The sequence below is a fragment of the Strix aluco genome, chromosome 20, assembly GCF_031877795.1.
Source record: "Strix aluco isolate bStrAlu1 chromosome 20, bStrAlu1.hap1, whole genome shotgun sequence".
Classification (NCBI taxonomy): domain Eukaryota; kingdom Metazoa; phylum Chordata; class Aves; order Strigiformes; family Strigidae; genus Strix; species Strix aluco.
This window is the reverse complement of record NC_133950.1, coordinates 6549093-6619510: the sequence shown is the minus strand read 5'-3', so window position 1 is coordinate 6619510 and position 70418 is coordinate 6549093. Positions and strand designations below refer to the sequence as shown.

Sequence of the window (70418 nt, the reverse complement as noted above, 5' to 3'; positions counted from 1 at the left end):
GCAGCAGCGTTGGCAGGACATGCACTGAGGGGTTCAGGTCCCTTTCAACAATTTCAAGGGGATGCTTTGTCCCCCTTCTTCTGAATTTCAGTTAACTTTGATCTGAACCTCGCGAGTCATTATTCAGCCATGTTTACATAGTTCTCTCTGAGATGTCAACATCATCTCTGATATTTCCACTGTTATTAGCCCTTTGAAGCCTTGACTTCTCCCAACATTTAGCCACAAATGTCTGCAGAGTTTCAAGGAAATTGAAGAATGTTAAGCCATGACTGCTGGAAAAAATATTCCCCGCTTAGCTGAACTCAATTGCAACATCTCCTTGGAGATCAGAACAAACCAAAGAAAAGTAGCATGTAACATTTTCTGCTTTTCTAGTGCTGAAGACGAAGAGAGGGTTCCCACTGCAAGAGCTAAAGAAAAGCCCTGGCATTTTAAGGCCAAGACTCTGACATGCTGCGTGTGACTAAATAATGAAAAAAATGGTGTTTTCAGAATAACATTTTTAAAGTGCTTAGGGAACCTGGATGCTTAACTTTCCTTTCTGTCTCCCTTGAAAATTCCAAGCACAGTTTCCAACTTAACCTTTGCTGCACCATCCTGCTCTCAATAAATAGACCGCCAGCTCGCAGCACCAGGATGACTCCTGGGGAATAAGCTGTCCTCCCAAGCAGGTCCATGCTCCGTGCACAGCTGACCTGGTGATTTTACAGACTGCCAAGGCATAAGTCACATATTCACACCATGTTACTCTTGTGGTAACAGCAAGAACATCGCACGAGGAGTGGTTGGTACCTGGTGGCTGGAAGGAAACACCAGGCAGGGTGTTGGGAACTGAGCTGTACACCTGGGATGGCAGTCTGGGGTAGCATGGCAAGTATTAGTACCTGTTATCACAAAGGTATGACATGGCTTATAGAGTCCCAGGTACAGCTTCCTGTGTCTTCAGCTCTGGAATAATTATAGGAGAAAGACTGGAGTTTGGTTAACTGACGCTGGGATTCAGAGCAGGCAGGGTAGAACTTGCTCAAAGCTCCTGTTCCCTGACACCAAAAATCCAGCAGCTGCTGGAGCTTCAAGATTTCATTTTGGTTTTGATAAATGTTTGTATCAAAATGAAGATGGAAATGGAGGACACCTTTTAGCAATACCTACAACTTCGTGTAACTGAAGAGAGTGGTCCCTTGTACAGAGACATTTCCTGACCTCAGAGCCAGGAATGATTTGTGAACAAGAGCTATATTATGCATAAAGGCTTACAGACAAGGATGGGTGCCAACCACGCTTGTGGCCAGTGCTCTCACAGCAGCTGTACCTTGTCCCAGTCTGCAGGAAGGAAAGACGAGAAGTAACTGCAACAGCTGTAAGGAGCCAGAATTGCAAAACCTCTGAAGCAGAACTGCTCACTTCCCGAATGAATCTGCCAGGCGTTCAGCACGGAAAGGGGAACCTGGATGCAGAGCAGAGACCTGGCAAACTCAGAAATGCTGCCAAGAGGGGGAAGAGGTGAAGCTGAACCACAGCCATCCTTACTGTAATTGTCTCTGCATGCTACTAGGGGCTTAGATGAGGAAGAACAACATAGCCTGAAAGACAGTCAAGGAGTGAGGTAGCCTGGCCAGGATTCATCTGAGTTTTGCTGGACTGGTCCAACATGTGATTGAAATGTGGGAAACGCGGTGCCCTCACAGCTACCCATGGCAAAGGGACAGGAGTTGTTATAGAGGAAGAGGTACATCCACCATCTCTAGGGCTAAGAGATGGAGCCGGGTGCTCTGCAGACTAAGGAAAATTAAATTAAGTCATTTTGTTACACATGAAATGACTTCCTCAGCCCTGCAGGACAGGCTGGATGTCAAAGCAGCTTTGGTTTGAACCAAGAGGAGTTCCTAGCAAGAGGAAACTGTTAGGAAAAGGCTGAGTAAAACCATCCCCACAGCTAAACCACAGGTCAAGCAGGCATTTTAAGGCAGTGGCTTTCCAGCTGAGCTATGAAATGTTTGAAATGTTAATGGTGAGGGTGTTGCTCAACACTCTCTCTATTTGTCATACCTAGTCAGAGCCACTTGCCTGCAGGCAGGTGACGGAGCACAGAGACCCTCTTCCTGAGGGCACATCCCAGGGGGCGAGCAGACCATCCTCAGACACTGTGTCAAAGAAGCCCCCTCTGCTTAGGTGAAAATAAAATAGAAAAGCAAACTTTGTAGTAACTAGCAATGTAAATCCTATCGGTTTTCCACAGTGACCTGATAATATCCAGGCAGAACACTATGCATGGGGATAAAGTTACAAACATCCTGGTTTTCACTCATGTGTGGGTCCCTCTAGACAAACAGGTGCCTTCTGTGGGAAGGAAAGGAGCAAAAAGTGAATGCTGTGGTTGCTTCTTGGGGGTTGAATTATGCTGTATTGATTGAGTCACTTTTATCTGAAATCACATTACAGCCTTTTCCTTCAGGGCTTCTTTATGGCACAAAGGAATTGAACAGCAGCAGCTCTCCCTCCCTGACACCTCCCCCAGAACAAAGGTACACACTCAAGGGAGACCCTCACAGCTCAAAGGACTGCAAAAGGGAAGAGCAATGAGAGGCCAAGCAGAGCAGCTGAAGCAGCACTGACAGCACAGCCCTGGTAGAGAGAGGGAGTTTTAGGGGCTGAGGGAGGCTGGAAACAGTGAGACAAGAAGCTATCAATCAGCCCTTCTTTGGCTCCTCATAGGCTCATAAAATCAGACTTTGATGAACAATCACCTGTTTCTCCTTTTAGAAGGGGGCAGAGGAGGACATACATCACCCTACCTGCCACAGCTGTACCCACTGCTGCTGCGATCACCTTCACCTCCCTTGGTCCAGGCACCATCTGGCTTCAGCAACCTGCCCCTAGTTTCCAGTCAAACACTACAGGGAGAACCACACTGAACTACTCTGGACCCTATAAGTCCTGGAGCCCTTTATCTATCCCTCCCTCTTCACAGTCATTTGTAATGCTCCAGTCAACCTCACAGCTCAGCACAGGGCACATCCCTCTCGGCTGGTGTAATACTTTATTTCATTCCTTCACTGATTTAACACCAGCACGTATCTTTGAAACAACACAGGTGGCCAAAGAAAAGCAGGGGGCTGCTGCAACTCTTTTTTCTGCTCCTGCTTATCTCAGCTTATAAATTGACTGCAATAATATTTTAGTTATAAAAAATGAAATTATAGCTTTGCCATTTATCTCAGTACTATTTTGCTGAGCAACAAACCTACTGCCTGACACTGAGCAAAAAAGGAAAAAGCAATTATAAGAGATGCCTGGATGAATCTCCTGATCTGTCAATATTTCTGATGAAGATAAATTTTGTTGGTAAAAGCAAAGTTCCAGGCCTGAGAAAAAGGACCCCAAGGCCGTTAATACCAATAGAAATATGGACTACCAAATTCATGAAGGGAAGGTGCATTCAGGAGCAGGGAAGGATGGAGGTGGAGAGGCTGGAAGAGAAGCCCCATAGGTCTGTAGAAGAAAACAAAAGAAAAGGGAAGAAGAGAAAGGGAAAGTGTGTTCAAGGAAAGCATTTACTAGAGCACTCCTCTAAGGATCAAGCACCTGAAAAGGAACTGAGTTAATAAAAAGCAGCTGTCAGAGCTTGAAAATCAGCCCCTCTTTGGGTCACTAACTGGCATGCAAAGGCTCGTTCTTTCATTGAAGGCTCTAGGGCCAGGTAACTAGCAGCAGCAGCAGTAGGATGGTACCATGCTGGAGCCCAGACTCAGAGATGTTACTACCCTTTGGGAAAGACAATAAAGCCAAGCTGTGTAATCTCAGTTCACTCCTAACTTAATGCAGCTCACAACAGTGAGCACAGGAGATGACTTCAGATCTCACTCCTCTGGCATGTCAGACCATTACTTTTATGGTGTGATTCCCCTGGTCTGGTTCCTCACTGGATATTTTTTGCTGTTGCTCTTGGGAGTTTTGCCAATTAATACCAAGCAACAACCTGCCCCATGACACATGGTCCTTGTTCATCATATCTTCTTGGGATGTGCCAGAAAGCAACAGGGTTAAACTGTAACAAAAAAGAGATATGAACTGGGAAATAGAAAATATCCTAGTTGTAAGAACAGGGACGTGCTGGTACTGATTGTTTGGGCAGGGTGGAGTCTCCTCTGGGCAGGCTTTGAGACCAGGATTTACAAGCTTCCTTCGGGAATACATTGGTTTATTGAACCTGCCTGGAGAAGGGGTAGCTGCATTTCCAGATCCATTTTGTGATCCTCTGAGGGTTGTTTCTGAGCGCCTCAGTCCAGGCAGACTGTACCTTGTCTCTTACCCTTGCTAGAGGAAGGGGTTGGGGAGAGTCCAAGTCTGCTTTCTCTTGCAGAGAAGCTCTTCCTAGGCAGACTCCAAAACCAGACTGGAGACAGCAGGTACATGATGGGGAAGTGGAAATACTTCTCATAAACACTTCATCACTGGCTCCCCCAGGAAAACCTTACCAGCAGGATCCACCTGGGGGTATCTAGAAGCTGTGCTTCTGCTTGCCAGAAGACCAGAATGGGCAAGGGCAGTGTGGTTTGATGCTCTGTGGCCCTTTGCATGGTGCATTCAAATCCTGTAACTCACTGGGAGGTGGATGGCTTCTTTCTGAAGGCCCTTGACAAATGCAGGTGAGTTCGTGAAGATGACCTACAATGGAGACAACCCTGGGTCTCTATTTCTGTCTAGTCGCTAACAAACACCTCTTTTCCAAGTTCCTCCTGGTTCTGCTGCATTAGCCTGCAGAGCTGGTTGGGTTTTCTCTGGTCTGTTGGCAGTGGAATGAGCACCATTAAGAATTTTAGACAAATTAGGTTTTGAGAATTCCAGTGCATGGTTTTTCTTACAAATATGGTGCAGATACACAGTGATTTCACAGCACAAAAGTGCAAAAATTTTGAAAAAAGTAGCAGGAGACTGTAGCAAAACTTGGGAGAGTTTTGTTTGAAGCTGGACTGAAGGTTGTGTGTACAAGCTTGTTACTGAGAAGTAACTAAGATGGTTTCTCAGATCTAATTGTACCAAGGAAAAGAGGATCCATTTGCTCTTCCCTATTTTCCTCCCTGACAAAGCTGCTTTGGTGACCTGAACACCTCTCCACTCCCTGCCTTGCAAGGTTGACACTGGATGCAGGCTTGGAGGGACACCAACGCCTCGCAGCCTCCAGCTCCAAACTGGATCCACTCCACCCCCTCCAGCAAACAGCTCTTTCCCTCCCATCCCCGATGGCAGCAGGAGCATCGGGTCACCCCTGTCCCTGCAGCAGCAGCCGGACTGCGCCTGGACAGGGTGGTTGCGCCATGCCGAGATCCCCTCCTTTCCCTGCCCTTCCATGAGCCAGCGCTGGAGGTTTAGCCAGAACTACAAGAATCCAAGAGAAATCTCTCGTTTCCCACCTGCCTGGGCTCTAATTTGCAGGTGTAGGAATCCAGTTTACATTGTGGTGCAGGCAAACAACTGCATTTGTGACTCAGTTAATTTATTTTTTCCAGGTGTTGTAAAATTAAGGTCAAACCCATTATAAACTTTTTTTCTTCCTAAACACAGAATAGAAAATTTGAGGGAGGGGCCAAATTAAATGTTATCATGGGAATTAAACTTTTTTTTTTTTTTAATCAAAAAGTATCTAAATTTAACATTGAAGCCTCATTTTGAAATGTAACATTGAAAATTTTATACTGAAAAATGCTGAAAGGTAGCACTTTGGCTTCAAAGAAAGAAAATCAATGCAGAATTTGACAGATTGTTTTGTTTGACCTAAATTTAAATTTCAACGGATAAGCTATTCATAAATAAATCTTGCACAGTTCTAATTAGCACTAAGTGTTACCATCAGTTGGGTGAAATAACTGCAGTCTTGAGCTTTGAACCAAATGCAAAAGTGAAATAACCACTAATGCAAACAACGTTAAACAATCTGACAGAAGTCTCCTTGCCAGGATGTCACAGTTTCATTAATTTTGCATCATTTTTCACATTCCCAGAGTGAAAGAGAAGGCTGCTACAACAGGCAAGGAGAACACAATTTTTTAAAAGCCCTTTCAGACCTGGTAAAGAAGCAAGAAAGGGAACAAGTCCTCAGGCTTTCCTTTGTGTTGTTTTTTTAACGTCCTTAGAAGTGCTGATAGAATTAGAGAACCACCAACGAACAATAAAAAACTTAAAGGAAAAGCCCAGCATTTTAACAAATTGCTTACATATGCACATGCAATCCTGTGTAGATCTTACAGAAGACAGTGCGAGTGGAAGTGTCACAGCTTACCTGGGTGAACTGTCCCTGCTGCAGATTCAGGCTACCTGCCTAGGCAAGGTCTCTGCACCGTGGTTCCACACACGCTGTGCCCGTCGGTGCCTGCCTGGGTACCACAAGCTGTTTCACCCAGGGAAGGATGGGAGCAGGATGCAGGCAGAAGGAAAGGCCCTGGCCACAGAGTCCCGGGGCTTGCCACGGTAGAAGGGGTTGCACTGCTCTCACTTTGAGGTTGGTTGTCAGCTGAAAAGTAGTGACAAGAGCTAGTGTGGATGCTATCTTTAATCAGACTTACACTGCTTTAGTTTAAGTAAATTTAATTAAACCTCAACTAAATTAATCAAACCCAAGCAACCATATGCCAGTTTGAAACAGGAGGGGGAACAGACTCCATTGAAGCAGCTGGAAACTTCAGATGTCTGGAAATAATCAGAGCACCTGTAAAGGTGGCTGTAGGGGCTGGTTACCAAACTCGTCTAAAGAAAATAAATGCAAGTCCAGGAGGGACACGCTGAGTGGGGCATCGTGAGAAGGCAGTACCAACTCCTGAGAGAAATCCCATGCTAGACGGGCAGGACAACCACAGGATGGTCCCGAGGGGCAAGGAGATGTTCCTCACCAAAGGGAAGCTCTCCAGTTTCCATCCTCTCTCTGAATTAATCTGGACACAAATACACTATGGTAGCTACATATTTCCCACAGTACTTAGTACTGGTGTACCTGGTGCTTGCTCCTGGCTTATGTGAGATGAAGTTATTTAGATCAGACCTGTGCCAGTCCCAAAAGTCCCTCTGTGTTTCTCCCAAGATATTGCCAAGCCCTCCTGCAGTTGCTCAAGACAAGACAGCAATAGGAGCCCTCCAACTTTTGCATCTGCTCAGCCTCCAAAGGAGAGGATGATCTTAGATCAAAGACTGATCCTTATCACCAGGACATCTGGGAACAGATAGGCAATGAACCAGTTTGGATTTCCTCCAGGGAAGGGCTGTGGGGATGGCTGGGAGTGAAAGAGGTGAATCGCATGCAGCCCTGGAAACATTTAGGTTCATTCCTCAAATGCCGGAAAATGCATGAACCCATCCCATCCACATTACAGACTGTTGAGGAGATGTGTGCAGACATGAGGAACGTGTTCAGGTGAAATATACCTGAATTTATATCAGTTTTACTCTCTGCAAACACGCCACAGGCAACTGTTTGGCCAGGCGTGTTCCGGTGCAGGGTAATGTGTTGCATGAAGGAAACCCCCAGTGCTCCTTGCCAACCATTCACAAAATACTCAGTTTGAATTTTTCAAAGTGTTTCCCTGAATGACCCTTTGGGGAACTTAGCTTTAGATTTTGTATTTATTTATAATACAAATTAAATATGTAATATAATGTCATAAAGGAGGAGAAAAACCTCAGCTAACTGCCACCTACTTGTGTGAGAGTAAATCCTTTTCCTTGATAATCATATTGTTATTAGTAATGGTATCTCTAGTCTTGACAGTCCTAGCACTAACATTAGCTTTCCAGCATGACAGCAAGGTGGGCAGACACCTCTCACAAGCTCACTTTAAAAAGTCTTTTTTTAAAAAAAAATAATCCATTATTTGCTCAGCTGTCCAATTCCCTGGTAGAAGAAAACCCTTACTGCTTCTGCTCAGACAATCAAAACAGTCTGGCTCATGGTCCTTTTGAAACAGTAGAAATGTAAAAAGAAGCCAGAATTCAGGGTGCAAACACTGAACACCTGAAGTGCTGACCTGGGAGAATCTGCTTTACACCTTGTTCTTGCTCATGTTGACAAACCCAGTCACTGAGCTTAAAAGTGAAAGAATCGGTACTCACAATAGTTTCTGAGGGTGAGAAGCGAAAAAAAACCAGTCAAACTTACCGAGCATGCAGTGACCTTAGGAGGTCGTGTTCTAGTGCCTGCTGCCGTGCAAAGAGTCTCCACGTCTGCACCCATCCTCACCATAAAGCAAGAAACAACCGTGCAAAGATCTCCTGAGCCCGACTGAGCCTCGTTGGGTTTCCTGCCATCGCTTCATTCACCGCTGAGTGAGTGAGAAGGTGGTGGGACGACTCTTTGAGAAGACAGCTCTGCTCGTTTACAAGCCTGGAGGGAGACATGGAGATAACCTCTGAAGAAACATCTTCAGAAAGGAAGGCAGGATGCTGAAGTGTTGATTACAGAAACAGATCCAGTCCTGAAGAGCTTCACTCTGTCTACACGGCACCAGGGGAAACTGTGTAAGGAGACTGTTTCTGTTCTCATTTAACTAATGGGTTTTATGGAAGCAGGGCTGGCTAAACTTTTTACTGTCAAGAGCTGAGGTTGGTTTTGCACCACTGCATACCTTTAGGAAGAAATACATCTGTGCAAAGCAAGTGTGAAACAGTACCAAATCAGAGCTTTCCACTTTCACTGGTGGGAGTTTTGCATTCACTTTCTCCCAGTGCAATTCATGGCAGATGGGCAAAGTGTTGAAGTCAGGCTTCAGTTTCACTTTGGGATCAGTAAGTCACCTCCAAATCTGTCTAGATCTCAGCTAGCCTGTTCCCAACAAAGACCTGCTATTTGTGTGGTGTGGATGGCTGTGTGAATAAGTGTTTCGGCTCCCTGAAACCATGTAAGAAAGCTACACTGAAATAGATGAGAGAATAGTTACTTGTGCTAATATTTGTAAAATGTTTCCAGTCTGCAGGAATCCATATGCCCTATCACAGGAAACTGGTGTTTTCATTTCTGACAAGGCAGGTAGAGTTTGTGCAGTGCAAGATTATTGCATGTTCTTTCTAAGCATGGAAAGGAGACTGGTGTGGGACCCAATAAATTCACTTTGTGGTATTCTGTGCAGAAAAGTGTGTTTCAAGGGAAGGCATTAGCAAACCTTCTCTCCACCCTCCTGTTCTACAGCTTGGGGTTTGCAAAGTGTGAGCCATTAGGTGTGACTTATTTGAAGGAGTTGTCTTTCCTTCAGAAGAAAATTGGAAGATATATTTCTATATGTTCTAGAGAGACAGAGCACCCAGTAAGTGGAAACAGAGTTGTCTTTCCTTGGAGATATGTAGGTATATTCCAGTAAATGGAAAGAGTAAGAATAGGGAATCTTGTGAAGGCTGGACAATGCAGCCTAGGGCTTTGCAGATTTATACTTTGCTTACACTGCAAATTGCATTTCCGGATGTCTGTTTCCACTCGATAGCTAAGATCTCCTTTGCCCATCTGAGATGCTTGGATCTATTGGGGTTTGACCTCAATGGCTTTCCATGTGCCAGCTGAAGGGTAGGATAACAAATCCTTGACATGAAACCTCACCAGAAGCATTCTGAGACAGGCAGGGAAAGCTTTGCTGGGGCACCCACACCTGCTCCTTTGAAGTTATCACCCTCTGTGTGCACGAGAACTGCCTGCCCAGAGCAGCCACACCAGCAACTTTGCTTTCCGTTCCTGGGACTGCAGAGAGGTTACCACCAACTGTACTTTGACGGTGGTTTTACAAAGAAAAGAAAAAACAAGCCAGCTTCACCAGGAACAGGCACAGTGAGATGTGACAATGTGGGATGCCAAGCCAAAGCCAGCAGAGAGGACAGCACCAGCAATGCACAGCTCTCACCAGGACAGGGCTGGTCCCACCATGGTGAGACCAAGGCTGATATCAGCAAACAACCTCAGTCTTGTCCTCCGGTCTGGGAGAGGCTCTGGCCTCAGCGCCTTCTGCCCAGGCTCTGCAGAGATCAGTTAACAGCAGGGCTTAAAGAAGATGGGGAAGCAGAAATGATTTCCCTCAGAAATGGGGAGAAAATGCAGGTAGGGCTGGTTGGCTGAAGCCAAAAACACTGGGCTTTACAGCTGAAGGGGAGGGTGAAAAGGGGAACAGTCAGAAAAAGTTTAGCCAAAGTTCAGAGTAATGAAGATGAATGTTGGGCTGGGAGCTTCATCCCAGCACAACCCCAGTTCCCTTTCAGATGGCCACCATGGAGGCAGCGCAGGAACATAACTGCTGAATTTGGAGCTGTAGAGCAAGAAAGCAGCAGGTCCACCAGCATGTGGAGGAGGGTGTCCCCAGGACAGTCTAGCACAGAGGATGGCAGAAGCTGTTACTCTTGCAGAGATATAGCTGAAGGAGCAGGTGGGGGGAAGCAAACAAGAGAACTATGGGGTTTATTCTGCTTCTGTTGGTATTGGTGTAAATCAGGTGCAGGACCATGGTGCAAGAGCAGCAGAAGACCAACAAGCTCTAAATCATGGTGGAGATCTCAAAAAAAAAAAAAAAATCAACAACTTAATAAGTTTTGAGACTTATCAGGAGGGGCTTTTTTCTTTGCATCCTGTAACATGGTACCACCTGGATCACGACAGCAAAAGAGGCAGTGGTTGACAGGGAAGGTCACTGAAGCAGCAACCCCCCAAGCTAGTCACTGCCAGATCTAGTTGCAAACCACCAAAGTCAGGAGAAGACCAAAGCAGCCTTGTTCCTGCCTACAAACAGCCTCCCAGCTGACATTTCACTGCCCGCAGCCTCTGGGCATCTCAGCTCCAAAATTAAACCTTCCCCAGTGGACGTTTGCGAAGTGGGGCACAAACACTTATGTTAAGAGAGTTCTGACTCAAGTGAATGGTGGCTACATCTTGTAATGGAAAGGATATTTCTCTAATTGAGAGAGTTTCCTGGCTCTGACGTAATTGGAAGAATTATTTCTCAATGTGTCAGCTTTACTGTCAAGCCACAGGCGCATGCTCACTGTAAAGGCTCAAACTTGTCTTGCTTACGCCATAAACATGACAGTTATTTATAGCTGGCATTTACACAGCTGCCACTCCCACAGTCCCTGAGAACTTCCCAATTTGAGGGTGTTCCTGCATCCTCCATCAGAGATGCAGCTGATAGATGGAGGGACACAAGGGCTCAGACTTGGCCGCTTACCCAGACAGTGGCAAATTATTTATCTCCATGCCAGCCACCTAAATCCCAAATGATTGCCTTACCTTTCATCTCTATTTGCTGTGGCTAAAGGTAGACAGAGGTGATGGGAAATGACGAAGACGTGCAAAGTTTGGGGTACTTTACATATTTACCTGAGCTGCAGAATCTTCTAGAGTTTGCAAAACGAGCCCAGAAATTGCTGAATTATGAAATTTCTATTGCTTTCTACTTCCAGTTATGCTAAAAATAAAACAAAATAAAGCCTTGTGCCAGGCTCACTTCTGCTGCAACCACACTCAGCAGAGTTAAATGCGGGCGAGCACGGGCCTTTACCATGTTGTTTTTCAGCAGCGCAACTTCCAGTCACAGCCAGAACAGGGAAATGGAAACCAGTAGTGAGCCAGCTGGCCCCAGCACCACTCCTCTGTGCTCCTCACTGGCAGGTCTCCGTGTCCCCAAAACTTGCCCCATCTCTTCCTGCTCAGCATCAACGCCAAGGTTGTCTGCAAGGCAGCTATTAGCAATGCGTGTTTGAAAGACCTGAGGCAAGACCCAGTTCAAATGCACACATTCATACACACAGAACCTTAGAGTTACTTCAAAACAGACCTTTGGGAGCCCTCATGCTCTTGCTGCGTGCAGCAGAAGATGCTCCCATGGAGAAGCCACTCCACTCCAGCACCATTTAACATCCACAGCACACCTCCACAGCCACCACCATGCTCACAGAAACATCTCTGAGCACTGCAACAGAGAAACCTCTACCAGCATCACATCCCTCCAGCCTTGTTTTGGCCTGTTTTGTACCCAATCCTCTCCCCACACCACCAGGTGAGAGTTGAGTTCAGCCAAGTGGAGAGGGTTTGAGTCTCCCTTTCCCAGCACGGCTCTGCCCAGGGCCCACTGATGGGGCCACTCAGGCAATTGCCTCTGGACCTCGTTGCGTTCCTGAAGGTTACGTGCTGAGCCTTTCCCGGGGCCAAGGGCAAATGTCTGATGTAACTTGGTCCAGAAGAAATCAGCTGTTCACAGTTTCTAACCCAGTGGCAACCTATTGCTGTAAACATTAAATAACTGCAACTTAAATCTTATCGGGCTTGGCGGAGGCACCTACCTTCCCTCTGCTTTTAAAATAAGGTGAAACCACCAATATTCTGGTATTGGGGCCAAGAAGTTTAATGGTTGTCTGGTCCCAAAGCCACAGTCAAGCTCAGAAATAAGAGTAGTCCCACCAGACTGAGCATACCGTAGTTTCTATTTTGGGTGTAAACTTTCTGCTCTAAGTTTAGACCAAACGAGAGATGTGTCTAAACAGGATTGGACCTCACTCTTGAACAAGCATTTTCCTGAGAGGTTATTGCTCTGCACTGCGTGACAGGAGACTGAGAACTGAGTCAATTAAGTGACAAGCAAATTCCTAACAAATAAATGGGAACAAGTCTATATGGGCTGTGTTGTCACCACACTGGAAGGAGATAAGGCTCAGCTCCCACTGCAGAGATTTCATGTGAATTGCTGATTTTAAATCCTTGCAGTGTCTAGCAGCAGTAATTATATTTCACACCTTGGATGAATAGAAAAGATTCTCCAGTATCTTACGGTGTCTCTGACAGGGTGAATATAGAGCTGTGCATTCTCCTGGGACAGGACATGCAGGTCACCAATAGAGAAAATATCAGGTAAGGTTAGAATGATGTGAAGGTGCTGAAATTTCCCCAACTTTTACTTATTTTTCTAACGTTCTGGCCTGGGGAGGGGGAAAAGAAATAAAAAAATCAATCATTTGGATCACTGGGCTGGAAAGCTTCCAAAATCAAAGTAGCTCAAGTTAGGCTTCTGCCTACTCTTTACTGAGAGTGTTCTGCTGCCGGGATGGTTTTTCAGCCCTTTGGGAAGTACCTCTGCCAGCCAGCTGGCCGCAGGGCTGGGGTCTCCATCCTTCCCCCAGCTGAAAAGGTTGCGCTGCTGTTTTCTGCGGCGATGTCGTTGCTGCTTTGAGGCTTGCTGACACCAGCAGCAGAGAGTTTGTGTCAGGCCCAGAATTTCTCACATTTGGTCTCGTACCCACTTCCCAGCTCTGTGCATATACACTGGGCAAAGCTTTCTAGGTGGCACCTGGGGTATCAGTGCAAGGACACCTGATTTATGCATCCAAAACAATAGCATCGGGACCCTGGGAGAGTCACATAATTGGATAGTTTCCGAGTCTGACGCCTCTTACTTGTTTACCGCAAATGACTTCAGCAGCCACCCATTAAATCATTTCAGAAAACGCATGGAAATATTAAGCAACAAAAAAATTCCACCCCATCTTTCTATTCAGTCAGATATACATATATAAACATATTTTTGGCTGGAAAAATGCAAACAACGAGTTTAAACGTCATTTGTACCTTTGCGGTCCCGGTAAAAGTCCCCATCCCTTCTTCAGCTCTCTCGGTTGCAAGTTCACAGAGAACAGGTAAAAGGGCCAAAGCTTAATCAGGAAATAAAAAATTAGGTAGAAGGGAAATTCAACAAACAATGCACGATTGTTGTTCTGAGGTTAGGTTCATTGCCGAGCCTTGGGACCACTTCCCAGCACATTGTGCCATTGTGACCTTCAAAATAACCACACGAGAAAGGGCTTTTCAGCACTCTGAATCCTGAAATGACTGACTCGGCTTACTCAGGCAGCATCCTCCTGGGCAAATTACTCACTTTGTCACTCATTCTGGTTTCTTTGTCTTCTCGTTCTCTCTGCAGCATGACACTGGAAGGCAACTCTGGGTCAGACCCTGCCATATCTTCATCACCATCGTGCTGCTCTCTGCTCAAAGGGCATATTAGTCACTTGGGTACAGAAAGGATTAAGCCCAAGACTCTGCAGGACAGTTTTGTGCATCCCAGTCTGTGTTTGCTCATATGGGGGATTTCTGTAAATATGCTTTATTTTCCTGGCTATCCTTAGTAACTCTTACAATATGTCCTTTCCCAGAAACCCACCTGATCAGCGAAATACTCACAGGCTTTGCAATAATTGCTAATAAATTTGTCTCTTCTAGACCTCTGTAACATGTGAATCTCTCTGTCATGGAAAAGGAAGACCAAGGTTTAGTGGCAGGGTAGTGAGGTCAAAGAGCAGAAATCTGACCCAGCCCATTGGTAGCATTGACCCAAAACCTCTTCATGGATCTCACCTGGGACCCACCAGGCCACTGTGGGGACGCTCTGATGCCTCAGCTTGAAGTGAGCTCCCAGCTGTTGGGCACATATGGATTTTGACATGGATGTTGCTCTTGTGCCACTGGGAGCCCCAGAGCTACAGGCCATGGACATCTGCTTGACAAGAACAAAGAAGCCTCCTGCCACCGAGCTCCCTCAGTGTGGGAGCCCCCAGTGCTGTCCCTTGCTCTGGTACATTCAGTGCTCCATTGGCTCATCCCTAGAGCCCTTGCGCTTCTCCTGACACCTCCCTTCCACATGGCCACCGTTCAGTCCCAGGATGCCTCCAGCAAACACCTTTGTTCCAGGAAGGTGAGAAATACTTTGCAATCAACCAACCGTGACAGCTTCATTGAGTGATTCTTATCCCTTCAAAAACGGCAGGCCTGAACCTTTTCTTTGGGTTCCTGTTTTCTCTCCTGTCGCTGCCCTGCCATGACTGAGCCTCCTGCTGGAAGGGTTTCAGAAAGGTTGAAAAGCATTTTTGGAGATGTATCCAAAAAGCTGTGTTCCTGCAGTGCCCCATGGTAACCTCTTGGCAACATTATGTACAAACTCGTAATTAATTTACGCTGCTCTTGAGCCAGCACTGCAGTGAGAGTCCTGCAGCCCTCAATTTTCCTCTCCCTCAAGTTCTAAGTTCTTAAAGGAATTGTCTGAATGCAGTGCTGAGCCCAACAGTCCTGTCTCTCAAAATAGCATCTCTGGGGGAATGCATCCCCTGAAGAGCTCTGCAGAGACCTCTCCACCAGCCCTCGCCCTCCCCTGCCTACGCAGGGCTGCCTGGAGGAGGCTCCTGCCCCATACCCAGGCTCAGACCCCCCTGGGGGGAATACCTATTTCCTAACAGGTACTTCAGCTCCAGCCCTAGTCCATGCTATCACCATCCTGGCACTAATATCACACAGAAACCCTATTGGCTCGCACCAAACAGATTAAATCTACCTTGAACCTTGACTTTCCTCAAGCGTCTCTCACAGCCAAGGCTGCAGGGAGGGACCTGCACAAAATCTGCCTGTTCAAACTCAGCAACAGTCACAGAAACCTTGTGCTTTCTTCCCTCTTTTAAAGTAATACAGATCTGCAAGTAGAAAGGGCCCATCAGGATGATCTAGTCAGTTTACCTCATGAGCCACAAGATTTTCCTAATTTTGCTGAGATTTGGAATCACCCCAAGAAAGTTGGTATACTTTTTTGTTTGGCTCTGGGTGCTGGCTCAGATTCTCTAATCAACCACCTGCTTTAACATGAGCCAGCAGTGTCTGAATGTTTGCACATGAGATACCTGACAGGTTGATACACAAACAATTACTAATCTCAACTGCAAGATATAAATCATGCCTGTGTGCTTTGTTACCTGATAGTGGCAACTCTATTCATCAACAGATCAATTATGCTAATAATGCTCATAAATAACTTTCCTGTTTATTATAATTCGGTATTGGTGTGAATGTGAGTTGTCTAACATGCTGATGTGCAAGACCATTCATCCAGTGTAAATTTGGGTAGAGTACTTAAACCTGATTTTTAACCTTTAGCTGGTATAAATCTGGGATAATTCCCTGATAATTCCACCGCTTGTTTGCTCCAGGAAACTTTCTATTTGAAAAGCACGGTTGGTCTAAAATATTATATCTCACCGATGAGCAGGACTGAACTGCTTTTATCACCGATTTCCTCCATGAACATAAACCAGTCACTCGCTCTCGGTACGTCTTGCTTTACACACAGCTGTGAGAATGAGGTGACGTGTTTTTCTGGCTTTGGTGATTCCCATGTGATGGATGCTCTTGGGGCAGTGACCTCTGCTCGCTGACAGGGCACCGTGGACTCATCCAACCCAGCCTGGGACCTGCATGCCTGCGGTGGGGATCACGGTCATCCACACTCCCTCCTGACTCACAGGGACTCTCGCCACCTCCGGCACGTGGATAGAGTTGCAGAGGACCAGACTAACCCCTCGCTGTGCCCTACACCCCAGGAGGGCTACGGTCCTGCCTTCCACTTCCCCATTAGTGCTAAAAGTTCAGGGCCACAGAAATGGGAGGGCAATCAGCCCAAAGGAAAGACCCTGTTAATAGCATAGGGTGGCTAACTGAAGTTGATTGACTTGTGAGCACTGAGGAGAAGGCAGGCTGAGTTTTAACTTGAGTCAGCATCACCAAACCAGCTCATGGGTGGGAGATAGAGTACCCGCAGTGCCCAGAACAGCAGGACCAGGACCCTGGTTGGGCGCACCAGGTACTCCCAGAAGACCTGGAGATGTGGCAGTGTCTCCAGCCAAAAAAATTTTTCTGTGCTTGGAGTACAGCCCCACAGGTGTACATAGCAAAAAGAAGAAACTGCACATCCTCCTTTTGGATTTTAAAGGTGTCAAAGGGTCTTTTTGGAATTGCTGGTCTCTCTCCTCACCTTTGCTCTCAGTCATGAAATAAATATCACCAACACCAACAGGCAGCCCTTGTGCTAAAATTTGAAGCTCTGGAATGGAGGCAAGTCTCCGCTCTTAGCTGTACCCTTGCAGATATACATCTCACCACTTTGCCAAGAGTGTTTTTCAGCAGCATTTGTAAGGTGACTTGCAAAGGTTTGATAGGATCCGCTGGAACCCCGTACTGGTGGTATACTGTGTGACACCTTTGCACAGAGCTGACACACCATTCTCCCACTGCACCAACAGCACTTTCATTTTCCTGAATCCCCCCACCTCCCACCTTTTCCTAAAGAGGCTGATTTTCTGCATACACAGCTCCTCTGGACAAGCACTATAGGTCTGTGCAGAGAAGGGCTGTTTCCCTGCTCCAGCCTCCTGATAGTGCAGCCTTATCAGCGCCGTCCTACAGTAGTCCTGACCTGTATAATACACCCGGACCCGAATGCGTCAGCAATGCTCAGTGCACTAGCGATAAGGCTAATAATAGATATCTCATGGGCTAAACATACAGGGATGCGTTTATCACCCCTTTCCTACAGATAAGGACCTGAAACACAGATAAACCTGGCGTGTGCTGGAAGCCCCTCATGCATCACCCACCAACACAGGTTTGCTTTGTCTCCACGTGGCGACCTTTACTTTTTTTAAAAGCATCTGTATGACTCGCTGAAAGCATCCCTGAGCATTATGCCCAGTGAAGCATCACCGATCCCTGGAGGCACATTTCTTTTCCAGTTATCCCTCAGATCCAAAGCCTGAGGAAAAAAGTGTTTAAAAGGATGGTCTTGCCCTTCGCATGCTGAAAGATGGGTGCCTCATCTCTGATGCAGGGCATGCAGCCTGCTTACATGAGCAGATCTGGAACAGACCTCTGCTCCCACAGCACTTATTTTGCCTTCAGCCCTCTCCCCTGGCTGCGTCACTAACCTGGGATTTCCGCTAAAGCACAAGAGCTATATGAAATCCAGCTTGTTTGCTTTTCAACTTAATAAATAAACCTCATTTCCCAGATTGCTGTTTTGATTAGCCAACTGGAAGCTGCTGTTTGAACAGTAAGGTGCTTATCTGAAAACGTAAAGCTCTTGACTAAGCTATTGCAGAGCAGTGAGCTCAGATCCGGTAGCCCAGGCTATTTTTAAGTCTGTTTTATTTAATGCAGATAAATTTTCATGGTAGCCCAGGAACTCAGGGCTGGATCCAGGATATGAATAGAAATTAGTCTAACAGGCTGCAAAAATAAACCAGTTTGAGATGCCTGGTTCCAGCTATCTGGCTACAGCCCTCGCTCTTGGCACCTGGACAAGCAGCCAGTTGTGAGGAAGGACCCAAATGTCATGGCTAACGTGACCATCCGCTCTGCGCTTGGCTTTGCTCACCGTAAGCAAACTGGTTATGACGAGGTCACCTGTTTATAAGGAAAAATGTCCGACACAGACCAAAAAGAGTCTTGGAAACTCATCCCCCACACAGCTTGGCACCCTCTTTGGGAAGAAAAGGCCCATGCTTACATCAAAGTCTGATCCATTTCTGCTGCAAACTTCTCTGGTTTCCCAATATCCCAAAATTTTACACTTCTGGGTGCAAAAACTCCCTGCCCCCCGCCAGGACAGGGGTACACAGAGAAAAGGATCATGGGAGAAAAAAAAAAACACAAAAGCTAATGCCAGGCATAGGGAAGAAAATATTATATGAGCATGGGGCCAAGGGCTACAAGAGAATCATTGAATCGTCAGCTTCCCAAAAGGTCTGGCTCTTTCAGCAAGCATGACTGCTCAGAGGATTTGTTTCCCTTTTCCAAAATTAGAGTAAACAAGGATGCTGCCAGCTGGCAACCAGGGAAAAGTTTCCACGGGGATACATCCACCCAGCAGCATCCTCCAAAAAGCTGTTTTCTGGAGCACATCATAGGAAACCACCGTGTCATGCATGCTCTGGGCACGTCTCAGTGGCAGCTGGCAAGCACATCTGCACCAGCCCTTGCCTGCGCTTCCCACAAAGGCGCTTTGGGGTGGGTTTGTATCAACAGCAGACGGGTGCTCCTGGGTCACCTCCTCCTGCTTTGCCAGCCTGCAGAGCTCCGGGAGATGAAAGTGGCTCTGCTCTCTGCAGAAGGCACACAGCATCTATTCCTGGTTTGGTTTTACTCCTTCTGGAAAAAATTATTTGCCCTTCCCAAGGACCAGCCTCTCCCTGCTCCTTCTTTGAACTGACATCTCCCAGCCCAGCCATGATTAGCTTTTGGCGAGGGGTTGCACAGAGAAGTAGTTTAAAAAGGGGTGACTGCCTTAAATGCTTTGCGGGTGGGATACAGTGGGGAAGGCAGCGTGCATGCTTCCATTTCAGAAACAGCAAATGGAGAAGAAGAAATTGTAGCCGTGTCCCTGCAATCACTATGAGCAGAATACTAAAGCCCCCAGCTCCCACACAGTCCTAAAACACAGGGAGGGTTTTGAGAGGAACTGGCTCCCAGTCACGGAGAAAGCCTGCGATAAAGCCTGGATGGGGCCCTAATTGCCCAAACCCCTGTAGCCAAGGACTCTGCACTCCCAGACACCGGTGGCTCCAGATCTGCAGAGGGGAACCACACTGATGAATTTTCTTTGCCTTTCAAGCATGTTGCAGGAGCTTCTTGCCACAGTAATTTGTAATACAGGTTTTCAATACTATCTAGGAGTTAATGCAACCCTGTCTCTAGTGCCAATGGACATGATAAAGCAGAGCTGCTGGAATGGATTAGGTACAGAGCTTTTCACCAACAGAGATATGGATGAATGCAAATTTATAAAACGCCTCTATCTAGCAGCCTATCATAGGAAATGAATTTTAAAGCATCCTCCAGGAAACTACAGTGTTGGCAAAATTCATCAGAACAACATTTAATCTCCTTGGCACTTTGTCATTTTTTTTATCCCATTCCTCTTTTTTTTTTTTTGTTGGGTTCTACAAAAGAAGAATAAGTACAATAATAGTATAAGGTGGCCAAGTGAAAATACGAGCTAACTGGAGTTATTTCTATGAACAACCATAGTAATGGGCTTGAACATACCGTGAAAGAAGATGAGACTGTAATCCTTAATAGATATATATTTAATAATCCAAAGTCTGGAAGGAGATGATTAATCACCTTTGTAGGAAATTATTTATTATGATTTATACCAAGGAGGAAATAACATTTTCCTGGTATCGATGCATCTTTACTAGTACGTTAAAAAAAAAAATTAATAATTTCTTGAGACTCTCTTTTGACAAAACCTATAACAGCCCAGGCCACATCAGCCATTTAACTCCCATCTGTGCCCTCTTTCCCTCTCCTGAGTCCTGTCTTATCCATTTTCTCTTGCTAGCACCCAGAGCTGCGACGTGTGGCATTTTTTCATCCCATCAGCTTCCTCCAGCCTCTCTCACAGGGAGTGCTTAGCCCAAACAAAACAAAGAGCAGTCCCTGCCCAGAAAAATGCCTTAGCTAATCAGATGTGAAGGAAATGGAGAAATGAAGCCACTTGCGTAAGAGCACAACGAGAGCAGAGCCAGGAGTGGAGCTGGTATCTCCTGCCCTACCCCGGGCACCCAACTGTTGTGCCTGTTTAGGAAACCTCCCACATGATTTGTCACGTCCTCCATGTCTGGCTTGTCTCATGGTGAAGGAGAAGAGCAAGGATTAAAAAGGAGGGTTGGTTCTGCAGGGGTGCTGTGTGGCTCCACGAGAAGCGCTGAGCACGGTTGGCAGGACAGCCTCAGGTTACCTACAGAGCACCGGTCCTGCACCGACTTGTGCATCGCCAGACTGTGCCAGGTGGAAGAGGCCTTCTGGCATTTCTTTATGCCAGGAGACATCATCTGGCCCTTATAGGGGTGACTCCTGAAGATCTTTTACCCCTGTATTCCCTTACCCCTGTCTGGGGAAGCTGGTTTTGAAGAAATTCTTTGACATGGAAATCAGATAGCAGAGAGGCTGGATGAAAAATTTTGCTTGGGATGTTTGAATGTGCAAGAGGAATTATCCTGTGATGATAAATCACAGACCTGGGACAGACCAAGTGCAGCCCAGCCCCAAATAGGACAGGACATCTCACAGCACACATCTCAGTCTTTTCACTCATCTTGCCACAATTAGCGGTGAGATTTCAGCTGTGTCCGTTAGACTGTTCGCTGGGTTGGACCTACAGAGACAGCATCTGCTGTGCAGCGTGAAAATCTCTGCTTGATTTCTTCTCATTACCCCTCAATAATTATTAATCCATTTTTCTTAGGAACACTTTACTCAGGGACATGAGGAGTAGATTTCAGGATCAGGCAGAATGTCCTGGCTCTATCACCCCATCCCAGAAACTGCTGCAGAGGTAGTACGGGCACCATCGGCTGCTGTTACCTGCAAAGGAACTTCTGCCGTGCAACGGGGAGAGCAAGTGCAGAGTCGAGCTGGCTTTGACTCACCAGCTGCTCCTCAGTGATCTGGAGCAGCAGCGCTGTGTTCCCTGTTCTCGTGACCAGCCAGGACCGATGCATGCCTTGGGGTCTCAATTAATCCCGATTTCCTGCCCTGGCTCAGACAAGCAAAGCATGACTCTTGCTCAGTCCAACCTTTCTCATGTAGCAACAAGAGGTCCTGTTTTCTCTGACTGGGGTCGGCCTCACACCACAAAGCTTCAGCTGAGACAAGCATCACAAGCCATTTTGGCCACCCCTTTTGCAAGACCCATCGCCACCTCCATGCACAGCATTGCACTCAACTTTTGCAAAGAGGCGAGTGACTGCGCACAGCAGGGAGCAGGCAAGCATCAGGTCTCATCTCCATGGTCATACTCAGTCTTGTCGCTGCTTATCTGTGTTCCATCCGAAATCTCTGCAGAGCCTCTGAGTTGTGACTTTTCAGTACTTCCCAATTCTGGTTAAGCAGAACATCTGACAAGAAACAGCTTTCCTGCAGTCAGCCTTTTGGTTTCAGGCACTGCGGGATTCCCAGTGATGAGGACAACTCGGCTGAGAGTTCTCCCTTTCCCCAGGTCCCCTCTGTGATGCCACGTGCTGAACGTGCACCCGAGTGGGAGCAGCTTCTGCCCCACTGCTTTGCTCAAGGACCCGTCTCCTACTGCCACTTCCCCGGGTGAAAAGGGATGCTGATTTACCCAACCGAATTTAGAAAGTGGTTTAGTCAACTTAACCTCCCTACACTAAGGCTAATGAGTCACTTGAAAGCAGCTTGCCTTAGAGGGGTTAGTCAGGCCTTTGTTTAGGATTTTCAAAGCCTCACAACACACAACATAAGTCCCACTGGAAGTCTGTTAGGCAGTTCTGAAAATCCCTCTCTCCATCCACTCAGAGATTTCAGTATTGCAGAAGCTTTGGCTGGCTGGGCTCTTTGCAAAGACATCAATTTCACCCTCTAATAGGCACAGAAAACTTGATTTCAGCCCCGCTAACAGTGCTGTAAATCCAGGCTGACCATATTAAAGTCAAGGGAGCTGAGGCTGGAGACTTAAAACTACTATGAGTAAAAGTCACATCAGGTCTATGCAGTCAACAGCCTGGCCTACAGCCACCCTGGGCTGATTTGTAAAGCAGCCCAGAGAAATTTTTCTATAAATGTTCCATTAACATTAACTGCTAAATCCCTGGCCTGCTCTAAAAACCTCACCCCTCTCTAAGTTAGTGGCAACCGTTCTTACTTAATTTGCTCCCAAAGCTGACAGACCACACCATCAGTGGTTGCAAGCTGATGTAGCTCCCTTGAAGTCAGTCACATTTATTACTGTCACTAGCAGGGGTATAGTTTAGCACCCTAGTTAGTGACCAAGTTTTTGTACCATCCCCTTTCAAGGTACTGGACAAAATCTGATCAGAAACCACCAAAGACCTCAGTGCTACAACTTCTCCCCCAACTTTTCATCTAAAGATCACCTAGTGGAAAATTCCTCATGAATGGGGATTCTAGTGGGTTATTTTCTCCTTCAGGAAATGACTTTTGAGGCTTTCTAGTATTCTCCCACCACAACAAAGAGTGTTAAGCAAAATGCACCCTGAAGCTGATGCATCAGTTCTTGCATTATGCCCAGCACATGAGGTATGCTGGGCAATATTGACCAAATGATGGAGCTTATTAATAGGAGGACAGTGGCTTTTTTTTTCCTAACCTAAAAGCAGGAACTGAGCCAACAGCCAAACACTGCTTTGGTCTATCCTGCACCTAATAAATCCTTCGGCACCAATTTCCTCGCAGCTCCTTGTGACGGTGAAGCAGGGCTCAGCAAAGCGCAGTTCACCCCACACTGATTAAACTTTCTCTGGTCCCTGACTAAACATGTCCTAAACCTGAGTAATAAACAAAGCAATGGTTTCACTCAGGTGAGAAGAAGGATTTAAATACTGTTTCATGTAAATAATAACTGGTTATTTAAACACAACAGCCCGACCCAGAGGGAATTCCTTGTCTCAGCAAGAATACCCCAGCGTTTCTTATTTGCAGCCCAGATGTCTCCTGTCTCACCTGACCTATGCCCTAACCACCAGACCGCGTGGCCCTGGGCGTAAAGAAAAACCAAGAGCTTCAAATACTCAAAGGAAGAGTGCAGCCATTCATTATTGCTATCACTGATGGCTCTTGATGCGGCTTTCTCATTGTTTCAGCCCGAAAAAAAATTTTAAAATCTGTGGTCCAACCACATAACAACACAGACTGTTGTCAGGCGAGACACTTCCCTTTCCATCCTGCTTCTGTAGTCTCTCTTATATTACTGGAAGCTCTGCCGTGCATTATGAGCCATGGTTTATCATTGGAAATGAATCTCGGGTCACAAAAAAACCAAAAGTCAGAATACTCAGTGGTGAGCCAAACATCCTTTTCTCATTTGGCTGCCCTAGAGCACTGTAGCATGATTTAACCGCAGATGTGATTCTTTCCTAATAAAAAACTGCATCACGTGAGACCCTCTGCAAACGTAGCGGCAATATCCAAGGATTGTGCATAAATACTTTCTGCTTGAATATTTAAGGATCCTGATACTACTTTTGGCTTCAGTCAAAAATAGTTCATCTCTTGAAGTCAGGAGCTCTCATTCCTTGTGATAGGTGAACCTGGATGACAGCAGGGAGGGAGGAAGAGCGTCTGCATCACACCCTGCCATGGCGTGCCCCAGGCAGAACCTGCCAACCCAGCTACAGAGGAACAGACGCTCCCTCGCTCTCCCAAATCCCACTAAATCCAGCCTGGGGACTGGTGCATACCGGTGTAGTTGCACTGATGCCCACACTGAGTGAAGAATACAACCACAGCTTTTAGAAATGAGGCAAACTTACACTTCTTATTTGTTTCAGATCATGTGAGCAGTCAGTTTTAGTTTCAGTTCATAACATGAACTGACTGAAAATCTGAAACCAGAAAGTAATCAAAGAGGAACAGAAGAGTGGGCAGCTTGTAAAAGAAAAATAAAGGCACAATAGCAAATCCTCCCCATGCAGAAAAATAGAAAGTGTCATGAAGAACCAGCATAGTTGCAACAAGAAGTCTTTCAGAAAATCAGAGTGAGCAATACAACACCTAGAAATGAGGATATATGGGTAAATACCGTCTAAGAGTGGCACGGGTATTTAGTGATAAACTCAAATGCTGAGATGCAAACTGAGATGTAGATAAAAAGGGTTAAGAGAGGCAAAAAAGAGTTTTCTACATTCATAAGAACTAAGAGGAGAAGGAAAGGAAACACCGAGAGCCACAGGGAAAGCTACAGTATTAGATATCTTTACTGTTTCAGTCTTCAGAGAAAAAAAACAAGCTTAATTCTCAGCAGCTGCCCAGCAGTGAGGCAGGAATACAGCACAAAATAGAGATTGTATACATTTTAAAAAAAAAAACAAAAACGCATCAAATATTTGGCAGTATTGAACACTCTTTGTACTGAATGGGTCAAAGACTCTGAAACACTAACAGCCATCCCAAAATCTCCTTGAAGACAGTGGTGACCTGGGGGTCAGAGGAAAGGGAGAGATGAGCTGATCATCCAGTAAAGCGAAGTGGCGCATGGATGGTCAGGAAGATGCAACATCAAAAGGCTGAACAGCCTCTGCGTGAACCCTCTGAGGACACTGCAATGGAAAGAGACAACCAAATAGCATTTCTCAAGAGCAAATTGGGTAACATAACAGCCTTTCTGACATCTGGCTGTGTGGCTAAGAAGGAAGCGGATATATCCAGTTTCAGCAGGGCACTGTTTTACATGTGTGCCTGTTTTAATATGGGATTTTAAGGCTGCCCTACATGGCAGCAGGCTCCTGAAGATGTGCATGAGTCCTTGCAGCTCTGACTTGCATGTTCACTCATTTATGTGCATCCAGAGAAGGTGCAGAGGACAGTGATCTTTATTCTGTGCTTTGTAAGCAAATTATCTCAAAATACTTTTTCTTCAGAGGTTGCCAATAATTGCTAGAAATGCCCAGTCGAGAATGATAACCGCAGCAAGGCCAGGCCAGGTGATGGCTCCCATGCCATTGAAATGATTAGCAAACAACAGGAGATGAAATACACCCTGAGGGTTCTCCTTCCTTGGCTCTGCTGCAGGTATTTGCTCAGAGTGCCTGGGGATGAGCCAAGCTGGGCTGGCATTGCTGTCACCCATCTGCCCTTGCTCCATGGGGGACAAACCAATGCACTGTCTCTCCCTGGGGCTCTTACTAGCCCCCCATACTCCTGAAACCCTCCCCACGATGGCTGAGCACTTTCTATGTCATGGTTATCAATTTCTGAGTTGCATTGGTGTCGCTCTTCCCTCTCAGCAAGGATGTCACCTTGCCAAGGGCTGGGAAAGCCACAGTTAAACAATTTTGGGGGTGTTTTGCCATGAAAGGCTTGCAGTCACCTTCATCGCTCCTCAGACTTGCAAATGTCAGGACTAATTATTCAGAAATATGCTTTTTGCAATGGTTGCATCCAGGTCAGAGAGGAAGACCTGGGCTGGGCCAGTGGCATGGGCCCGCCAGCAGAAATGAGCATCATGCCACAGCAATGAGGTCACTGAGGTGACAAGAGCCAGTCCCACCTGAGGAATGCTTGATTCAACAGGAATTCCCCACCATCAATGCCAAGACCAAAGCATTTGGAAAAACACAATGCCAACTTTGGCTCCAAAAAAGCTTTTCCCTTTCTTGTTATCCACAGTCACGAATAATTGCCATCGCAAGAGTCTCACCGGCTCCTGTGCACCAAGACCCCTCCGTCCCCTCTGGAGGAAAGCCTTGTTTGGACTTACTGGCATTTTGCTTATGCCTTGACTCCTCCTGACGCCAATGAGGTTTTCCAACACAGTGCATCAGTCTGCCTGTGGTTGTTTTTCAGCACTTAAGTAAACAGCAGCAGAACCATGTTTACAGAAGCGCATTTTGCCTCCTTGCTGCCCTGCAGCCTGCTGAGCTGCTCCAGAGCAGCGGCCATGATGCTCATCCAGTTTGCAGTGACCCAGCCCCCTGGGTACCAAATGTCACCCTTCCTTTCTTCTGAATTGGACCAGACCCCTAAGCCCATCTTGCCCAGCTTATTTCCTCCTAAACAAGGTGTTCAAAGAAAGGTGCAACTGTGGAGCTAAGCTGAAGTACTGGGAGAAGGACAACTGTAGCAGGGCTGAGGGCAAAATCCACCAACAAAACTGGGAAAATAGTGGGCATTTGCCTATGGCCACATCACTCCTTGTGACAGCTCTAGTTTCATTCTCACTAGAGGTGTCTTCAGGTCTATCTACAGAACTAGGTCATGGAGGTGGCTACAGCAGAGATGCTCTGAAACTGAGTCAGACTGATGGCTGGAGATGAGGTCCCTTATTAACTTCACAAGTTAATGCTCTGTGGTCATGGTTTTAATGGATGATAGGTTGTCTGCAGCCCATGGATTAATTTGACGACTAATTTTTTAGAGGTGCTTGCACTTCTTGAGGAGAATCACAAGGCTGAGCAGTCTCATCTTCAGAAAAGCTCAGGTCTCACCTCAGCACTCAGATAACTGCTCTGCTTTCACCAAGATCCTGGAGCACTGGGTGCTGTGCTTTACAGAAAACATGGCCTCAAGTAGCCTGATATAAACTGCAAAGTGCTGAGCACTTATGATCGTAATTTGCTGTTTACAAGGGGAATGAGCTGTTCTGAAAGCCCAGCTCAGATTATGGGTTTCAAATACTAGAAAATCTGTCCCTGAGCTCTTAATCCAGTTTATGGGCTCATCACGAATGGAGCTGAGCCATTCTTGGAAGAAAAACTTGGCAAAAGCAGTCTTTCTCTGCTGTATCAGTAGAAACACATTCAAAGCTCAGGCCAACAAATCTAGATTGGGGAGTAAATAAAACCTGTAACAGCCTCTCTCCATGACTGAGAGAAGCGGGGATATTGGGGCCGCAGCCAGAACTAATTGCACAGGAACAGCGCCGACACCAAGACTCACTTCTCGTGTTGCTCTCCAGATCACGCACCTGGGTGGGAACTGAACGCTCCTCGGCTCCAGTCAAGCTAAGCCTGCCTGTGCCAAAGAGCTGCCTTGTGCAGCCCTACCAAAACCAGCAGCTTGTGCCTTGATACCATCAGTGCATACAAACATCTTTTTCCTCTGCAGAGCAAGGCATGGGGAGAGAAGCTCAGTTCTCCTCCCCCAGCAGCATTGCATCAGTACGGTGCTGTTCTGCTGCTGGGGTTAATAGAGTTGCTCTCCCCCTGTTTGTACTTAGTGGGAAGAAAAGCAGACCTCAATGTGGATATTCTTTTTTAAAAGTCTCTTCTAACAATAGCTCTCTTTCAATAGCTTATTTACTGCCCATCTGTGACTCCAAGGTAAAATCTGTTCAGCTGTTGATCTAAAAGACTTCCCCTTCACTGCTAATCCTCAATGATCCTTTCTGTTCTCTGGCAGTCAGGCTGAATTCTCTCTGGATCGCCCACATCAGTAAATCATACATTATCTATGCTTGAATTTGGTTAAGATTGTGGCTAATGATGCATGGGATAGCAGAGGACTCAGTCTTAGTTGTGCTGCTCAGTAAAACTGGTTGAAGTGAAAAAAATAGCTAAGATGGATTTTTGCCATTAAAAATCAACTTGTCTGATTTAGTGCATGGGTAGGAGCAGATGTGCTGATTAAAATCATGATGCATTTGTGGAGTCTCACACATCAGCAGGGGAACTATGAAGTGGAAGAAGGGCCTGAGAAGTGTTTGCTGCCAAGTAGACACAACGAGCGCCTGTACGAAGGCATGGGTGCCTGGCTGGGAGCAGGGAGATGTTCTCCTGGCCCAGGAGACCTCGGCCAGCGCCAGATGTTCCGAGGCAGTTCACTGCAGGACAACCTCTCCTCCAAGGCCTCTCGCCACCCGCCTTTTCTCTTTAGCTTAGCACCATCTAGAGGGATGCATCTGCAAACCCGAGGCGGCAGCTCTGCGGTGCACGTTTGGCAAAGGGTAACACCCACCTGAAACACGGGGGAAACCAAACAATTGAAAGCAAAGCCTCAAAAGAGCAGTTTCCTCCTCCAGCCGCCTTCACTACTGGTTAAAGCACAAGGCGGTGGTGCAATCATTCCCCTTGTCCTGGTGAGGTTTTCTCTGAAATGGAAAGATGGGTCCTCCAGAGAGGACTGGGGAGAGAGGACTAGAGGGGAATGCTCAGGGTTTGGGTTATCTTGATTTTTTTTTTTTTTTTTTTTGAAACAGCTACAAATCTTGCATCACATACTCCTGCAGGCTTCAACGACATATGATGATGTGATAGGGAGTCCTCTATGGTTTAGAGCAGAGGTCATTCTTCACGTCTGTTCAAGCCTTTGCCTTTCACTAACGTCACACAGCAGCACGACAGGAACCAGCCGAACTAAAGGTTCCTATGCTGCATTTTACAGTTTTCAGCCCAGTGCATCAGAGCTTACTCAAATCTCCCAGCTTGGAACACCAGAACAAGACCAAGGGCAGCGTGGAGCGACATTAGCTCCTCTCTCTCACACACTGATCTTGCACTTTCTTCTACAGCAGCCCAAGCTGCTGACTTGCAGTGAGGTGCAATTCCTGCACTCCATCAACCACGTCTCTGGCCAACCTTATATAATCCTAAGGCAAGGCCACTGAAACCAAAGTCCGATCTGCCCGAGCCCGTGAGCGCTTGATTTGGAGACAGGAAGCACATTGCCCTGGTCAATGGGCAAAGCAGAAGCTTTCAGAGTTCACCTGGCTTAGAGATTATGGAATACATACCAAACAAAAACAACAGCAAGGTTTTGCAAAGGATACACAGAACCTGCATTTCTTTAGTAACTGACTGCAGTGACCCCAAGGACAAAAATCAAGCAGTGCTCTGGAGGTGGTATGAGGGAAAGACCCTGGAGAAACCAAGGCCAATGCTGTCTACATCTTGTCTGCAAGGCATGTCACCCTTACCTTCCCCTGCATACAACAGGACGTGGTATAAGAGGGTTTGAAGGTCTGGCTGGGGGAGGGAAGGACATTCTCATCCCTGCAGTGTTCAGACAGCAGCAGGAAAGGAGAAGAAATGTCCCCTTCTTCACCCCTGCTCCACACAAGCAAAGTGCACGCTGCAGCAATCCTCTCCAGCTCCACTCAGAGATCCCAGCACAAGGTTCACCTCCCCACAGCTCAAACCCACGTCCTCCATCAGCCACAAAGCACCAGCAGCAGCTCGTGCAGCCAAGGCCAAGCCACCTTTCCAACAGGGTTGGCTCAAACCTCAGTGCCGCTGCTCGAGCGCTTTCCCCTTTTCCGGGAGGTGCAGGGATCCCACGCCCAGCACGTAGAGCCCTGCCTGGAGGCAGCGCCAGGCTGAGCCTGCCTCCCACCCTGACCCGGTGCTACTGGAGCAACGTCCCTGCGGGAGGGAAGGCAGGAGGAAGCCAGGCTGTAAAGAAATAAAACCACTGCAGAGCTGACTGCGAGAGGAGGAGACAGGCTGGCTGGAAAGGACAGCTTTGCTGAGCCCAGGAGAAAATGGTTTGAGTAATTATCAACGGTAAGGAAACCTCTCGTTTGAGGCGAGAGAGCTTGGAGGGATTTCTGCACGGTAAATACTCTGCGTATTTTATGGCCTTGGCTTGTGGGGGGAGAAAGGCTGGAGTGGTTTGAAACACAGCCAGGACACCAGACACAGTAACTCCCTTTTAGCCCATTAAATCCAGTCCCCTCCGTTTCCTCTGTTACTTTTGGCCATAACCCAACACGGTCCAGCGCAGCCCCCAGCCGATCCTCCTCTGCGAGGATCCCCAGCTCATAAACAGGTCCTGCTCTGGGCTCTCTGGGGGGGGTGGTTTCAGGGTGGCTGGTGTTTTTCATTGCTGCAGAGAGCAGACAGATCTCCCCTTTTCCTGCCAGCCTGCCGCTATGTGGCCAGGAAGATGAGGACCCTGTGCAGCCGGGAGCACCAGGAGCCACCACCCCGCCTGGCGCAGGCAGCCCCCCGCAGCCACCACCAAAGTAAGTCTGCAGCTCACTGGGGATGGGGACATCCACACACTCATCCCCAACCACACCCGGGATGGAGGGGCCAGGGCTTGCCTGGGCTCACAGGCTGGTTGCCAGCGGTCTTGGGCCAGCTGCTGCTCTGCCCGCAGGGGAGATGCGCTGGGTCATCTGAGGAAGAACCATAACAGGTAGAAGTTGCAAAAGTTTATTATTTTTCCTGCTTTATCTTCCCTCGCTGAGTTTTGCCTTTAAATGTCATGGCTGCAACCCAGCCCCTGACAGAGAGGATGATCAAATAGCAGCCTTTGGAAGGGAGGACAGACTTACTCGGGGGGCAATCAGAGAGGTGAGTGGACGTAACCTGCTGAAGCACCGCTCCCCAGAGCTACGTCTCCCTGGGGCAATCTTTGTTATTTCAGGCACCCTGCTAAATACCAAAATGCATCACCACACACCCCAGCTGGCAGTGAGAGATTTCTGTCCTTGCAGCCAACCTTCCCCAGCCCCTTCCTGGCCCATTTGAAACACACAAATCACTATGACTTTGCAGATCACTCATGCGATGCCCCCGAGAGCAGCTGCTCCTCCTGGCCACCCCCGATTCAGCACAGCAGGTATGGTGAGGACCTTCCTGGTTCCCCGTCCCTGCCCCAGCCACGAGGGCTGCTCCTGGCGAGGAGGGCTCACCAGGGAGCTGCTCCTGCATCACCCAGCCATGCTGCTCAGGCATTAAAGCTCGCTGTCAAAAGAACAGCAGACAGAGGAATCTCAGCATGGGAAAGATCTGCCCCACCAATACCAGTTTCACTGGTTCAGCTGAGTCACTCCTGGTTGCTGTTGTGCAAACATGCCCAGAGCTGCACCCTGGCACCAGCATGTTCCCAGGCAGCTGCCACGGTGGTCAGGTCCTGCCCCGTGGTCTCCTATCTCTGCCAGGAGCTTAGGGTTGGCACAGGAGACTCGAAGCGAAGATGCAGGGCTGAGCCTTTCTGCTGCTCCCACATGCTGTGCGCAGGGGGAGGAAATGGAACTGCGTGCCTAGGGTGTCCTATAAAATCTCCAGAATATCACCTTTCCCCTAAAATAACAGCTGGATCCTTAATAGGGGTACGAGGTGAGGGAAAGGGGACATCTTCTTTCACTAATGCCTTCATTAAGTGTGTCTGAAGGAAAAGCAGAGCATTAGTCATCTGGCCTGCAATAGGAGCCAGGGCTTTGCAGGGGCCCTGAACGGGAAGATCAGGGCAGGCACCTGGGTGTATTAGTGAGAGGAATCAAACTCCTCCTTTGAGCAAAGAAGTTAAGCTCCTTCTCAGCAGCTAATTGCTGTGTGTTTGATTGCAATCAGGGGAGCTGTGCAGTTGGCACTAGCAGAGCCCTGTGCCTTTCTGGCAGGTTGGGCACACCAGCCCCTCGGCTGCTGAGGGTGCAGGGCTGGGCTGCACCTCTCTAGCACGGAGCAGCCCGCAGCTGTGAGCTCTGCTTTCCCAGGGAAAGCTGGCCCAGGGCAGGGCGCGAGGACTGTGCAGCTCACCGGAGGACAGATCCGTCTGGGAAATGGGGATGATCTGGAGGCACTGGTGATGTCCAGCTCACAGCTTAGAAACTGCAGAGCTTTGTGCCCTCCTTGCGGCAAGGTGGGCTCTGCTGGAGAGCACTCTGTGTTGTAAACATGCCCCAACTCCCTCGGCTTACCTAAGGCTGCTTATGGTTCCCCTCAGGAGGTTTTCTGAGCACCTTGCCAGTTCACATCCCAGCCTTGTCCCTTCAGCAATAATCCTTCCCCTTGGCTAATCCCCTTTTTTCTCCAACGTGCATTTGCAGATGTAAAGGCAGAGGTACCGGCAGCGCCCCAAGCCAGAGCCTCCCTTCCCAGGAACAAAAATGCCATCCAAGACCAGCCCTGCCGGTCCTGAGAGTAAAAGCCCTCGTGGTCCTCCCCTGAAGGCCATGAGCTTTCTTCACAGCAGTTTCCCCAGGGAATCCATTTGCTGGGAATCCTGCAGCCCAAGGACTGGAAAATATCAGCAAATCCCTCCTGTATCTGCTCTCAACACAGAAGAACGATAGAAAATGTCCCGGTCAGTCTCTTGTTACTAGAATTTTCTAGCTGGCAGAAAAAAAAAAAAAGACTGTCAATGTGTATCAGATGCTCCTGGCACTTTTGGGCCATGGAGTGTCAGGGGAAGAGCATGAGCCATTGCATCCTAGCAGCAAATCGGATTTTTGTACTGTGAAACCAAACTGTGCTCCCAAAGATTTTGGAATACATTCAGACAATTTCCATGAGTAAAATTAGTTCCTGAGCTGGAGTAAGGATTCTTAGAGCTTAGGTCTGTGGAAATCCCATCATGTTTTGTACAACCCTCCTCCCTGCGCCCACTAACTGGTGAAGCTGTCCTTACCGGGCAGACAGCACGCCGGTGTGATGTGCAGCACCCACAGAGCAGAGGGCTGCAGGGCCCGCAGTTGGGTCCCCCATCCAGCAAACCCCGACCGTCACAGAGAGCAATGACAGCAGAATCGCAAACTCCGCGCGTGCGGGGAGGAATCTGCCCGACCCCTTCCTGTGACAGCCCAAGCTGAACCAGAAATAAAGATGGATGAACAGAGGCTGGTTGGGAGCGTGGTGGTTTTTCTCCTGGAAGGGGTTTGCTGTCATTATGGTGTTTGAAGAGACTGATGGTTTGGTTCATACATTGGCAGCACTGGGGCTCGCTGCTGAGGCTAGCCTTGCTGCTCGTGTAGGAAGAGATGGATCTTATCTAACTGTTGCTTGTGATAGAAACAACAGGGGAGGGAGCAGAGTCATCCTGCACCCCTGGGGACAGCTGGCTGGAAGCTCCTGGGTCACCAGGGCTCAGCTTCTTGCTGCTACCGAGTGATGGGTTTGGCCTTCAGCACCAAAAATTTTCTGGTACAATATGGCACAAGGGGGAGATGCTCAGTGGCAGGATGGGATGTACACAATGAAGGGCTGTGCACAAACTAGTGGCCTTAATTTAAAAACCCTCCTGGCTTTGTGTGGGGCAGGAGTCCCATGCTGAACTTTGTTAAGGCAGGAGAGGCACAAGCCTCCCCAGGGAGCTGCAGGGCTCTGCAGAAGATAGGGAGGGAGGGAGGACAGGCAGGCTGGAATCACAGAATCATCTAGGATGGAAAAGCCCTTGAAGCTCCTCCAGTCCAACCATGAACCTCACACTGACCGTTATCAACTCCACCAGATCCCTCAGCGCTGGGTCAATCCGACTCTTCAACCCCTCCAGGGATGGGGACTCCCCCCCTGCCCTGGGCAGCCCATTCCAACGCCCAACAACCCCTTCTGCAAAGAAATACTTCCTAAAAGCTACAGAACAGACCCAAACCTCCCATGCACACTCAGTCACATCAAGGCTAGAAAACACAGACCTTAGGACTCTTTATTCTGACCGTTGCCACTTCCTAGGACAGCTATCACCACCAAAGCATGTGGCTAAGTGGTCAGGTAGACATCAGTGCATGCAATCACTTGAATTTCATGGAAATGCCTGGCTCTAGGGACAGAGGAGGACACCATCTCCTGGGCCATACAGCACTTCTCCATTCATGGGCACCACCTGAGCACACAACCTCTTGTAGGCTTACAGCGCTTTTGTCCCATTCCCTCATGGACTCCATGCAAATGCTGAAGTCTCCTGCTCATCACTGGCTCCTCTTACATGCTGTGTGCAACCACAGTGGGGAGAAAGGAGGAAAGGAAAAACAAAGGAAATTAGCCTGTCCCAAAATGGAGCAGAAAGCGGAGTCTGAAACGAGCTGTGCTCCAGGATGCCCTACCTAGTGCCTTCTTTAAGGCTTAATCCCATGGATCATGAAGCTGTCCATCACATCCCCCCAAGGGAGCAGCAGAAGCAGCAGGTACCAAGCACCATCCCAAGGTAGCTCTTAAGTGGAAAGTTTGCCCAGTCATCAGCTGAAACATGTCCATGTCTGTCACAAGATAAAGCTCACTATCACTGACAACTACGTGACACAAACATAATCCAGAGCAAACATCACATTTGCAAGACTGCTACGCACAGATTTTCCCTACCTTGTACTAAATAAAACCCACGTACTTAATTTTGAAGACATGGGGCTGGTGCCTGCAAGTATTCCCCATCACTTTCCAAGGCCCCCAAGTAAGAGCGGTGGGAAATTTTCCAAGGGAACTCTGGGTTGTCCCTGGATTGTTTCTGACCCCCAGAGCAGCTCCTTCACACCAAGCCAGTGGGCAGGCAGAAAGTCTCAAAGGTAAGCATCTTTCTGGTGAGTGTCTTGCATGTTTTATTAGAGTCATATTTCCACTCGTTCATCCAGATAAGTCCAGGATGAGCGATTACAGCCTTCTCCTCTGCCCCATGGCTTCTTCACACTGTTGTGCATGGACAACTTTTAGTTCAGTGTTTTCCAGCCCCCTGGGGTCACCTGCCCACGAACCAGCTCTGGTGTGTGTTGAGTGCGGTGATCTCGATGAACTGGCAGAGACAGGGCACACTGCTGTGCTCCAGATGCCCCCCTGCCGGGGCCCGAGGGAGCTGGCCGGTGACAAGGAGCCGGACGTAGCACCCACTGAAGATCACCAGGAGCTGCTGGGCCATCACCTGGAAAGAGCACAAGAGGTGTCAGAGCAGAGCAACTACCTGCAGGAAGAGTGGATGACGCATTAAATACCATTTTCTCCCTCGTTCAAGGACTGTCCTTGTCTGAAAGAAACAGGACAGGAGCCAATGGCATATATAACTGTTCCAGATCCCCTTCTGGTCAGCAGTGCTGGCACACTGTCCCCATGGGGGAGTGACATGAAATGACCACTCAGTGGTGGGTGACCGAGGAGCCAGGCTGCTCAGGGACCTGCCTGCTCTGTCACTGCCTCCGGGTTCTTGTTTTCGCCTGTAGACAGCCAGAGAGCTTCAATCTGCAGGGATGTCACCTGCACCGAATTTGCTTAGTAACAGCAAGCGGAAAACTGTAAAATAAATCAAAATCATCCCTTTTGAAGCTTCTTGCTGAGCAGGAATGAGGACACATTTGTTGCTCAGCACGGCACAAGTCTTTGAAGGTATGCTCCAAGGAGGAGACAAAGGCTGAGCACGGCCTTGCCTCATCCCCAGCCTGGACACAGGCGCCGGGTCCCTGCATGGACCCTAGGAGAGGTTGTTTTCCAAACCAGGACCCCTGACCACCAGCAAGGAAAAGCCAAATCCATGAATTCCTCAATGATTAAGCACTAGCTGCTCAGTAAGCATTGACTGCTCAGCAGTGTCAGGGCTGGAGAAGGTGTGTGGACCTCCAGGCTTTCAGGTGCTCCTACTGGTGAAAAAGGAGGTGTCCCCATGGCTGGGACGAGTTTTGGAGTTGAGGTGCCTGGGGAGGTCATTCAGCACCTCTGTCCATCAGGAGGGATATTTCTCATTACCTCTGGTGGGCCCTCAGGAACAAGGTGGAGCAGCTCGTTGCATGTCACAGGCTCTTTATTTAGGTTCACTCCACTGGATAAAAGAGGGGACTCTTCACACGACGCCTCCTCCTCCCTCCCCTGGTCGGGCTGAACCACCGCCTCCATAACCACACAGAGCTGGTCCAGGCTGTGCCGCAAGCCCGACTGGAAGAGAAAGAGATTTTGGGGGTCTCCAAAGGCAGGCAGCAGCAGTGTCCTGAGGACAGTCTTTGAAGGGCACAATTTCCTCCTGCACACTTTTCACTGCTGGGAGTTATCATCCCAAGAGTGAAAACCAGCACTGGCCCAGAGCCACGCCCAGCACTTGGAGCTGAGTGTCTTCATCCCACAGCCCTGCTGCCATCAGCTGCCTCTTGTGCCCATAACTGTTCCCCGCACGATGGTCACAGCCTAGCACAGAGAATCTTGTCTTTAAAAACTGTATATCAGCTAATACGTGAACTGCTGTGTTACTGTCCATGCCCCGACCTGCATCTGTCAGTTCATCCAGGGAGATGAACAGCCTTGAGATTTTCAGAGGGTTGTACCCCCTCACCTCTCATCCCACAGGGCAATTCAGTGCAGGAGAGCATGGTGTTTGTGTATTTATACACCAGTGTGGAGGAAAACATTTTCTGAAGGCCAAGAGGACACAATTTTTATACAGTTAACCCAGTGCAGTGTTTACTTATTCCTCAGGCTATCCCATTTATTACAGGAGGACAGCTCAAGGTGTCAGCTATTTCAAGTTGTGACACGTGCTTTCAAAATTTGCCCTTGATTCTTGATGTCTTTCCTTTATTAAAGTTGTACAGTTAATTATCTAGACATGCACATACCAGAGGGCCTAAACAAATTCCTGCTGAATTGGGCACTAACAGATGCAGTTTATCCACCTCCCAGTCTGTCCCACTCTCAGTTCACAGCAGGGGATGCCCAGGAGGACACTCAAACACTCGGTTCTCCTTGCCCACCTCCATCCCACCAAAGCCAGGGTGCAGGGGTGGACCTGAACATGGGCTGTGCCCACAGGCACTTACCTCTCGTGTCCTCTGCATGTCCGTGATGTGGGCTGACAAGGACTGGAGGCAGCGCTCTGGGCTGAAGCGCACAAACCACAGCTGGGACAGGCAGGGTTAAGGAAAGGGTCTTTCCAGGTTTCCCCCTCTTCAGCCCTCTGCCTCCGTGCAGATCGTGGTATGGACCCCACAGGAAGCAGAGCACAGGCAGGGGATGCCCACAGGGTCTTCAGAACACAGGACTCGAATAACACATTGCATGGCTAATTTTAAGCCAAGAGGGTCTGGGCTAAGGCAAAACCTCAAGGTAAAGGGCAAGAGAAGAGGAGTGGCAGGGAAGGAGGACATTGCCCCAGAGGGCAGCCAGTTCTCCTTGCACACCTCCTGCACCCTGGGAGGGTGACAACTGGGATAACCCAGGGCCATTGACCATCATTCATCTTAGTGGCCTTACATCTAAATAAACTGGTGGGTCACATTGACTTAGCTTCCCTAAACCTCTTCCTGCTTTCTTTCCTTTGTTTCTAAGGATTTTTCCCATATATTTTTTACAATATTTACTGTACTTGGTGCTTGCGTGCAGGACAGAGGCACTGTTTGCAAAGAGACTACCAAGAGCAGCGTGTTGGCGATGTGAGTCCTGTTAGCTTCGAGAGCAGCCGTCCCCAGAAGGCAGCCAAAGGTCTGCCTTTGTATATCTGCTCAAGCTGCCATCATCAAGGGGATTCAGGAGTGGTGTAAAAGCTAGAGGGTCGAACCAGATCTGACACTAGAGCACACTGAGAAATTGTAAATCCTTGGGTTGTTTTCTGGTCTCAGGCAGTTCTGGGACATGCAGGTAGAGGTGAAGGTTCCTTGGATTAGTCCTCACTTACTAAGGTGCAAAACTATGCTGGTCTGACCAATGTGTAATTAAGGTTCTTAAGTGTTTTCCCCTCATTCTGCATGACTTCACCCCTGGCCCCTTCTCTGACCCTGGGTTTCAGCCTTGGTTCCCTCTCCATTTCTATTTCATACCTCTCTGCATATATGGGGTGGGGGTGCGGGGATACACACATCCACCAGCAAATCCATCTCTCTCACCTTCCTTTAAGACTTTCATGTTGTCTTAAAACTCTCTTCTTCCCCCTAAATCTTTGTCTAGTCCAGAAAAGGTATCTCTAAAAAGCAGCAAATGAGCCTCCCCCTACCTGGTTTCTTCAACCTGCATTTTTAAAAGGCCATGAAGGTCAGAAGCACTTGGCAGCTACAGACCTGGCTGCCAGGCACACGCCCCATGAAATCAGGTTCTCTAATGTGCCTGGAGGAGGGAACCCAGGGCTACACATCACCCTGAGAGCAGAGGCACTAGGAAATTGTTGGCTTAGTTTGTCTCTGCAAGGCAGAACATGAGCTCCCAGGGACAGGGACTCTGTTTTTCTCTGTGTTGGTGCTTTTATTGCCATAGGCACATTGCTGTCACTCAGCTCATAATTAGAATCATCACAGTCATGTAAGTATAATACACTTTCAGGAATAATTGTCTGCCCAAAGGACTAATCCCACTTCAATCTTTTAGACTCATTATTTCCAATTGCCTTTGGGCATATCTCAATCCCCACTTACAGGAGAAATAGAAATACCCAATCCCTCATGCCATCCAATAGGAGAAAAAACAAATCCTAGGAATCCCACCCACTGGAAATCCTCATGGATCATGATATCAGTAAATACCTCCACATCATTAACCACCCAGGAGGGGTACAAATGACTCCCTACAGAAAGGATACTTGTAGGATGTTGTGTGGCCCATCCAGGGCATCTGTAATCCCCAGTATTAAACCATGCTTGATAAAGATTTCATTGACAGCTGCCAGCCTCACATCTGTATTCATATTTATCTATTAAGGAATGCAGGAAAAGTTAACACACTCTACAACAAAAGTTGGGCCATCTTCCAGCTACAAACTGCAGCTGGATAATCCCAAACCCTGCGTCCCTGAAAGGAAAACAGTGACAAGAGCAGTCCTCAGTCAGACAGGACTGTCACCAGCCATCAGTATTGGCCTAACTACCACTAGCAGATGTCTGTGCAGCCAGAAATCCCACTGAGGATTATTTATTTTTCAGACAAGATGTCTGAAGTGGAATTCACCTCCAGTATCATGTTCTCTCTTCCACCCCCAGCAGTCCCTGGGTGAAGGACTCCTTTCCTGAACCTCTGTGTACCCACACATTTGCCAGGTTTCCCTTTGGAAGAATCATTGCATGGGTGTCATTAGAGGCTTGCTCCAAAATCCATTAAAATCAGTGCAAAGACCCCTCTGGATTTTCAATCAAGCCTCTGCAATGTTATTTTTCAGATCACTCCTTAGAAATTTCCGTACTTCTGTGATTCCTGCAAACAAAAGTTGACAACAACCAAGCAGTGGATGCTGCTAGCTGGTTGCCTCTCATGGTAACATCATCCTCCTGTTTCCTTCTACTGCCCAGTCTACCTCGGTTTTATAATTTTATTGCAAATTCTATGGGTTAGGAGCTGCCTTTTTGTTCTGTACCTCTTGCAAGTTCCAGAGCACCACAGTGACACAAGTAAACAATATCATTACATGGCTGCACACAGCCGAGACTGCAAGGACCGTCGTCAGACGCAGGGCAGGAGCCGGCTCTACCGGTGAGTTCCCGCGGCTTCCCACCAGCCGTGGGAGTGTGAACCATGCTCTGCAGCGGTGGCTTTATCTCCAGCCACAGCTGGCCTCTGAGCCAGCCTGCCATGCTCCAGCACCTACTTTTTAGGCATTATGACACCTAACCTGGCTGTAAAACATCCCTTGCCTGAGCCTGATCTCCGAGCCTGCTGTAAAAATATTCCTTCCTCTCCGGATAATTATGTTCTTCATATGCATCTAGGAGATGACCTGGCTCATCCCGCTTTGGTGGGAGGGAGTCCTGCTCCCCACACACTGTGTGCCTGCACACAAGCAGCCTCCTCTTACCTTCCTCTGGCGGCGATCCATAACCAGTATCACAACGACAGTGACTACTACGGCAGCCAGGGTCACCAGCACGCTGGCCTCCCAGTAGCGTCCAAACGAACACAGCTGGACTGTGGAGTAAATGTTTGTCCAGAGAGACATGTAGAAAACCTATAAAAACCCAGAGAGGCTGATGATACTCACAAAACTATGAAAGTGAGAAAAGTCAAGGGAGGAAGAAAACTACTGATCCCTTCTCCCAGGGTAATACCTTACCATAAATCAAGTCACACAAAATTTTCAGAGGGTGAGAAAGGACAAAAGTTCTTTCCAATAATAAACAGGGGAAAGAAAGGACTAGAAGGACTGCGTGAGCCCTAGTTTATTATAAAAAATGACCAGTCATCAAAGACAGAGAGTGAATTATTAATGATGATTCATACCTAGGAAGGATTTCAACTGAGTTCTTCCATTTAGATAAGAAATGCACTCACTGAGGCATATTGATAATACTTCTAAAAGTCCCTGTATTTAGAAAGCTCCTATGTCAAAGCACTCAAGGTGATGCAGAGACTACTCAATTACAATAATGCTCAAATAGTAGACACTGACACTGGGCTCAAGGACTATGTTAAGGACTGACAAGCTTGGCTTTTGTATAGACAGGCAAAACTGAATTTGTTTGGCCTTTCAGATAGCATGCATTTAGGCAGGAGATTACCTAGAAGCAAATATGACACGTACAGCACAGTGTGTCACAGCATCATCTCACAATAATACAACTCATTCACACTAAACAGGCACCAAAACCCTCAAAACACTGAACAAAAATTCCTACAATATTGTAAGGAGGAGAAGACATGTATAATGGATATCCAAAAAAATAAATGCAACTAAAATGAAGGAGTCAGATTTTATCACACCGTCAGCACATTGCAAAGTATCAGCTTGACAGTAGAAGTTAATGGTTGGGGTCTCTGGAGGAGCTTCTCTCACCAGAAGACAACACGAAAGACTAGACAATCACCTCAGTAACCAAAGTTGACTGGTCCATTGATCTAAATTAACATCAGGACCAGAATATCTACAGATTTTTGAAATCAAGTTTAAAAATAAGTCTGATATAAGTACTACTACCTCAGCAAATGCTGGTTATCCAGCCATGGACAGCTTGCTTCAGTGGCAGTACCAGCAAGGGCTTGGAGAAGGTGCCTAGCCTTCCATCTACAGAAATTCTGTGAACTGGGATCTCCAAAGGAGCCCACTAGAATGTGTGAAAACCAGTATCTCCTCCCCAACCAAACCTGTCCCTCCCTGGGCACACGAACCCCGGGTGTAGGTCTTGATGCATCTCAGCATGCCTATGGCAAGCCTACGAGAGACCCCACTGTCCTTACCACGGCAATGGCTATTTGGAATGCCCTGGAGTTGTAGAACATGTACCGCCTCACTTCAGGCTTCAGGACAGCATCCTGGATTAACCTTCTCCACTGATCCGCTGCCACCTGCTCAGGGAGCAAACAAAAAACTAGAGCCACGCTCCTGTTTCAGGCTCCTAGTCCCATCAGAACCAGCTTGGGCAGCCATCATGGGGCCAGGCTGGCGCTGCAACTGAAAGCTGTGTTCCAGAGCACTGTGCCACAGAGCACACCTCCAGTCTCACCCATACCACTGTCACAGACCAAAAACTTGTGTCTTTGCCTCCTTTGCAGTGAGTAATATCCCTCTGAAAAGTGCAGGGAAAGTCACAACCACCTTTTTATGATGAAGGGCAAGACAAAACAGATTGTCCCAGGGATGCTCCATCCCATCAGAGTGATTTTCAAGCAACTCACTAGAACCAATGTTGAATGGTTTTCTTCACAGAGGTTTAAGTCAAGATCATTAAAGTTGACTTGTAGTCCATAGGGAATAGACTGAAGTTGAACTAAAATAGGCAACTCTCAAAGCAAAAAAAAAAAAAAAAGCTGTCTGTTAAGTGGATGAAAATGCAAATTATGCTAATCCAGCTAGCATTCACTCCTACAGGGCCCCCAGGGGAGATAACACATGAGGAGCTTACCTGAACCCCAAAGGACTTCAGTTTCTCTGCACAAAGCTCCATGTCAAAGGAGGTGGCCGAGCAGTTGTTGTCCATGCTGAGCACCATGAGCACCTGGCCATTGAGGGGTTCTGCAAGAGCCCAAGGGAGTCATGAGCACGGGTTTTTCTCCCAGCAGCTAAGGAGCATGTGACAAAGGCCGAGGAACACAGATCACCCTGACGTGTTTTAAATGGATCCAGAATCCCCCCTTGGACATTTCTAAGAGCATCACAAGGCGCTTTGGAAGCAGCCTGATATCCCCTGTAAGAAAAAAAACTACAAAAAGGGAGGAAAACCCAAACACATTCCAGGAGTGAGCAGTCAGAGATAACATGATGCTCTGATCTCCAGCAGGATTATGTCTTGCCTCACTGATCCCAAACTGAAAGGACGATGGACTCAAGCTGCTCGGTGTTGCTAAGGCTATCTACCTCTTAGAGAGATCCCCCATTGTCTACCCACCCCACCCACCACAAGAAAAAACTTGATCAATCAAATTAAAGTGCTTTCCAATAATCACATTGTTTGGGATGTGGCAGGGCTGCCCTGGAGCATGAGGCCCATACGTCCTCCAGCATCCAGGTCCCTGCTTCAGCAGTGCTGCTGGGCAGCACAGCTCTGCTCAAGGCTCTCAGATTCCCAGTTTCAGCTAGGGCTAGGATCAGAGATGTAATCTAGAGACCCAGGTTGCAGTCAGGAGCCTGGGAAGTGTGAGGACAGTCTGTCCTAGATTTGAGGAGCAGGCTGCTCAGAGCTGAGACAGAGCAGCCTTGGAGTGACACAGGAGAGCTGTGATCTCCAGGCATCCCATCTGGCATTTATCTAGAGTTTACACAAGCTGTGCTACGTCAAGAGGAAGAGATTGGGTCTAAGGAAGTGACTTGTTCAGAGGAGATACTGTTTCGCTGAACTGTTTCACCCAGCTTTCCTTCCCCTTTGCAGATCCGGGGTCAGCCAGGTGTCCCCTGGGGCTGCTCCTGCTGACTCTGCCACTTAGTGCTCTCCCAGACTGCTGTGCCCGCTGACATGCAGCGTGCACTCACCTTTCCCTTCTCTCCCACTTACATCCTCCATCCTCATCACCTCTTCACTGCTCAGGAACAGGAGATGCCAAGTGAAACAAGGCAACTACATTACAATAGGGCATGACTGCATCAAGTCAAAAAGGGAAGAGTGGATGCGTCTGAAACCTTCAGGATAACAACGTCCTGTTGGTTTGATGAGGTTTACCTCCTCCTGACACAGAGCAGTGAAGATGGTGAGTATAAAGCAATAAAAAAAATAAAATGGCCTCAGCCTTGGGCTCAGCTCTCCTGTTCTCCATGACTTTGGTCAAGTTGCTCAGCACAGTCTGGGTGCCAAGCTGAGATACCTGAGGTTTGCAGAGGGGCTCAGCTCCTTGACCTCTGTGGGAGCCTGCTGGAGTGACAAGAGCTGCTTTGCCCCTGCAAAAACTGAGCACTGAGGAGGTGCCATGAACTAAGCAACCAAAAAGGGTGCCCTGCTGAATGGTTCATGGAGGTCTCCGGGAGAACAGCCATTCATGGCACTGCCTTCTGTCTCTGCACAGCACCTCGGGCGGTTTTGGAAGTAGTGCTGCAGAGAGGGAGCAAATTGTTACCAGGGAAGGGAGTCACTTGGAAAGCACAGATCAAATTTCACAAAGATTTCTTGACTTTTGAAGGCCAAGAGAAGACTTCCAGGGTCCTGGTTTTCAGTAGGTGGATGTCCATTCATCCCTATATACCAGGATTTCCAAAAAAGTCAAAGTGTCTCTATCCCCTCCCCAAAATGCTGAAGCATCCATAATGTTTAGTTACAAATGAGATGCTGTTAATGAGCATCTTTGAGAAATCTGTCTTCTGTTATTTTAAGGGCACTGTACTCAATACTGCCTCTCTCCTTATCAACAGCAAGTTGCTCACTTACCTTTCACCCACTGCAGGGATCCTTCCTTTAACTCACTCTTAGAGTAGAGGACAGGGGAGAGCGACCCATTTTTCTCAACTCCACCAGCTTGGCTTTTATGGGCCATGCTGAAGGTGCCTCTCCTTGAGGGACTCTATGTCGTATTGTCAGAAATTCAGCCCTTTGTAGATCTGCCTTATCTTTCACTGCTAAGAAACACCAACTCAGCCCCAAGGCAGCTGGCTTGTTCTCCTCGTTAGGGAGCAGATTGTGAAATCCCCATTCACACTCCCACTGATGACTTCCTCAAGATCCTGCTTTCCATGAGCAAGGAGGCATTTTCTAGCCCTGAAAAGAGGAAAAGAGAATCCCAGATCTTGCAGAGACGGCAAATAAAGGGTAACAGCACAGATCACTTGGGTGTACTCTGCTCTTTGGACCCCGCTCCCTGTGGATGTTATCACCAGGTAGGCATTAGCCAGCCATGAGTGCAGTACACCCAGCCTCACCTTTTGCTGCAATTACCTTTTTTCTTGTTAATAGGTGGAAAAAATATCCTTAAATATTCCTTAAATTATCCTGACATCCTTAAACATTTGTATTTTGTGAACAATTAGTCAAGGAATAGGCAGGATTTCTCCTTGTGAAGCCAAGAGGCTTTTTGGTATTGCTTTCAGTTGGCACTTTCAGAAGAAAGTGGAGCCAGTGTGAATGTCCCTCTCTGGAAGCAATGCACCCCGCTCACTGACGTGGTGGATAACCCCTCACCACACGAAGGAAGCAGTGCAGATAAGGAAGATAAAAAGCATCCACTGAAGGCAGAGGCAAGCAGGAGGTCTCACCCAGCAGCAGCGAAGCCTTTGAGGGTCTCTGCTTTCCTTTCCCCTCTCCTCTCTGCCATGGGCAGTGCCAGAAGCCGATAGGGCACTTCTCCACAGCAGGCACCATGCCCACAGATTTTCCAGGCAAATGCTGCTGACGTAGGTCTCTAACCTACTGCCAGGACCTGTGGGTGGTTATTAAAGCAAATGCTTGGAAGACTGAAGATTACTTTTCAATTATCTTCCACTCAAGTGACTCAGCTCCTTTCACTCTGGCTCTCCAAAACTATCATTTACTTTTTAACCTCTGCTTGGTCCTACTTTTGCACCAGGAACACGAGGGGTCCCTCACAGAGCTCATCCGCTCTCCTTCCAAAGAGGATTGCTTTATTTTTGACCGATGGCTGTTGCTGCAACTACCCCCTTGCACAAAGCCAGGGTAGTCACTGGTTGAAGGGCTGTCAGAAAGGAAATTAAAGCAGGAGAAACAACACAAAAGGTTCTTCTGATTCCAGAAAAAACCTGCAGAGGGCTGGAAATCCACACTTAAAGGAATCAAGCCATGGTAGATGTGGCACAAGAGGTGTGCGGTGTCTGTGTATGTACACGGGGTGGGCACAGCACCCACTCTTCACCAGCACAGGTGAGGAGCAATTCTGCCATACGTTGAGTGCAGCTCCCCAGTGAGATTTCCTTGCAGAGCGTGGGTAGCCATGTGTTACAGAGCACATCTCCCAGCACCAAAAGGTGGATTCAGACAGTGAATTTTCTCACTGCTTTTCCCCTTTTGCCTTCAATCCCTTCAGATTAGCATCAAACAGAAGGGAAAATGAAAAATGAGACAGAAAAGCCCACACAAAACAGCAGCAAAGCAAAGAGTGAAAAACCAGAGGAAACAAAAGGAAAACCTAATTAAAACCTACCACCCTGTTGTTGCTGCTGTCGCGTTAAAATAGAGATGAATCAAGGCACTCTAGATTAGATGTCAAGAATTTTGAGTCTCTGGAGGACAGTCCCCAGGAGACGACAGCGAATGGTGCAGCAGGGTGAGGGCAGCTCAGCCTTCCCCAGCCTGTCGGGGAGCTGCAGGAGGGAAACAGCCTTCCCCAGCCAGGACGAGCCCATCAGCAAAAGCAGCTTTGCTTTTACCTCTTTGTGCAGCACAGTCCTCGTTTGGCTCCATTGCCTTTTACTGCAGAACAACTGCCTATTTTTGGAAATGTGTGTGTCCCCCCCCCGCCCCCCAGATCTTCCCCTGCTGCCTCCTGTGCTAACACGAGGGGCATCCTCTCATCTCCTGCACTCCCCAAGCTCTGCGTCTCGCTACATCTCTTCTTATTCTTTATGCAACACCAGCGTCTCTCTGGTGACTTTGCCTCCTTCAGGCTATGGACCTTCTTTTTAAGACACCTCCAAGCCCCAGCTAAAGAGCAGAGAAACATTCAGCAAGTCCTGCTTCATTTCCAGAGTGGCTGGCAGAGGCTTACCTGGTCCAGCTCACTTCCTGGTCCTGGGGAGACAGTGCAGCTCCCTCCTCCTCCTCCTCGGTGTCCTTTATCTGCTATCGTCCCACTCTGCACTGCCCAGGCGCCACACTGTCCCACCACCAAGCGGGGAGGTCTCTGGTCCCACAGCCCCAACCTGTATTGGGGAAAGTCACTCTCTTCCCTGCATCTCCCGGGGACCACAGACTAACCAGACACAGCTCACCCAAGACAAGAAGCCTTCGCCCCCGCGCTCCCTCTCATTACCCAAAGCTGCAAGCACCAACTTGCAAAATCTCCCTTGTGCATGTGACTTCACCTCTAGGCTGGTTTCAGAAACATGGTTTTAACCCTCTATAGTTCCTCAAAAGTGCTTCCCCACCAAAGGCACAGCCATGGGAGGAGATCCCACCGCAGGAGTTATCCTCACCTTTTACAGGGTGGGGGTCCGGAGCTAGACCCGAACCCTAAAGAATGTGAAGAGCTGAAGAATGGTAAAGACAGAAGGCTGTCCTCCTCCTCCTCGATCACCTGGGTAGGACTCATGAAGTACAAACCTCAAGGTTGCATCAGATTAGTTGCTGTGAATATATTAGTCAAAGCCAAGCATCAGTGACAGGGCTGGAGAAATCAGAAGAGGTGAATGAAGATCTCAAGGCTGAGAACGGGTCACTGTACCTTTAGCAAAAGGTCATGTTAAAGCACAGAGAAACAGGGATAACACGCAGGGTGGGAACTGTAGCCCTCCTCAAAACAGGAGGCTGCGCTGATACGGAGGGTGGGTGCAAATTTCCTCTGCAGCTGCTGGACTCAGATGAAAAGCAGTAGGTCCAAACACACGGTCAGAGAGACTCCCCAGAACAGCTTCACGTGCTGGAGCAGTCACTTGCATTCATGCAGAGGCAACGCTGAGAGACACCACAGGGAAGGAAGACTCATTAGCCTGGGAATCCTGGTTTCACAGCTCATCAAAAGCTAGAGGATCCATGGAGGTTAGGAACAGAGTAAATCAAGTATTTTAGTGACTGTTAGTCTTAGAGAATGGTTAAAAAAAAAAAAAAAAGAAGAAGCAGCAGCTTCATTGCAGTGCCTGTGTACACTTCCTGAAGAAAATGCCGTTCTACTCTGAGAGGGGTGAATTTCTGCAGCTCTGCTTTCTCCAAACATTGCTGAGCAATGCGTTCATTACATCACGTGGCTACATGGGCAACAGAACCGACTTCAAAGCTGCTTACCCACATGGGATCTTGTTACACTGGAAACTGGCAACTCGCATAGTAACATCATCCAGGTATTGAGAAAAATCAGATAAACCTCCTTGCTGTTGTCACTAGCTCAAGGCCCAGCTCAAGTCCCCACCCAAGATAGGGCCATGCAAAGCTTTAGGTTCTTTTGCAAATGTTCCTCATCAAAAGCTTTGGCTTCATTTCTTCCTCTTCTTGCCCACGCAAAGATCCTGACAGGGAGAATATAACGACCAAAGCCCTTAGAAAGAACCCTGTCAGCTCACTGCAAAAAAAATGCCCTAGGCAAAACTCTGTGGGGGCAATAAACTTGAAAGCAACATTCATAATTACCTGCAGCGCACAGACCGTACACCTCTTGTTTAGCAAGACGTGCGTGCATGGGCTGTTCTTGGCATCAACACCTCACCCCATCAGCACAAGCAGAAAAATCCTGCTCATTTGGGAGGGGTGTTGGAGAAAAGAAAAAAAAAAAAAAAAAAAAGAAAAAAAAAAGAAAAAACTCAAAAAAGAAAAAAACAAATAAAAAAAAGAAAAAAAAAGCTAATTCCAAGTTTACAGCAATCCCAGTTTGGCTGCTCTGAAGCAGCAAAAAAGGCCATACACAATTCAAACTTTACAAAATTTTAGACTGACAGGCTTTCTCTCTGAAGGTTTTCAAAGCATTTGTTTCATGCCTATCTGAGGAACCAAGGAGGAAGTTCCACAGCAGCTTAAACCAACCTAAAAGGAAGACAAGGTTTTCCAGCTGTTTTTCTAGATAGTTTTCCACCCAACCACCTCCCTGAGCTTGCAGCTCTGGCTCAAAGGAGATAATGGGTCTGCAGGATGGTTAGAAGGAGTCAAGGCGTCCTGGCCCGACTCTGACTTCAGCAGTCATCAAGCTGCGTGCTCAGAAATCTTTGTCAGGTGTTAGTTTTTTGATCATCTCATTTGGGGCATAATTTTGATGCTTTTGTTAGGCAAATGAGATCCTACCAGGTATCTTCTCAATCCGAGCGGGTATCCTGTAGCCACAGGTCCCCCAGAATAGTCTATAAAATATTCTAAGATTAATATATTCCAATAAACAACACATTTTAGATTCTAGCTGCTATTGTATTTGCATATATGTCTTTTAATCTGGGCTTTTGAAATGCAAAGATGTAACATTCCTATCCCACCTATTAATGGCCCTACCAAAACTTTAGCATTAGAAATCTACCTCTCTTAAAGCCAAGAGGGAGAACTGTAATTAACAGCAAATACAAAGTCAATCAGTTTTCTAGAAAGGAATTTGGAGAGAGTCAGGCAAAGGCTCACAAGAAGCAGGGAACTATTTGACTGTAAACCTGAGAGAGGATGCTGGCAGGATCCCAACACAAACTGGAGGTGCTTCTGTTTCGCAGAGTCCAGCTGAAACTGGCCCTGTTTAAAAATGAAGGTCTGCAAATAAAAGTCTTCCGAAAACTGAAATGAGAATGAATGAAATAAGAATGAATGAAAATGCAGACTTCTCCGCTCCAGCAAGCATTCTGTCAGCTGTACGTTCAGCCTGTGCTGGCTGGCAAGGGATTCGGGGATTTGTTTTATACAAACCAGAGTTAAGGCAGCTTGGGGTATCTGTGTCTACAAGCCCACTGGTAGCTGCGAGGCAGCGCGTCCTGACTTAGGTTAACCCACCGCAGAGCTGGGCGCAGTCTCCCTCTCTCACTTCACTTGCTCTTTGCTTGTTTTCTGCTTCCCGGTCTTAACTCTGCTAATTAAGTGATGGGACACGAAGGGATGCTTTCACCCTACTATCAAATGAGACCTTACCCTTCTCTCCAGCGTGACTGAAACCAGCTGCCAGGGCCAGCAGTTATTAGGGGACAAAACGCCAGGACATGGGGACAGCAGCCTCCGCAGCTACCCACCCCACAGCCCCTCAACATACCTGCTAAAAAGCGCTTCTAGATGAAATCCTTCCCATTTCAAATGAAGCTAATTACTTCTTCTAGCCTCAGCGAATCTGGTGAAAGATTAAACGTCTGTCTGCTTTGAAACAACCTCTAATTTATTTCAAGACCTCTACTCTCCGCTGTCGTAGAGTCTCTAGACTAAATAATCCCTTACCTCCCCACCATCATCGCTCTGAGCCGCATTTCCCAAACCTCCCCGGGCCATTCGATGCTCTATTCAAAGAGCAATTTATTTTCATCTCTTTCAAAGCTTAGTGTCCAAACAGGACACAGAGACCTCACCACATCCATGAGCATAAAAACTCTCTCTTTCTCACCTCCATCTTACATAGGACACTTGTATCAATATGCCGTACTGTGGTGACTTCATCTCAAAACCAAAACATTTCCTGAATCTGGGGGAGTTCACCCTCATTTTCACAGTTTCTGCAGTGCTGTACAGCTGGTTATTGATTACTTGGGTTTTCTGTATTTGATTTCACCTTTCTTCGTTCAGCACTACACTTCTCTTCGGGGAGTCTCATGCTATTGGTTTCAGATCATTTCTCCCATTTATCAAGATCATTTTGAATTGTAATTCAGTCCTCTGTACTGTTTGTATCTCTTCCCAGCTTGGTGCCCTGGACATATTATAACTGTACTACCTATTCCATCATGCTGCATTAATGAATATATTACAGGGAACCTGATTCCAGGAAAAACAAAACAATCTGCCATTTAAAGTGCTTTCCAGACTGAGAGTAACCACCGATAGCTCCTGTCCTCAGGGATAACCTCATCCTCTATCACATTCTTAATATAATTTCTGAGATCACTCTTCACTATTTCAAACCCCACTGCTTTAAATACTGAGATGTCTTTAGTCTGCTTTTTCCTATTCTGACTCCTAAAACCACATTCTCTCTATATTTACTACATGGTTTAATAAACATTTTTGCAGTATTTGAAAGGCTGGTAACACCTCACTGTTACTCCTGCTTTATTTGCCATGGTCTGCACCTGACTGCAGTTTCTCCCTGGTAGTCTTGTTTGTGGCTGTGCACGCTGCAGCCAACACGGGCAGATCTCATCTTCTTTTGATGAAACTGCATTTTCAGTGGATAACTGTTCCATCTTTTTTTTTTTTTTCTCTCCCCAGTAAGTCTTAATTAGGAGAACAAAGTTGTTGAAAGCCTTGTCTTGCCCTTCTTCTCTTCCTGCACACAAAGTCTTCTTTCACAGACTCTGGGTTGGGTTTTTTTTGTCAAACAGCTCAGCAAAGCTGACAGATTGACAGTCATTAAATACAAAAACTTTATTTCACAATATCCCTAAATTACATGTTTCAAATGAAAAATGACACTTGCTTAAGGCATAAAGTGTGGTTCTTGTTTTTTTTCCCTACTTCTGCCTTTTTCCTGTGAAGACTTAAAGTATTATTCTTTTTATTATGGTAATGCAAAAACCTCTTTCTTGCATCTCAAATTAAAAAAGGGAAAGCTAGCTATGTACCTTGGATAATGATTCAGCTATTGATCCAGCAGATGCTTTATTAGATTATTTTGAGACAGCCGAATGTAATTTAATACCTATTTATTTTCTATTCCTATGCCAGTCCAAGATACAATCTTTTCTGCATGAAATTAGTACTTTCTCCTTTCAACCTCAAAGAAAGATTACACTGTCCTACTTTCTTGGATTAGTTTAGGGAACTTTTTCAACAAAGCATTGATCTTGAGATTTCTTGATAGTCTTTTAATACTTCGAAGCCAAAACCTCAGGTGGGCTCAGTGGGTTCTAGGCTCATCCTTCTCACTATGTGTTAATGCAAGAACTAGCGGTGTCAGACAAAAGGGAAAGAGAATCCACATCAGGAAAATAGAGACAGAGAGGAAAAATGAGGAGGTTTCATACAGGCAGAGAGAAGGAAGACGAATGGCATTCTTTTTATATAGTTATCTGGAACCTACAGAAGGCACTGCGTGATGGCTCACCAGAACAGCAAGAGAGCACAGGAGTTATTTAGGTCAGTCAGAATTAGGGTGTGCTTTTATAAGACTAAGCCCAGCTACTTTATGTGCAGCTATTGCTGGGACACACCATCTTGCTGTCTACATCTCCCATGAGCTCCCTCACAGGCCAGAAACTGCAAACTTCTCTGTAGGGCCACTTACTGCCAGCTAATTCTGCTTGCTCCAGGATCACATGGGCACCAGTGCAGGAGAAAAAGGCAGGGGCCGAAAGATGTGGATGGGAGGTGGAGGGGAAGAGGGAGTGCCAGCAGCTTGGTGGGCTCATATCTAGCATTAAAAAAACCTCCAACTTTATTAAAGATCATCAGGAATCGTGTAGGGACCTCACAAAGAAGAATGAGAAATTTGAGGCTGTTGAATTTGGACTTACTGGAATAATTTGAACGATTAATTTTTGTTACCATCTAGCAGCAGCCTGTCACTGAAAGGCAGAGCAAGGAATGGCTCGTTGGCCTTCAGCAGTAGCCACAACACTGGGAAAATTTAGGGTCCTCTCTCATGGTTCTGAAATCTGCCCAAATCAATCTGATAAAGCCCTGGCAGGTAAAATTGCTCCCCTGTTAATGAATGCTCTCTCAAACTCCCGGACTCCAGATACGGGGTTGTGGGCGATTTCCCTCCTTTATTTCTGTTTGGACCTGGGAAAGGAAGGGAAAAGCGTAGGGGGATCTTTAGAGGGGAAAATTACTTTCTCTGAAACAAACAAACAAAATTACAAGTTAAATATCACCCAAAATGCTCCTATAAAAATAATTAAATGATGATTGTTCCTATGTCACAGGAGGGGTCATGAACCTCCCCTGCCATTCCTCACCGCCCGAATGAATCGTCCAGCCCTTTGCCTGCTTTCAGCAGCCCCTGCTGTGATCACCCAGGCTGCGAGTGGCTGGGAAGGGACCTCCCTGCCACCACCTCACCCACCACATTTCTTCCCTCCTGTTCATTACTAGACCTTCCTCTCATGTTTTTGGATTTAACTGTAACAAATACACAGGGGATCAAACGCATACTGGCTCTGAACTGACTGAAAAATACCAAGCATCATTAGACAGGGCAGAGGTGGTGGACCTGAGCAGGATTGGGGGCTTTGATTTCCCCTCTGCCTCCCCTCCCAGAGGGATGCTGAGCTCTCTAACTCCTTGCTTAAACAGGCAGCAGCGAGGAGGAGACGCCGACCTTCAGCCAAACAGCACGAGCCAAGCAGGGAGCAAGCTCTGTCAACACAGATGCACCTTAAAAATTGAACTCTGGCTTCAATCAGCACAAACACGTGTCCTGATTGTACCTCCTACTGCCCGTTAAGCCACCCAGATGACACTCAGTCTGGTGCTAATAAGCCATTTGTCCATCTGGTGCTTGTACAAACATGCCTTCTCAATGGTATTTCAAAAGTGACAAGTGTTAACTCTATAAATATGTCTGAAAAGAAATTCCACAAAAATCAACTCTAAACTGTTGTTGCTGAACACGGATGTGACGGGAGCCAAACTGCACTGTGTAAATCCTAATGTGCCTGTGCTGATCCCAAGAAAGTGCTTATCTGCAAACGGTTTTCACTGGGAGAAGCCGCTCACTTGACATCGCACGAACAAGACACAAGTGCTGAGCACTTCCTGCCTCCATACAGCGCCAGGACTCTGACTACCCAGCAGTCGGCTGGTATTTCCAGGGATAAGAACTCAAATTAAGGGAATCAGACAGCAAAATACGTGCCCAAAGCAGCTTCTGGTCCTTTCTGTAGTACAAGAGCAAGCTACAGCTCATATACACGGGGCCACATCTGCGAGGGATCACGGAGGAAGAGCAGCAACAGGGAGGATTCAGAGACAGATTTGTACTAGCAGCTGGGGTAGGTTTTACTAATCAAACTTACTGCAGAAAGTCTAGAAAAATCAGATTTCAGAGGCAAGAAGTTGCGTGTCCAAATCCTACTCTGCCAGTAGAAAATTGTTCCCTGCAGAGCATTTTTCTGGCACATCCTGGCTGAGGCACAAAGATAGCAGTAGGTCTCCCCTTCCCAGAGCATCACAGTGTAAGATGAGAGAATCTCATTTTAAAACAAAATATCTACACCGCAAACAAAGCCAGCCTTCCTGGAGAGCAGCAATTGGAAATACTTGTTTCTGTGCAAACAGAGTCTGGTAATTCTGAGCTGTTAAGTTTCAGGGAAATATTACAGAAAATTTATATTCTTGCGACACATTGTTCTAAAGGGAGCATCTTCACACCACCTTTTGCCAAGAGGAAATAATCAGGGAAGGGTTTTTCCTTTTCTCCTGCGTCTTACTATTCTGTAGAACAAGGATGGAAAGTCTCATTAACAAAGGGAAACTTATGAACCAACATGAGAAAGTGGGGCACGCGCTGTATTTTTTTCTGGACAGAGTAGCAATGTTTTACTGATAAACAAACAGGATGAAATTGCTAATTACAGCCCGGAGCTAGGAGGACTTTTATGAGGAGTATCACGCTGGAGTCTGAGCACCTGTTCTCAACAGGAAGACATGTTTCATCTCCAAAGGACAGACTCAAATTAGCATGGCTGCAACCTTTTATGAGGCCATAGCACCTCTCCAGTCATTAGACCAGACTGATTAAAACTGCTTTGATCCTGTTCTTTTGCACTGACCTGGCTTTCTCCCCAGCCTGGCACTTTTGACTTTGCAGGAGGCTTTTGTTTCAATTTTACAACCCATTTAATAGCTTGAATTCCTAAATGAGATCCTTTCAGAACTACGGTACAGTATCATAAAATATTACAACAGGCGACACCATAGTAGTCTACTCGAATTTCAATTGCCCTGCGTGACCACAGGCAGATATTCGTGCCTTTGTTACAAGTTTCATCCATCCTGCTTTCCTCCCTCCCAGCCACAACTAAACCCTACAGGCCTGGGAGGCTGTTCAACGCCAGGCTGAGGGTCTGCGGAAATACAGGATGTTCAGTCTGAGGAACAGCATCGGTGAGGTTTCTTGCCTAGATCCTGACTGTGTGACTCTAGGGTCTGATCAGGTACGTGTTCATCAAGGTCTCTTTTCTGCAAAAAAAGCTTTAAATGGAACTCAACAAAAAAGCAAAGCTACATTTAATATTCTGCTGGTGAGAGAGGGAAAGGAAGAAACCACTGAAACATGAAACCTCTTGATGTATTTGTGCGTAAAGAGCCAGAAAGCGATGCACAGACAACCCCAACACACTTATTTCACGCTGTTCCTGCATACAGAGGGATGCTGCAGGATACAGGACGACCTTAGTATAAACAAGTGACCAGTACTTGACTAAAGGAAGGATAATTACTGCACAGGACTTGGCTATCAAACTATTCTAGTGAACTGGCAACATTTTATTTCCCCTAATGGCCACAAGAACATTAGTTCCTGAAGGTTTTTGGAATGATCTGTCAGGTAAGGCATCAGACTGGAGCCAAGAGTAGCTCTGTAATGGGCTTTTAACTTACCTGCTGCGACCTTCAGACATTTGCTGTATCCCTTTCTTTTATCAATACTTGATACTCATTCTTCAGAGTCGACTCCCATGCAACACAGTGAGACCTGCCAGCACTCTCAGAACAAGTTAGCAGGAACAACAGGACTGACCAGAGACTTTGGAATTAAATAACTGTTTTTACTTTCAAGTGTCATAGTGCCAGACTCGGAACTCAAGCTAACAGAATATACAGATATTCAATACAGAAAACTCAAGCACCTGAAAATTATCAGTCAGCACTGTACAGCCAGAGAATTCTTCTTAGAGGTTTAACCCCTGTACAAAGGTTAACAACACACTGAAAAATGCATTTTGGTGAACAAGAATACAGTTACATATGCTCTCCATTTAAACCTGGCCAGCATCTCTCTCTCCTATCTGCTTCGCAGAGGAAAGCCTCTCACTGAATGCTATCCAGATAAAAAGGGAGCGTTAACGTGCCAACTTGAGTATATATTTAATAACTTAGCATAGATTTGAGACATGGCCATTTCATGTTTGAATAAGCTCTGAATCCGTGTCAAGAGAGACACTAACAGAACTCCAACAAGATACTGATGACCTACAACTCACTGAAATAATTTAACACATTTACAAGAACAGTTAAGATATGGCTAAGAGCTGTACGTTCCACCTGAAGCTCAGACATTACTACCAGCATTTCCAGTATGCTTATTCCTTCCTCCACTACTACCCATTGATGCGGTAATTCACATGGATTTCAGGTTTGATGTCGCACACTAGTGACAACAGCTGGGAGAGGACCACCTCGCGGTTCTTCTGGAAGTTCTGCTGGATTACGCTCATCTTTTCCTGGGTCTCTTTCTCAACTTCAGTGGTGCAGCTGCCGTGAGATCCAAGCGCCTACAAACAGCAAAGGAAAGAGAAAGCTCACATGTGAGCAGTCGGACAAAGAAAACGCTACACCTAGCTCAGCATTTTGTCATTCTGGACTGTCTCAGTGCGTCTCAACCGTTAATCTTTGCTGAGGGAATAACTGTGCTTAAAAAAAAAAATACTGTTGGATTCTCTGCTCTGATTTCCCACTAAGGTTGCTTAAGTCTGTACTTCATCCACAACCCATGACTTCTATCATCTTTTATCCATTATCTATCAGTTTAGAGCACGAGCTTCTAAAGAATGCCTGAAGCAAAGATCCTGCTGTACTGGCAACTGGAACCGGGAACCCCTGGCCAGTACTGTAAGTGTGAGAAGCGTAGGTAGTGTAAGAAAAGTAACACCCATGATTTAGTTCAAGCACGGTCTTCACATCATCCCATTGCTTCTACCCTTAGAGAATCTTCATAAAAATTTCTGCCTTCCTAACAGAACTGTGGGCCACGTGATATGCAGAGTAAGGAGTCTCGCACAGCTTACAGTGCCCTTCTTGTCCCATAAGCAAGGGCAGAGAGCAAATTCCCATTATAAGTGGGGGGGGGAAAAAAGACACAGAAAAAGAAATGCTCAAAGAGACCAGCACCCTGGCACTCAAAGAGCTTCTCGCTCTGGAGAAGGATAAATAAAACAAAACCAGCTGACAGGCAGTGAGGTCCACTTTACTAGTGTGGAACTGCCTGTTATCATATGCCTAGTGAACCAAGCTAACAAGCAACTGTAAAAAATTAATCTTGACCTACTGACATGAAGGCTATTATGCAGGAGAACAGTGGAGGCAGTGTTGTGCTAACCAGAAGATGGACAGAGGGGAGGGTTGCCAGGTCATTTTCTGAAGATTTCAGGACTGACAGGGGCACACGGGCAATGGAAACAACCCTGGCTGGTGAAGGGCCTCAGTTCTGTGCCTTTTGGGAATTCCTCCTCTTGTTCAGAAGGAAAGGAAAACACACCGTTTGGGACACAGCAGGCACCACTGTTAAGCAGAATGAATACAAGCCTTACAACTGCTCCAGCAAGAGAGTAGCATCTACGAGGCAAGCGGTCTCTACCACGTTAGCATTGTAGAAACCAGCTTCTCACAGGAGGAACGAGCTTGGGTCTTTTTTTGTCACTGCTGCATACAGCAGGGCTGGGGAGGCTGCCACTCGTCAGGCCACCAGCTCATTACGCTAATTCACTGCCAGTCAATAGTTCTGGCTGGTGAGATGCAACACACCGTGTTCTGATTCACTTCCACTGGTTTTTCCGTGACACGTGGCTGTGCATCAGAGGAAGGCAGTTAGGGAAGTGCTGCTCCAGCAATGCGTTCCACCCCGAGGGCTGCTCTCTGGGCACGCAATCCCAAACACAAGGTTAAGGGAAGGCAGGGAACAGTGAATGATCTAGAAAACAAACCGCTGCTTCCTTGGCTTTGAACTCCTTCTCCCTCTGCAGGCGGTACTGCTCAATCTCTGCCTGGGCCTCTTCTTTTGCCTGCTTCAGCCTCCGATTCTTTCCTGTTTCCAAAGAACATACCAAATGAAATGAAAGAGAGAAAGCATTGAAGTGCATTTCCCCACACCTCTCCACCTGATGCATAACAATCACTACAGCGTCGCAGCAGCTCCTTCTGTAGGAGGCAACAGCAGGGCACCACACACCCTCACAGCCCCTCCAGCTCTGCGGTGTTAGCCAGCCTCGGGAGCACGAGGTCACCCCGTGGGCCACCAAACCATCACCAAGCTCACCATGCCATGAGCCCCCACCAGCAAGAGCTGGAGAAGTCCTCTGAGCCAGTGGATGCATCAGACAACCTGCAGGTCTGGCCTTGCTCATGTGAGCATGCAACCTCTCAGAGTGATCCCAAAGAGCGCAGCAAAAAAACCACTTAAGTTCTAGTTTTGTCTCAGGCCAGTTGTGCAACTGATCGAAAAACTGCCTACTGCATCAGCTTCCCCTCTTGGACCTTCCACTACACCCTCCCCTCCAAGGTTACCATTGTCAGAGTGAGCCTCAACAATCTACTTCTCAAAAAACTGTCAGAGGGTAGAATTGCAACACAGTGCAGCTTCATTAAAATAAAATAAAAAAAATTGTAAAGTGGGAATCCTTGCAACCAGAATCTCTCTCACTTAACAGGTAAAGCTAAACTAGGCTCCCCAAGAGTAGCTGCCCCAGCTCTACAAAACGTCTAATCACCAACGTGAAAATACACTGTTTTCATTCAGGAAAAAAAAAAAAATTAAAAGTAGGAAAGATGCAGCTAAGCTCAAGCATCCCCCAAATGAAGAGCCCGCTGCCACAAAGGACAGGCTTTTGACGGTGGTCTCCTCCCAGGCCGCAGCCCCCCTGGGCCAGGAGCCCCCGAGCCCCTCCCAGACCCGCGCTGGCCTCTCCCAGCACTGACACGCAGGCTCCCCGCTGCTGCCGAGGTGCGCCCGGCTTCGCTTCCGAGACCCTCTCACCGGAGAGAGGCTTCCGGAGGGGCAGAGCAAGGCCCCGAGCAGCCTTTGGCCTCACTCTTCCCCGCGCTCCCCGAGCAAGGGGGACTCTGCACCCCCCTGCTCCCCGGGGCACCCCCGCCGGCACAGCGGCCCGCAGACACCGCTCCCCCGCCCCCTGCGCTGCCCAGCGGCCTCGGCGGCCCCACGGCCTCCGGCCTTTCTCCCACCGACCGCGCTCCCGCCCTCCCCCGCGGCGGCCGGGCCTGAGAGGCCTGAGGCGGCCGCACCAGGCCAGGCTGGGCCGGACCGGGCCCTTCCACCGCCGCCTCAGGCCCCCGCGGCGGGGCTGGGCCGGCCGGGCCGTACTCACGCTTGCGGGCCTCGGCCACCTTCTCGGCGGCGCGTTTCTCGGCCTGCAGCAGCTGCTGGATGCCCTGCGACTGGCTGGCCATGGCGGCGGCCCCTTCCCCTTCCCTTCCCTCCCTGCCCTGGCGCCGCCGACGTCACTGCGTCACCCAGGCCCCGCCTCCGCGCCACGGCCACGCCCACGCCGCCACGGCCACGCCCCCTTCGCCCCTGTCCCCGCCCCCCGGGCGTTGGCGCCCGCCTCCCACGGGGTTTCCCCGGCCGGCGGCAGGGCGCGGGGCGAGGCCCGCTTCCCGCGCGCGGCTCTGGGGGGGGATTCGGCGCACCCGGGCCAGAAAACAGGGTGAAAATCTGAAGGGAGCCCCCCCTTAAAACCCTTCAGGAAGGCAACGGATGGTATTTATTTTTATTTATTTCATAGGGGTTTTTTAATCAGAATTATTTTGAAGGCAGAATGCCCCTTGGCGCAGCACCAGGCTCCCCCGCGGGAGGCTTTGGGGGGAGCGGGACGTGGGGTCTCACCCCTGAGCGCGGAGAGATTTACAATCATCTGGGAACAGCTTCTCGAGGGGCTCCCAGGGAGCTGGGCCCCTCCAGACACACCAACTTCACCCCAACCCTCAGCCGTCATGTCCCAGGGACGATTTAAAGCCCTGAACACAGCTCCCCGGACACTTAAAGCGTAAATTACAATTATTGCTGAATAACACTGCTCTGATGAAGCATCAGAGCCATGACAGTGACTCACATCACTGCAGGGAGGAACGGGGGGCTGCTGGTACGCCTCTTCCGTCCCCCATGATGGAAGGGACAGAAGACAATGAATCAAATGCATATTTATAGAGCTGAATAGTAATTATGAGTGTTTGGCAGGGTGACCTTCATCTGGGCCCAGCGATTAACTAAACGGGCTTAGCTGGCCTGTGCACCGAGTGTTGTATTTGCTTCAGTAAAGGAAAGATAAAAGGAAAGATGGGGACAAGAGCTTTGATCATAAATCTGGGTTTTGAAGGGAGCCTGGGACCTGGCTGCTGGGTGCAAAGGGGTGAGCAGGCGTCTGCTGCTCCCATCTCAGCACAGAACCGTGCTGGCAGAAGGAGAACCCAGCAAATCTGGTCCTAAGTCATCTGTCACAAACGGGGCGGGTTTGGCCAAGGGGATGCAGCTCGGGTGCTGTGCTGATTATCGGTGAGTGCAGAAAGGAAAGGAGAGAAAATGCGGGTCCGATTCAAAACATGCCACAGCAACTTGAGAGGTGGTGGGGTTCAGCTGGGCCACATCCAAGCCGTTTTACATGAGAAATGGCCCAAAAATCTGGCGCTGAATCTGAGGAGCCCGCTGCCCTCCGCCCACCTCAGATCTCTGCAAATGCCACCAAATTAATTAAACTGTCCCACTGATTCCTGCAGCCCTCAGATGATGTCTTCATCCCGTTCCCATCTAGAAACTCGCCATCCTCATTAGCTGCTGCCATTTTTTCAGGGATGCTCATCTGCTGCTAATTAAAGCACTTGAGCTGAACCCACAAATTACCCCCGCAGCAGGATGCTCTGAAGGTGATGTTAACACATCAAGCCAGGTTTTCAGTGAAGGGGCCAAAACAGGCCTGACTCTCTCCTGCAGTCACAGCGGTCACCAGGGTGTTATTTTCCTCCAGGGTGATTGTAGTTTTTAGAGTCGCTGCTTCTGTCTCTAAGATGATGATAACAATGCCCTTTTCTGCCCCCAGAAATATCCTGGCTATGATTGCACGAAATTTTCAGACAAAAATCCCTTCCAAAGTACAGCTGACCAAAAACATTTGATGAGTTTTCAGCGATTTCATTTTGATGGTTAACAAATGAGGCAATGATAGTTTGTATTTAAAATAACCTTTTGTTTGGTTGTGTTGCTTTTTAGTTTGATTGCTCAAAAGCTAATTAAAACCTCATGGTGTGTCACATGAAACACATGTGAATCTAAAAGCTTTTTGATCAACTTTTCACTTAAAATTTTGAAAAATCACTTCTCACTTGATGCAAAAAATGTTTCCCATCCTCGAACCTGTATTTGCATGAATAAGAGAGCTGCTTGTACAGCTTAGATTCTATCAGCAATGGTTTTATAATTAATTAGCTTCACAAGTACTTCTGAATCTGGCTTTTATTCCCTCAGATTCATTGTACATGAGCTTGTCACTCACTATTACAGAGTAAGCAGCTGTTACTGAAACTGATTCTAGCATCCCATTATTTGTCCCGTGCCAATTTCTTAATACTGTAAACTTGACTAATCCTAAATTTCATGTACCTCACATTCAGTGAAGACTGCAGAAATAACATCTTGGGCTAGTCCTGCACTCTAGCATGGGAAAATAAATTGCTAAAATCTTTCTGGCACAAAGCTACTTCCCCTTGTGCTGCTCTGCCTGGGCTGGGCTGGCAGATAACTCAAAGCACGTGAACCCTGCCCGCTCTCTGCCTTCCCCCTCACCCTGCCGTGCAGAGGCTCCAACCTCTTTGGCTAGATAAACACACTAAGATATTTAAGCAACATGAAGAGTTTAGTATTTTAGAAATATCATCTCCGTATGTGGAGTCTGTCGGGATCTGAACTGTCCGGATGCCCGAGGAGTATGGGAGGCACACTGAGCCAAGGGGCTCACAGCTCACGTGCCAGCCCTTGCTAGAAAGGGAGGACCATCCTGCAGAGCTTGATAGTTTTCTTTGGCTGTTTCCACAGATCACGTTAATGGAAGTGAAATTAAACACATTTCTTAATTAATTTTCTTTTTCCAAAAGCTTTTTTATTTTCTTGCAAGTGTTGAAAACTGATTTTCATTTTGGAGTTGTGTCTTATTTTTCTGCTCTTGTCCTACACTGGGTCATAACTCCATGCATGTGTTACACTGGTTTCTGAAATATCAAAGGATGTTTCTGGAATCAGGAAGAAAAAATAAATAAATACAGATTTCCTTTGTTTTTCTTTTAGTTTCCAAGCACAGAAGACACGTGCCATGTCTTATGATCCTGCAGTCATTAAGGATTCTGTGACACATTTCCTAAGAATGAGATTTTAAACATTGTGTCTGGCTTCTTTCCAGATCAGGTAATTACATTTTTCCTCTCTAAATTCCCCTGCACTTTCAATTGGATACGTTATTATTCTCCATTCCCCTACTTAAACTGTTATGCTGTGCAATTGTCTATTCTTCTAAAAAGGTTTTGTGTTGAACGCCTGGGAACTGAACTGGTTTCTCTCTTCTGAGGTTTAATTCATTAACACAAATCACTTTGAGGCATTGAGATGATGCAGCTGTTGGTTGTTGATAAATGATCATTGGTTGATCATTAAAAGACTACCAATGAATAATAATTAATTAGAATTCATAGTTTGAAGGGATACTTTAAATTTATAAACTGAGTGTTGGAAATCTAAGCACAACGCACCAGTAAAATTTACATAGAAAAAAATCAACAAAACTTTTAACTGCACACATCAGTACTGCTTGACTGTACCTGACTTACACCAAGAATTTGGCCCAAATATCTCAAAATAAGAAAGAATCTTTCATTTTTCTTGTGGAGTTTCTTTATGATCCTTGGCAATTTAAAACCTGGCGTAACCTGATTGCGGTGATGGAATTACATGACAAGAATGGACTTATGTTAATATTGTAAGAATTGATCTTTTCAAAAGCAGTTCAAGAAGCCATACTTCTAGTGTCAACTCTTTCTTTGGTAAAAACATGCTGCTTTGGGGTGCCGCTAGGCTTGTTTCAATGGTTTGCCAGGCAGCCTGGAGGCTCCCTGAGCTGCACCCCACGAGCAGAATACTCCCCCAGGTTACTCTCTCCCACAGCCACATCATCATAGCACCAAGCTGTGCTGCAGCCCCTTCTGCGGGGCTCCCACGGACAGATCCCACTGGTGGACATGTTCCCCCAGCACTAACCAGCTGCTTTTGGAGCGTGGTACCAAGGAGCAGGTCCCAGCAGTGCCCCTGGGCTGTGGCACAGCCCTGCTGCAGGGCACCTTCTCCTGGAGGGCTCTGTCACAAACCCACCCTTCCCTCACCAGCTATAGCAACAAACCGAGGTCTGCGTTTCACATAAATCAGGATCTTTTCATAAGAGTCAGGGCAGCTGGCAACTCTGTTTAAGTATTCTTCTGTTGTGATGAAATGTCAGTACACTTTATTAATTCCTTGTGTGCCAAAAGAAATCTTCATTCGTATTTCCTTGACATTTACTGGTGTCCATTGTTAATCAGAGGTCAAGTGTCCTTTGCAAAGGATGTGTCTGGAAAGTTTAATCCATTGTTTGATGACTGACTGAATGCTCCCCGTGGGGCTGTTGCCTCCGAGTGACCAGCTGCTGGTGTGTCCAGTGTCTGTGGGTTCACAGGGGCTCCCCGCATCAGGGAGCATAGCTGTGCTGGCTGTCATCGACTCAGCCACATCCAACAGCGTACGGGCTGTCTGGAGCAGGATTCTTAGATATGACAGCAAAACAAAGCGGGTCCTGTTCTACACTAATAAGTAGCTTCTCCTGTAATGGGTGGCACCAAAGCTTTGACTGCTGAAGGCAACTAACAGTACTTCATCAGCTTCTGCAAGAACAAGAGCATTATTCCTGCTCCACTGGGAGGAAACACACAGTTCAGTATTGTTTTCCCTACCATAAGAGATCTCTTGGCTTTTCAGTTCAGCTTTCTCTGCCCCAAACCGCTGAGTGATGTCATCATGTACCATGGTACAGTCACTGCTTTCAGGTGGCTGAATTTCAGTGATGAATGAAATACTCCCTGCCTATGTAGATTGTTTAGTGCTTTGAGAGATGTTTGAATAAATGATACACTGCCGTATAAGACTCATTATCAATATTGCTTGGAAATATCAAAAAAGTCTGAGGACTCAGTTTAATTTTCATGCTTATCATAGGCTCTAGAGAAATGGAAAAACGTGACAATAACAAAACACTGCAGCAGTGATGCCAACCAGCTTCAAGCAGTGCTGGAGAGCTGGTGTATTGCTAGGCCATGAGGGAAGATGATGTGGGTGTTGGGGGACCCTTCCCAAACACTCATTCAAACAAAAGTGATGCTGGAAAGCATCCAAGTTGCAGCGTCCGGGGCTCTAGCAAATACCCTGCTTGCCTCTGGGGCTCAATGAGCTGTATAACAAGAGTTGCTGATGTGCAGGTTCCTCACGGGACTGCTCACATCAGTCAGCTACAGGACTCCTGCCTGCTAAATGAAGCAGATTTTCTCCATAAAGAGTCAGTGGAGCGATAGACCCTTCGCTGCAGAAGTTCAACCAAATGCTCCAAATTGCCCCAGAGTGGGGAACTGTCCTCACTCCCAGCTCAGCAGAGTTTGGAGCCTGAAGACAGACAACAAATAGCTCCTCAAGTAAGTTTTTTCAGAGGTATAAGCACCTATGCATGCAGATAGCTACCTAGTGGAACTAATTTGTTTACAACATTCATGGAAAAATCTTAATAACCAATTTCTATATTTAGTCTAAATGCCTTTGAAAATCTCAGCTCTATACCCCTGTGCTTACTGGACCCATCCACTCGTGCGGGGCTATGGGAAAAGGCCAGAAATAAACTGACAGCCATCACAACCTTCCCGTGGCCCTGATGTTTCTGCCAAACAAGACCCAAAGGCTGTGGTCTGCTTTGGCAGTACTGTATACCCATTTTTGACTCTTAATTATCGAAGGCACAGTTCATTGCAGAATCAAGTCTACCCTGTTTACCTGAATTACCCCCTTGTTCTCTTACTGCTCTTCTCTCCCCAGATCAAAACCCTGCTCCATCCCACTTTTTTTCCATTGCGATTTGCCAGACAGCTCTTAGCTGCAGGGAAAAATAAAATCAATCTATTTTTCCACCACCTCATCCATCAGCTTCATGCTTCGCCCAACATCAAGCCTTCTGTTGCCAAGATGAGTTCTCCAGCAGCTGGCCGCCACCGAACAAGCCCAAGGCCATTTGGTTTGCTGTGTTACAGAGCTGCTAGTGCAGAGGCTGCAGTCATCGGCCCGACTGCGTTATGGGCAGAGGCATGGGAGCTGGGTTTGGGCTCCGTGTAATGAAACTGCAGTTCAGTAGGTTTCAGGACGTGAATAGAGTGATTAACCTGAAACAACCACGGTAACAAATTGATGATCAAGAACAATAAATCATCTTCTTACACATACAGGTAGCCTGGGTTGTTTTTTTTTTTGCATTAGAAAGCTATGAGTCTGTCTGCAGGACCATAACAACCTCCAGCACAGAGCAATGCCCAGGAAAAGGCCAAACAGCACTTGATGAAGCTATTTTGGGAATGCAAAAGACAAAGGAGGAGAAGGCTTCTAGCTTTTACATCTTTTAAGATTTGGACACAAGTAATGTGACAGCTTTCATCCTAATTTCCTGCGCCTCCCGACCCCCATCTACTGGCCAGTCCTTTTCAGAAGACTTTGGGACTGACTTTACAGGGCCTGGAGCCAGAACATGTGGCTGCTCTGGGCAGAAAGGACACGGGCAGGACTGTGGCTACTCCAGCACTGAGCAATCCAGAGGCTGCAAGATACACCAAGCTGCTGAGTGATGGGCTGGGACCCCAATGCATCCCAAAGCCCTGAGCTCCCTGGATTCGTTCATGTGGTTTTCCATACACAACCCATTGAATGCAGACTGTGGGCTATTGCTGAAGGCTCAACCCAGCAGGATCCAGCTGCTTTCCCACACGCAGTAACAGGGGTCCAGCAAGGCTCACTGTGCTGCAGTGTTTGGAGAACCTTAAAGCATCAAATACCTAAATTCATTCAGTGTAAGCCACAGCTGGGAACTGAACTCTCATTTCCTTTGAGGCACAAGTGAATAACTCCTGCACATGGAACATAAGTCATCCGCTCACATCTCCTGATCCAGAAAGGAAACACTGAGTGAGCCCTGAGAAGGGCCCTGCTCACACACAGGAAGGATGAGTTATTGTCTTGCCTTGGTGATTGCACCTTTTGTCCGGAGAGGTTCATTAACCATCTGCTGTTGTATTGCAGTGCACATATCCACATCCAAGGAGCTGGAGATGAGCGTGGCTAAGAGGGAACAAGTATGTGCCTCTCAGCCTCTGATGCAGGCTATTTATAACATCAGGGAACATTTCAGGTGACAATTTGCAAATGCTATCCACAGGCACAGAAACAGCAGCAGAGAAATAGTTGTTCGGCTTGGGGTTAGCACCCAGAGTCCTCTGCGACACCCAGTCACCATCTCCACACAGGGAGGCATCAGCAGGGCTTACATTACACTAGTCCCAGGGCAGACCAGGGCTTGTTTCACTTCCGTGTATCTCCTGGGTGCGCTCAAGTGTACTTCAACTGTAGCACCTCCGTAGGAGGGTGCTCAGGTATTGCTGTAGCTCAGAACCCCCCTGCCCATGTCCCTTCTATCAACTGTGGTCTGCACTGAGAAAGGGCAGATAACAGACTGCTCTCTAGCCCTTCTGCCCTGGCAGGCCCTGTGGTGTGTAAGGAGTTACACAGCTGCTCTGTGCTCCTTGTACCGAGGCTAAGAGTTGAGCAGGAGTCTTCATACAGACAGATGGGACAAGAAGTGCCGACTGCTGCTGTTAATAAGTCAAAGCAAGTTCAGCCATGCAATTCAAATTGCTGGGCCACAGTTCACTGCTTTAGTTTGAGAATAATTTATAGCCAGTGACAAAAATTAGATCCAAGCCAAGGAGATCACTAAGACATCCAGGGATTGAGCCAGGGTAAATTAGTACCATGCTGTCTGTTGACCTGTATTAATATTGGCATCAGAGGAAAGACAGCCTGTGACCTCTTTGGGCTTTGATACCCATTGGGAACTGCAGCAAGGCTCCCCTGCACCCCGTTCACTACCTCCTTCTTCCCAAAAGGAGACTTTTACAGAGACATTTCTGGGCCAGGAGGAATCCAGAAAGAGATTGGCAGATTGGGTATCTCAAAGCCTGTCACACATTGCAGTGGTGGTGGAGGCAGGACATGGAAAGACTGAGATGGCAGGTGGGAGGAGTTGCCCTCTTCCAGCCTTGACAGCAATGCTCCCAGAGAGGTGAAGCTCACCTCTGGAAGAAGGACCAGTCACTTCTTCCCATAACATCTTCTAGCAGAATAGCTTCCAGCTCCTTAATGATTTGTCTCTGCTGCCATCCCCAGAGCCACTGCAGCACTCTTCTCCCATCGAGGAACTTGCGGGTTAAATGGACAAAATGTCTTGCTGCTTGTTGGACATCTGTGATGTAAAGGCCATGGCCTTGGACCCAGTTTCCCCAGCCCTTCCCGACAGACAGGGCTCCCTGCAGCCTCACTTACCTACCAGGCACTGAGGACGGAGGTAGAGGAAAGAGTGATCTGTCATTTTGGTCTGTCAGTGATGAGACATGGGATCCCGAGAGAGACATTACAAATTCATCTTGCAGATAATAACATGATATATGAACACAGGTAATTACTTAGAGAAGGATGCAATCTGTTAGAGCAACACTGGGCCATTGACATGACAAGCAGAATCCTTGTAGCTGCGATGTAGCTCTGTATTCACCCTCAACCTGATCCAAGCCCCAACAGCATAGATCAACAAAACCTATTGATTTTGGGGTGTTTCATGGCAATCCTAATGCCTGAGGCAGAACGATGCTGCTGTAAAGACTTCTCTGCTTACTTAGGGCTTTAAAAGCATCACTTGGGTTTTGCCAGTATGCGTGAGCTTGCTCTTTCCCCATGTAAGGCTCTTCTATTGGACTGATCTTTTCACTCCTTTTGCAATCAATATGTCTAGGCTTAGAAAGAAGATAGTTATGGAGCTTGGTGGCTGGCTCTGATGGCAGTGCTGGGGTACTGCTCTTTGGTTTGTGAGTGAACAGAGCCCACGGGTTTGCATGGGTGGGAGTTTAAATGGCTTTAAGAGGGTCTCCCACTCAGCCAAAGGGATTCAGCAGTATTAGATGTGTTTGATAATCCCAATATTCAAACTGAAATATTCAAACAATGCAAGACCAGGCTTTTAAAACCATTTGTGCATCTACAGGTGACACTAAGTGCCATTTAGTGACAATCCCACTTCTGGGACTCTCAGAATAAAGTTCCTAACTTTATAACACATACAAAGAGGTGAGAGCCTAAACCCCTTAGGCCTTGCCCATACGCCAGAGCTGCTCAGACTTAACCCACTTTTACTAGTACAAATACAGCTGAGATTGCTCCTTTTGCTCTAGCTACTGCCACAGAGAAGGGAATCTCTAACAGCGGAGGCATCTTTATACAGGTAAAACTCCATTCACTCAAGAGTGGTACCTTCTATCAGCATCACTAACCGGTCAGGACTATCCTCAGGTGATGGACACGTGAAATGAACCCTGAGGTGCAGAACTGGAGCAACGCACATCCCAGCAGCTGCCTACAAATCAGGAGGTTATGCCTGGGCATCCAGAGGCAGGCGTTAGAAAAAAAAAAAACCACCAAACACAAAACAAAACAAGGAAGTGCAGTTGATTCATCCAGGAATAAATATGCCATCCCTGGTGCACAGATCCATCATTTTTAGACTTGCACTACACCTGCCCACGTATCTGCAGCATTTTGAAATGGTGACAGCTTAGTTTGCCACATGTTAATCCATGGTCTGAGTGACATCTGTGTACAAGCAAAGTCTGAAACACCTACATTTTGTACCTTGCCAAAAATCAGCCTTTGCAGCCTTTTACTTCTGTGCTTAGTAACCTTTATGCCCCAGACATAAAGTGCATTCCCAGTGTACTATTTGTATTATTAGGCAAGGATAGATGGTTGAGTTATCCACAACTGTTTTAGTGGGAGCTTCTAGTTGTTTTGTGCAGCAAAACAGCACAATCAAGTCTAGGTCAAACACACATAAAAATAAAAATTCTTCCCAGGTTGTTGCCATCTTAATTGCTTACATGAAGCATTAAATAAGAACCAATCCCCCACTAGGACCTTTGGGTGCTGCTGCAGTTTTAACAGGCAAAGTTATTTACTTCTGATACTTGGCTGCAACTTTTACATATTAATTCTCACAAGACTTCCATGGATCTATTTTTGTGTAGAAAGAAAATGCTTATTAGCATCTAGCACTGCTAGAATTGACACCCTTCTAGGTCTAACTCTGTGCAGACTGCGCATGCTGCTTCCCTTCTGATTCCTGCAATGCACTAAACATTCAATTGATCTACACAGCTGCCATCCTTCTATCCTCTCTCATTTCTGGGGAGCAGCAGACATTAGACAACAGCGGACAAACCCCTGCTTTCTCGGGCCACACACTTTGTAATTCAGCAATTCAGCCTGGGTTCCACGTTGCAAGTTCTTCCTGGCAGAGCCATACGCCAGACCGAGGTCCAAGCAAGCCTTGAGTGGTGTAGGAGCCTTGAATTCCCATCCTAATGATAAATAGAGGCAGAACCTATCAGTAGCCTGTGCTATACATCCTCTGCCTCTTCATACCCAGATCACATTGATTTCATGACCCACCTCTTCGTGTAGCCCAAAGTAGTCCCTCTGCAGCAGTATATATCAAGCCTACCCAGCAACGGCAGCACAGCTCCTGCTGTGCTACTTGCTAGGATGGTTGTTCTGCCCAACATAAAATACAGTGAAGTGAATTTGCAATAAAAAAGAACAACATGAGGAGTTTCTCTTTGCAATCTTATTCTGCTTGTGGGTAGGACTCTGGCAGAGTCCAAACTCCAGCTCCATTTCAGCCAGCCCAGCAAGGGGGATTAGATCAAAGTTTTGTTTGTTCCTACCAGACACCCTGTCCATAGCTCTAGGAAACATGGTTTTGCTACTGTTTAGTACTGAAAAATACATTTGTGGTGGGTAAAACCACCCCTTCAGTTCTGGCCCAAGTTTATTGGTATAGGAGGCCTAAATCCTGGGATTTTGCTCAAGAGAAATGCAGTTTGTCTGTCTACAGTGCTCCAGCAGATAAGATTCAAAGTGAGAGGCACACACCTATCTGCTACCTCCACACCAGCATTTTTGTTTGATTAAACAAAACATTTGAACATACTGGACAACTTAAACTCCCTGGTGGCCCTCATTTCAGGTGAAGGCAATGTGCTGGCATTGAATGGGGGTTAGCTCCAATTTTGTTTGTTTTCTGTGTGATTTCCACCATTTTTAATAAATGCTTGTTATCAAACTCAAACATTTCATATAGAGAATGTGTATATACACATACATTCCTTTCTTCCTCTCCCTCTAATTTAGAGAGCATGTGTAATCTGGGCCTGACACTGAATGATTTTCATCTAGCTAAGCAAGGTAACTTATGCAGTCAGCTACTTATTTCATCACTTTCTTGTTTAAATCCCTTTCCCATGAATGATAACTGATATTTAAACAAGCACATAGTATTTTCTAAAGCATTTTATCCACTTTAATTAAAAACTAATATTTATAGAGCAAGGCAGGTGTGTTATACACCAAAAGAAAATAACATTCCCCCCTTCTGGATTGCTAGCGACTTTCTGCAGTAACTAGCATAAAACCACTGTTAAACTGGAATAAGTACTATTGATTGTTGTCTCTAATAGAGGATATGATTTTAAAGAACTTGCAAGCTCACTGTATTTATTGATTGAGACGATGAAGACTGTAATCACATGTAAAAACACAAGGTTATTCATCATACATTGGCTATTCAAGGGGACCATCCAATGCTGCCTAAACGAAATGTAAAAAGTACAACTGCTGCTGTGGAAGGACTTTGTCACCATCCCATGACTACAGACTGGAGTGGTGAAGAGTCCACATGCTGCTCCAGGCATTAACTACCAGACAGCCACCTTCTGACCTCTTCTGGGAAAACAGGAGGTCAGCAAAAGTGAAACCCCCTGCCTCACACAAAACACCTTGCCATGGAAACTAGAGGGGAGACAGCATCTGTCTTCCGGTGCCGTACAGACATGCGACAAAGCAACAGTCTCAGCTAACAGGTTGCTGGGTAGCATTTTATCCAACGTCAAAGACCCAGAGTTTCTTCTTCACAGCTGAATCTGGCTGTAGACAAACACCGAGAATATGGACTTTAC

General features: G+C 47.2%; 2 protein-coding genes and 2 long non-coding RNA genes across 17 annotated transcripts; 1 reads left to right on the top strand and 3 right to left on the bottom strand.

Annotated features, from left to right (window-relative positions):
• Positions 1–24545: 24545 nt before the first annotated feature.
• LOC141932676 (uncharacterized) lies at positions 24546–29526 on the bottom strand. The gene is made up of 2 exons (XR_012625882.1): positions 29217–29526; positions 24546–24903 (listed from the first exon to the last, which is right to left on the bottom strand). It is a non-coding gene; the product is annotated as an uncharacterized LOC141932676 (long non-coding RNA).
• Positions 29527–33669: 4143 nt separating this feature from the next.
• On the bottom strand, positions 33670–54707 carry TMEM268 (transmembrane protein 268). Of its 14 annotated transcripts, none has more exons than XM_074846685.1 (11): positions 54633–54707; positions 46657–49212; positions 45982–46559; positions 43695–44021; positions 41745–41854; positions 41080–41187; positions 39704–39853; positions 38498–38608; positions 36750–36830; positions 35689–35874; positions 33670–34873 (listed from the first exon to the last, which is right to left on the bottom strand). In XM_074846685.1, the coding sequence occupies exons 4-11, from the start codon at positions 43798–43800 to the stop codon at positions 34694–34696; spliced, it is 1032 nt and encodes a 343-aa protein (XP_074702786.1). In that variant the 5' UTR covers positions 43801–44021; positions 45982–46559; positions 46657–49212; positions 54633–54707; the 3' UTR covers positions 33670–34693. The 14 variants fall into 14 exon arrangements, with proteins under 14 accessions (XP_074702786.1, XP_074702793.1, XP_074702783.1 ...); XM_074846692.1 differs by having other exon boundaries at positions 46657–48671; positions 54633–54706; XM_074846682.1 differs by having other exon boundaries at positions 45982–46135; positions 46409–46559; positions 46657–54680.
• Positions 54708–54778: 71 nt separating this feature from the next.
• Positions 54779–58477, bottom strand: ATP6V1G1 (ATPase H+ transporting V1 subunit G1). The gene is made up of 3 exons (XM_074846697.1): positions 58352–58477; positions 56954–57054; positions 54779–55525 (listed from the first exon to the last, which is right to left on the bottom strand). Exons 1-3 carry the CDS (start codon positions 58431–58433, stop codon positions 55352–55354), a joined length of 357 nt encoding a protein of 118 aa, XP_074702798.1. The 5' UTR covers positions 58434–58477; the 3' UTR covers positions 54779–55351.
• Positions 58478–58602: 125 nt separating this feature from the next.
• LOC141932546 (uncharacterized) lies at positions 58603–64532 on the top strand. Its single transcript, XR_012625849.1, has 3 exons — positions 58603–58743; positions 61318–61434; positions 64132–64532. It is a non-coding gene; the product is annotated as an uncharacterized LOC141932546 (long non-coding RNA).
• The last annotated feature ends 5886 nt before the right edge of the window (positions 64533–70418 follow it).

Excerpts from the sequence above, each read along its gene's own strand:
- TMEM268 (XM_074846685.1), bottom strand. The coding sequence starts at position 43,800 with ATGGCCCATAAAAGCCAAGCTGGTGGAGTTGAGAAAAATGGGTCGCTC. Across the intron at positions 41,855-43,694 it reads ATCCCTGCAGTGGGTGAAAG|AACCCCTCAATGGCCAGGTG; the intron begins GTAAGTGAGCAA and ends GGGCTCTTGCAG. Across the intron at positions 39,854-41,079 it reads TCCAAATAGCCATTGCCGTG|GTTTTCTACATGTCTCTCTG; the intron begins GTAAGGACAGTG and ends GGGTTTTTATAG.
- ATP6V1G1 (XM_074846697.1), bottom strand. The coding sequence starts at position 58,433 with ATGGCCAGCCAGTCGCAGGGCATCCAGCAGCTGCTGCAGGCCGAGAAA. Across the intron at positions 57,055-58,351 it reads GGTGGCCGAGGCCCGCAAGC|GAAAGAATCGGAGGCTGAAG; the intron begins GTGAGTACGGCC and ends CTTTGGAAACAG. Across the intron at positions 55,526-56,953 it reads TCAAAGCCAAGGAAGCAGCG|GCGCTTGGATCTCACGGCAG; the intron begins GTTTGTTTTCTA and ends TGCTGTTTGTAG.